This window comes from Leptidea sinapis, chromosome 3 (assembly GCF_905404315.1).
Source record: "Leptidea sinapis chromosome 3, ilLepSina1.1, whole genome shotgun sequence".
In the NCBI taxonomy this organism is placed as follows: domain Eukaryota; kingdom Metazoa; phylum Arthropoda; class Insecta; order Lepidoptera; family Pieridae; genus Leptidea; species Leptidea sinapis.
In genome coordinates, this window is record NC_066267.1 from 13,361,878 (window position 1) to 13,433,966 (window position 72,089).

General features: G+C 34.5%; 1 protein-coding gene across 2 annotated transcripts; it reads left to right on the forward strand.

Annotated features, from left to right (window-relative positions):
- The first annotated feature begins 36,385 nt into the window (after nucleotides 1-36,385).
- Nucleotides 36,386-56,165, forward strand: LOC126979563 (vesicular integral-membrane protein VIP36). 2 transcript variants are annotated; one of them, XR_007732842.1, is made up of 7 exons: nucleotides 36,386-36,595; nucleotides 36,667-36,782; nucleotides 42,318-42,515; nucleotides 44,819-44,981; nucleotides 47,347-47,513; nucleotides 48,767-54,443; nucleotides 55,595-56,165. XR_007732842.1 is itself a non-coding variant. In XM_050828931.1 (6 exons), exons 1-6 carry the CDS (start codon nucleotides 36,478-36,480, stop codon nucleotides 48,977-48,979), a joined length of 975 nt encoding a protein of 324 aa, XP_050684888.1. In that variant the 5' UTR covers nucleotides 36,386-36,477; the 3' UTR covers nucleotides 48,980-56,165. The 2 variants fall into 2 exon arrangements, 1 of the variants encoding a protein (XP_050684888.1); XM_050828931.1 differs by having other exon boundaries at nucleotides 48,767-56,165.
- The last annotated feature ends 15,924 nt before the right edge of the window (nucleotides 56,166-72,089 follow it).

Sequence of the window (72,089 nt, forward strand, 5' to 3'; positions counted from 1 at the left end):
CTTCGCTGCCCTCATCCAACGTACTCCGGCTTGTGGGGCCTACCAACACTGCGTCTTCCGGTACATGTATGCCTTGTTTAGGGATAGATAATTTGTGTGTAATGGCGTTAAAATAGTTAGTACTTCTAAAACTAAGTATAATAGGACAGCTTGTATTAGGCGCCGTAAATAGTTTACGTTTCATTCTTTTCATTTCATTTCATTCATTTATATTATTTCAGTATTGTCTACACTTCTTGTGCACCTTTTTACATATTCTCTTCCTTGTGTGGTGTTCCTTCCGGGACGATATGACATATAACCTTCAAAATAAGCGCGTGCTCCTTCCTTAAAGGCCGGCAACGCTCCTGTGATTCCTCTGGTTTTGCAGGAGAATGTGGGCGTTGGTTATCACTTAACATCAGGTGACCCGTACGCTCTTTTGTTATCCCGACGTGGTATAACATGTGATGCTGCCATCAAAAAATCTAAACCCATATTTTAAAATTAATGTAAGTCAAAATAATAACATTAATGAATGTTAAAGTGTCAAAGATTTACCATTTACGCTGTACAAAGACACTTACTGCATCATCATTTTAAAAATATTTTATGCAAAGTGATGCTGTTAAATTACTAATACTCGAAGTTTCAACTTCCTTAAGTAAAAAATGGATATATAATATATTTTATACATATATATAAATAAAAAAAACCAGGCGTAGTTGAGTTGGACAAGCATCATTCACGATAAATGTAAATAATAAAGGTATTATGCATACATTTGAAAGAAAATAAAAATTTGTAGCTTCAAATTTAACAACAAAACGAGCGTTCTCGATAACAGGAACACAAGGAAGCACCAGCGAAAATGTCACATGGACCAGCAATCGGTTTTCTCAAACCTATTTAAGGTATTAAGGTACAAAAATACCAAAAGGTTGTGGGACAACAACGCCGTCATACAAATTTTGCTGGATTTGGAAACGTCTTTCAATGCGACTCGTCAGAAATACCAGAAATTTGGAAAATAATAACTTACTGTTCAAGATGCAAGAAAGGGTGCAAGAGATTTTCGAAATATATAATGCATAAGATTTGCACTTATAAAATTAACCAAAAATGGAAGGGCCACTTTTCGTCTTTCAAAAACACCTTGAACCTAGGAAGAAAACCATGCGTGATTAAATTAACCCCATTACTTTACAAATTGAACCAACAATCAGCTTAATTGATATGAACTTCACTAGGAAGTGGATCTATGATCTGTCTCACCACCTACCACCGCCAAGCAAAATTCAACCGTAAATATTTTAACTAAGACGTAATCTGAAACAACTATTTTGAAAACACTTACGGCAATGTTCTGTATTAGCTTAAATTGTTGCAAGCTCAATGATCTCACTTCCGCAGGCAATGATGGGCTCTTATTTAAATGTTTTTAAAGTTGAAATTGGTGTGTAGAATAGGTGTGGAGATATGTCAGTTCGGTGTTGGGGTGCTTGGTCTTGCAAAGTTCGTCGACCGTCCTAGCCCCCGCTTATGGCACCTGCCAACCGGCTATACCCATTTGGTAATTATAATTATTGCCTTAAAGAACTATTTTTATGGAAGAGGAGGAGGAACGCGCGAGTTACCTGATGATAAGTGACGACTGCTATCCATACTACTATCACAAAATGACCTGAACAAGGTTCACCTTGATTTTTGAATCACTTATTGCAAGAATCGATTCGAAAACATATGCCTTAAGCTTGAGAAAATGGAACTCGAGAAGGTCAGCCCATTGTTAAAGGAAGCTTAAGCTGGTATCGCTTATAAAGTCATTTTCAATAATTTTAACATACACACAGACATTTTAAACTTTCGGTACATATATTTTGAATGGGTCGGATATCCTAATCCGCAGATATATTCCCTCCAACTAATGACTTACTAAGTCGACTAGCTGAATAAGAGACATGAAAAGTACAACTGCACCCTAAAACAATGAAAAAAAATTTTCCAAAGCTTTGCTATAATATTTCCAATTAACTTATTCTCGACTTTCCAAATTTTGTTCAGGTACTACTGTTCTAAATAGGATGACGATGTATCTGGGCAGGACTACCGCAAAACTTATTTCTGCTGGAAAATTGCAATAGGTTTTTAATATTACTCTCCAGGTTTGGAAAAGTTGGATGACGGTGTACAGGCTCGTGAGACTCTCTTTTTGCGGTCGCCCCATGACCGAGGATCATCAGCTAATGATGCTAATGCTGTGAATCATCTTTTGATCTACCTCCATCAGTGCCTGACCATTGCATTTCTAACAACTAAACAGAAATTACTTACTTACATAGACGGTGAGCCTTTCACTTGATCGCTCTATCTGGTTGGGGACTTGCCTTCAGTGTTTCCAATTACGATCAGTTTTTCGAGCCCCTTATCTCTCTTCCTCATAATGTGAGACATTCCATCTTAAGACACAGGTTGCCAGAATCAGAGCGATTTTATTACGATGGTTTTAAAGTTTATTAATAAAGATTATAGGTAATTTTAATTTATAATTATTTATAATAATAAACTCATATTTCATTTTGCCTTGATCTTGCCTTGCTTAAGTCTTTTGGAACTTTTAAGGCTATATATTTTTGGCAGAGGTTTGCGGTTGCAATAATGAGCATATATTTGTATAACAACATATTTTGTTAAGTCTGTTAAACGCTGCGTCTCCACAAGGTAGAATGCAATGCCCCAATTTCTTCATTTTATATACACCATAATATGTTCATTTCTTAGTGAGTTCCTGAATTGATTCCTTATTTTTATCAATGAAGTGTATATTGATAGCTTCCTTGAAATTTTATAACTACTGATTTTTATGAATGATGCGTTTTCTTAGTAAAAGATTACCTTAAGATTACATAGTATCAAAAGCATTTTATAGATCCTAAAGTCTCAATTCGAAATCTACCATTTATATTAAATAACTTATTTGTAAAAAGTTACTTTAGTTTAGTTCTCTTCTTCTTTAGTTAGTTCTGTTCTTTAGTTAAAATTTTGTTGTTCTTTTTTATGGTATATTTAAATTTTAGGGGGCTATAACTATCCAATACTAAAAGAATAAAATAAATTTTTATCTTATTTAAATTAGTATTATCAAGCAAAAGCTGGAATTAAATAAACTCATTCGTAGTGTCTTCACAATGAATGACTGTTCAAATTATGTAATTATATTTTTCTAGACGTATGATAATAATTATTCTAGATGCGTGTGCGCCGAAAACCTGGTCCCTAGAGGGCATTCAACCTTACATCCTTATTCAGATAAATATACGATTCATAAAAATGTTATTTGATTACATGCTTTGCTTTTAAAGATAGTTATTATGTTATAAGTAATGATACAGAAATATTATATATTTAACACATCATTTAAACACTGCCTAATTGACTTGTGACCATTTTTTACTTTTTTTTTTAATTCTTAACTGTTATCATTTTTACCACATTAGTTGATTTCTTATTTTAGAATAAACTACTGAACTAATTCATTAATGATCTAGTTATTTCTTGTTTCGTCCACAGAAATAAATAAATGCTTAAAAGTAAATTGTTATTTTATTATAACATTGTGTGTGTTTCATATTAAATGCTTCATTCTTACTACGGCCTAAGTTACCTTGTAACAAATTAATAGAATTTTTCTGTTTTAAGTAAAAGCAACTGAAATAATATCATTTTTACCAAAGCAGTTCATTAATATATTATTTCAAAATATCAAACTAATAAAAATTCATTTATAAACTATTTAACCAATTTTATGACATTATTAAAATTTTGGCCATGGAAGGCAATTATTAATTAATTATTAAATATTAATTAATTAATTAACTTCAGTTACCTTGTAGAAATTACTGTTTTTTCTTTATTTTGTGAAATAGAGAGCACTAAACGTATTAAGAAATATAGCCAAAATGTTATAATTTCTACTGTATCAGTTGACTTACTTTAGAAGAATAAATTAACTAACTAATTGATAATCTATGAGTCCAATGTGAGTGCAACCTTCCCCAGCGTTACGCATCCTCTTCTTCTTAGTCCATACGCTCTTAAAAGAGCTATCGTGATTGTCAAGAAGTTTTAATAGGGGCAGATGTACGGCGCCTCACAATTTCTCGGCATATCTCTTTCTGTTAGAGATCATTCAAGTACACTCATGCACGGGGCCGCCCACAGCAGACTTGATCTGATCGGTCCATCGTATAGATGGCCTTCCACGCGGTCTAATGCCTTCTACTTTACCCTGGACTATAAGGCGTCGTATGGACTGTCTGATTCGTCTAAATTCGTGACCAAAGAAAACGAATATGTGGGATTGCACTATGGAAGATAAACGGTGTTTAATTTTTAATTCCTAGAGTATCGAAACAATCGTAACTTAAATAATATAGATCTCAAATTCGGTCCACGATACACGAAGCATCCTTCACCAGCACCACATTTCCAGAGCGTCTTTCTTCACCTTTTCAACCTCCCGCAATGTCTACGTTTCAGCGGGATACAGAAATATGGGTAAAATTAGCATTCTCTTAGAACTTCTCTCTTTCCGCGACAGAATCTACATATGGATTTTCTAAATATTTAATGGTACTGTCCTGCTTAGGTACTATTCTGGAATCTCTTAAGATTAGTAGCAAGTAAAAAAATTAAGTCATCCTCGATTAAATAGTTATTCTGGCAGACTTCATTGCTTGTGGCGTTCTACCGCCATCGGCTTACAATTCTCTCATATAGCGTGATTCATTTAAGCTGGTCTCTGATCTAGTCGTAACAAGTACGCACACATTCTATTTTGTGCAGTCTATCTGCTACCAGATTGCCAAAATAAAATTTAAAAACTGTCAAAATTGGTGGAGTTTTCCTATTGAATTGCTCAATTTCGTTTATAATTTACGTGACTTTGTTAATATTATAATTAACTTATTCGACCAAACTGCCTCATAATACACACGATTCAAATTTATAAATAAGTCAATAGGTACTTACTACCTACTAATAGTATTCATGAGAATTTCTATAATAGAAACAGCAAAAATGAAAATCTATTTGAGTCAGTAAGATGTAGTACAATAGTTCATAAATTGCGTAAATTACAAAATAAACACATTCTAGCGATGTATTTGCAGACTCTGAAATTATATCGAGCATTATTGTTGACGCTCTTATAATCAATTCATTCCATTCTCGGGCGCCCTTATTTAAATTAATTTTAAAAGGTGTCAGAAGTGTCATTCAAACCCACGTCTCTTGGCAAGAGTTTATTCACCTCCCAAAAAGAAAATAAAATAAAATGAAACAGCGTTATTGTAACATTATTTAACAGAATAAGACAGACAAGAAATCAAATAGAGTTTTAAATAATTATAATAATAATAGATAAAAAAGCAGTGAAAATTAGTTTTTTTTTATATAAGAGGGGGCAAACGGGTAAGAGGCTCACGTGATGGGGAGAGGTGAGGTAACCGCCCATGGACATACGGAACACAGGGTTCAAGAGATGCGTTGCCGGCCTTTAAGTTGGGGGAATACTCTAATCTGGAAAGTCTTTAAGTCGTATCGATTCGGGCAGCCGGTAATTGATTCGACAAAGTGGATGTGCAGGGCAGGAAATTCCTCGCAAAACGCGCCCTTGTAGAATGCCAGACTTCAACATGATACGTTATATCCGGTGGTGAGATTCGGCTGCTGGTACCATCCGAACAACTCCTCAGAGCACTCCCTGTAATAAGCGCGGTAGAGGAAGTGCATATTTGAAGGAACGCGACGAACCGGTTCACAACGACATTTCAGTGAGCATGACGAACTTTGTTTACCCATAACATATATTAAATGTTACCCTTGACATAGCACGTATTTTTTAGTTAACTTCGACATATATTTTTTTCTTAATTATAAAATACCATATATCGTACAGTTTACAAAACTTTTCCAAAAAAATCGAGGATGAAGGCGGTCATTATAAGGTGAATATTTGCGAACCTATGTTACCAGGTGTTCCAATTGGATTTATTATTTTATTTTATAATTATAAACAACATAATTATTCCTACATTCCTCAGGAATCACAAAATTTCATCCTTATTTAAGATACCACGCTATATTCTCAACGTAAGATAGAAAAAAGATCTGATAAATGAAATACCTATTACCCTACAGTTTTTGACATCACATATCAATCCTCTTCATATATCACTTCAGCTGAAAGACTGTCCACTGCTGGACAAAAGCCTCCCCCAAAGATCTCCACGACAATCGGTCCTACGCTGCCCTCATCCAACCTATCGCGGGGATCTTGACCAGCTCATCGGCCTACCATAACTGTGTTTTCCTGTACCTTCACTGGTCCCCATTCGAGAACTTTATTGACTGTCCCAACGGACATCTGTCCGTCGAGCTATGTGCCCACTGCCACATCAGTTTCGCAATCATCCGGGCTATGTCGGTAACTTTACATCTCCTACGTATCTCCTCATTTCTGATTCAATCTCGCAGGCAAACTATAAATAATTCTTAATATTACGGATTCACAGGTTTAGATAAAGATCTAGAGATATATAACATTAATAATTCCCGACTAATTATTATGTTATAATTAACACGCGGCTTAACTCTTTAAGAAGCTTTTTCTAAAAATCAACACATCACTTAATCTTATAATATCCTATAGCTTCTTAGACTAGTAGGGACAGACATAACATAGTCTTCCGAGCAAAGTTTACTAGGCCACAAGTTGAATGAACCTAGAAAACATCTTGTTTCTAACACGCACACAAAACGCGATGCACGCACACAGAAATAAAATACACACACAAATATGATGCACACACGGACAACAAACGCACACATATTGATGTTAGCGTGAGAAATGATCTTGCGTTAGCAAGCTCTATACTTCCGAGTTCATGATACCCTCAAATGTCTTAATTCGTTTGATAGTTCCGAAGGTCGCGGTTAAATAGACAAAATTGAGGTCCTACATTGAAAAATTGCAATATCTTATCTTATTTTGAATTTATTCTAAATGTTATAAAAGTTGAATAAGGACTATCTTAGTTACCTATTGTTATGTATTTATTGACAGAGAATATCTTGAAGATAGATACCACTTCACATTAATATAGTGTTAACTTAATTACACGTACTTAGTGTAGAAAAATCACATCTAGTAATTTTTTCCCAAACGCACTATAACAAGTATAAGGTGATAACTATATTAAAATAGAATAATGTTTTGTTTATGTATGCACGCCTAGTAACTGCAGATATTTTAAACAACTTAAAATAATACAAAACCTGTGTACCAGGGTTTGTTTTTGAATATCATTATGTTGTTTCCACATATTATGAAAAGTAAAAAAGGTCATTGCGCCTCAAATTACGAAAGATGAATGCAAATTATGGTTATTTTAAAATTCATATTCAAGGAAGTAATGTGTTTTTTCTTTTCTGCAGATGTATTAACATGTGAAATGCTGATTTTAGTGGGAGGATTTACGACGCGGCTAATTGAAAGTGGAAGAGCATGGAATGATCCCTACATAATATTATAAATGTGAAATAGGGGATGGCAGTTTGTATGGAAATTCGTCACTATCAAAGATAAAACCATGAAACTTTATATTTAGGCACTTGATAAGAAATAATTTATAAACATTTGTTCGAGCATTTTTTGAAACTAAGACCTACATGGGGATGAAATAGGAGATTAAAGTTCACAGGGAAATACTAATAAAGAGACTGTCCACTATGACAAGGAATATGCGCTGGATCATAGAAGAGTGCTGCCAGCAACGGAAAGAGAAGTTTGTATGTAAGTATATTATTTGAAAAGTATCCTAAAAGATAAAAAGAAATGCCAAAAGCAACTATTGAACGCAGACGAAGTCAAGGGTAAAAGCTAATATTATTATAATTCCTAGAAATATGTTACATATTCACACTAGAAATATATTTGTCAGAGTGGAAATTTGGAAATTAAAGTCCAATTTTATTTATTTAGAGCATTAGTAATACCATCAAACTCTCAAACCAAAATGAAATAAAAGATGAATATATATATCATTTTTCAGGTAAGTTAGTTAACCTCCATTTTCATTCTTTCATAAACTTTTTTAGGGAAATATATGTATGATTGTTTACAATTTTTATAGGTAGAAATAAGGCACATTAAACAAAGTAAATAATGAAATAAAGAGTAAACAAGTCAATTATTTATAAAAAAAATGCACATTTTTTTACTTCATCCATAACTAGGACAGGCAAACGGTTCAAACCCATACAGCCATGTCTTTGTAAGACAAATTAAAAATGTCTGCCATTGTTTTAGTTCCGGCTAATTTTGTATAAGTTTGGACTGATTTTTATGTGACAGCTACTGCCAGATAGAACGAGGGTGTAAATCATATGTAAATAAATGCAAGATAGGTAGCGTCTTAGGAAGTGTCCAACAGCTGCTTTCTATATTTCATTTAACATTAGGTCTTTCTTATCTCGTCATTGCTTATCTCATAGAAAAATAATATTTAAAATATCTTGCTAATTTATTAAATTACTATGTATTGTATTCGGTCCATCAAAGTTACCAGAACAAGTGATCACTGCTCCCATTATTTCTTGTAACCCCAGAGGAATTCCATAAGCGGTGCCGTACATTTAGATAATCGTACGCGTTTTTTAAGGTATGTTGTAAGTTATAATATATATATATATATATATTTATATATATATCTTATATATAAAATTCTCGTGTAGCGGGGTTTGTTACCAAACTCCTCCGAAACGACTAAACCGATTTGTTTGAAAATTTGTGTGTATATCGGATAGGTCTAAGAATCGGCCAACATCTATTTTTCACACCCATTAATGATAAGGGTAAATATTTTTTATTTTGAAACACTTTTTATTTTTATTTTATTAAGATTCATCATTAAAAAATATATACAACTTCATATTTTCACCCGTCTACGATCAACGCCTATTTTGTTTCGCGATTTTAATATTATTCTATTCTATCCACAGACACGCAATAGAGTTGCAAGATTGCAATCGAATATAATAAAAATTGTAGTACGAAAAATTTTATGTACGATAAATTTGGTAGGTCTGAGAATCGGTCGTCATCTATTTTGTATACCCCAAAAATTTTATTATTGAAATTTTCTATTACCTTAATTGGTAATATAATTGCTGGGGCAACTAGTAATATATAATATATTTCCATTTTTATATATATTTTTATAATCAGCAGTGGGTGTATGTATATTGATGGCATCTACTGTACTCAATAACTCTTCTGTTGAATTAATTAAATTTACTCGTAAGACCATTGAGTTGTTGATGTTTGAGTGTTATTGTTTCATCACTTTATTCTGTATATTGTAATTAAAATAATTAGTAAAATAATGGAGCTGTAAATGTTGATTTAAAAAAGTGGCAATGAGTTTCCTTCTACTCATTCTCATTAAGCCTAAAACATCTTCCGAAGTGGTGGTAAAAAGAAGAAAACTTTTGACATTGAGAATTGTAATTTCCTTGGCCTTGATGATTAAATTGACTTTGATTTGATTTATAAACTTGAAGACCCAACAAGAAAGTTCATTTCACAATTTGGACATAGAACAAAGATCTTTAGGATTCGCACTATGGAAGAATCCACACTTTCGGTGAGTCAGGATGGTGGGATTCGGCAGTAGGGATGAAGTCAATCAGATCTTCGGATCAAAAGCCGTGAAAATAGACATGAACTGCGTTATTGCAAAAAAGATTAACATGTGTTGAAAACTCGTTTTAAATATGTTCTATTACAAAGCTGTCTTTCTGATGTTTAGCGTTCAACATTACTTAAGGTATGTACCTTATATTTAAACACGAGTCGAAGCTTGTCTAAGGTGTGTATAACTGATAGATCATATTCGGAAGATTTATATATTGCGTTCCGTGCCTTTAATTGTTCCTGTACACTTCAGTTTATTTTGTGCTTTACTTCATTTGAGCACAAGCTAAGAACTGTTTTACAATAGAAAAAGATAAACTCTATTTAAGACGTCGTTATTGTTAGATCACTGACGTCGTTATAGTTAGATCACTGTCTAACAAAACACGCGCCTAAGCAATATTTAATTTTATTTTGTAATAACACCACTATAATCTAATCATGATTAAATTATCATAACAGATAATCAATGTAAGATTTTCTCAATAATTTTCCGCGTGTATCGAACTGCATTAATTGGTACCGGGGCGGTTATATTAGCATCCGAAGTCATTCACCCATGGCTTAGAAACTAGGAAGTGTTTCTGGAAGGAAGTGTTGAGATAATGCTGTATCTTATCTTTCTTAAACTGACTCTTAATAACATTGAAGTATCTTTTTATATTCTAATTCAAATATAGGATATAATATCAAGTCCAAACCCATTCGAAAAAGTATGCTATAGACCGGAGAAGAACAGGTGCAAAAAACTGTTTTTTTTTTTTTCATAAAAATATGGTTACAATGTATGTTACCGTACAATAAAAATTATTATTTAATAGTCTGAGACGGGTCGCTCCATTCCCAATCTGTGGTATAATTAAGAAATTATGTTTAAATGAAGCTTTTTATGTGAAACCATGCTAAAACTATAGACTTTGAATTTACAAGCTAACAGATGACCTGACAGCCCGATTTTGCGCGTGAATTGCTCAAAATAGAGGTTAGTTCTAAAGTCAATTTTTTCGACGTTTTCACAGCTGTCACCTTCTATCTAGGCCTATAAATGATCGTAGTGTATTTTGAATAAAAATATTTGAATTTGAGCTACTGGATCCAATTCGTGCAGCTCTACTTTGCCATTCATATACTGGGTGCGGATAGAAATCTGAGTAAGAAGTTCCTTGAAGTATATAAAACATAAATTTGTAATGAAAACTTCTTGGAATTGAGCACTTTCCTTGGGAGCTGTCTGACTGAGAGGACCTAACGATGGGTACATAAATCGGCTGTCGGATATCGGATAGGTTTCCTTGTCAGCACTTTCAGGACTGCTTTACCGGCACCACCCCATACCTCAGAACAGACTGTATAAGCGACAAGGAGACAGTTATTAAACAGCTGAAATTAAGAAGTCCAGCTGAATTCAAGGTAGTGCCTCACAGATCATTCATACATTACCAGCGATTGAAACAACGTGAAAATAAGGTATATTTCAGTATATTCTTACTGAAAACTCTTCTACAAGCTTAAATTATATCAATCAAAATATTTTAATTCATCTAGTCTATTTTTAACTAAACTGCTGTTTTTTTTTATTTTTTCATGAAAATTAGGAACGAGATGAGCAGGACATTCAGCTGATGGTAATTGATACGCCCTGCCCATTACAATGCAGCCCCGCTCAAGATTATTGAAAAACCCAAAAATTCTGGGCGGCACTACAACTGCACTCGTCACCTTGAGACATAAGATGTTAAGTCTCATTTGCCCAGTAATTTCATTAGCTACGGCGCCCTACATACAGAAAGAAAATCAGTAATGCTTACACATCACTGCTTCACGGCACAATAAAGTATAATAATGGTGATAATTTTTCTTTATAAAATGTTTATTTTCCTCAATATCCGGAGTGTTGTAAGCGTAGGTAGGAGCCCCACAAGAAATAAACACATACACATATCAATTACCTTCTTATATAGAATACTATGGCGATTAATGCACTGGTCCAAAAATGAGAGCAATAATGTGAAAGTTTTATTATTAAGCATGACAACACGAAAAAGGTGCTCTCAATGATATCTGATTAAATTTGACGTCATAATATTAGGTCCTTTTATCGTGCATCAATACACAACAACTACTGCACAGATTTTCATGCTGTTGTCACCAATGGACAGCGTAATTCTCTAGGAAGGTTTTCAAATGTCATCATCGCGGTTTCGGTGGTGGTGCTACTTGTGTCTGTCTATCGGCCTGTCTGTTTGTTCCAGTTCCAACTCCGAAGCAGCTAAATCGATTTTACTCGCAGATCGGTACATATAAAGTTCTTTTTCAGAAAATTCAATCCGACTTTTCTCATAAATTACAACAGTTTTCGAAAAAATATATTAAAGTATAATCCGCCAATTAATTGCCTTTAAATATTTTTCTACAAAGAATAATCCAATTTTGTGCTCATTTTATAAAAAAAATGCTTTTCCATAAGTGTCGTTGGTACCAGGATATCATAGCTTCTAGGAGTAATTACCCAATATTGGCGAATCCTTCCTTAACTTTTTTATAAAATACAAAGCTTATATAATCGTAATATACATACAACAAATGCTTAGTCATAAGAATCGCTGGTACCAGGATATCATAGCTTTTAGAAGTAATTCCCCGATACTGGCGCTTCCAGTTTGTCTGGTGACTGGTCGACCGAATACTGGGCCAAAGTTCAGTGTCCTTGGATCATTATTCAAACTTCCGCAATAATTTTAATGTTGACACAACATGCATTACAGCAAATTGTTGACTGTAATTTAGTATATCAATTGTCATCCTGGGTTTTAAGATAATTAAACATATTAATATATGAAATGATATTATGAGAATACTTACTAATATTTAACATAACAGAATACTTCAGAACTAACGTGTATAAACTTCTTTAGAATTCTACCTGAGACTTTATTTTTGGGTACTCAATGTGACTGGCTTGTCGCGCTGGGCTATGTAACGCTCGTTCTTATATAGATCTTGAGCCAATAAAGTAATTGCGTTCTGTTAAAGCTAAATTTATCATAATTATGTTTATAAAATTATAATTAAGTACTACTAGTACTTTTTTTATAAAAATCAAAATCGAATTTGTACAAACTGGCAAACTGTTATTATAATATAGCTCCATAGATAATTTATACATCTAGATAGAGTCTCATGCTGTTAGGCAACTGATAAAAACAGACCAGGAATATTAGTTTAGTGTGCGTGACAAGCTACGTCTTACACTCGCGGTTTGTATGACACATTGTGTTAGTATGCGTGAATTGCTCAAAATAGAAGTTTGTTCTAAAACCTATTTTTTTCGACGTTTTCATATTCTAAGCTCTTTCATAGTCATAATAAGTTTTCATAGTCATTATTTAATTAGGTAAACTTAAACAATGGATATAGTAATATGTTACCCCTATATGATATAAAGACATATACATCGCGGACTTTCCTATAGACCAAGGTATACAAAATACACAATGCTACCATATTTTTTTTAACTCAAAGTCTTTAGACAGTGTTTTCGTTGAAAACTCCCAGACGGCTTATTTTTTTCCGACACCTCCAACAAATATCGTTAATTTATATACAAACATGTACAATAACTTAACATATTACATACTAAAGACTTCCTCGAGAATCACGCTAACCATTGGTGAAAGCAGCATGAAAATTGGTGCAGTAGTTTTTGAATTTATCGCGAACAGACAGACAGACAGACAGACGCGGCGGAAGACTTGTTTTATAATATGTAGTGATTTATAATGTTACACTAATTGAAATATATTAGTACTTCCTACCATTATTAAAATTCATCAGTGTTACGACACCCATCAATAATAGCAAAATCTACAAAATACACATTAAAATAATAAATAAGGATTAATAAAATAATAATTATTATATCATCCCTACCATCTGGATGTGTGGCGGTTCTCCACAGTGCGGTTTTCAAGGAGCTTTGTTCCTCGTACTACTAAGCTGTGGAATGAGCTTCCTTGTGCGGTGTTTCCGGGACGATACGACATGGGTACCTTCAAAAAAGCGCGTACACCTTCCTTAAAGGCCGGCAACGCTCTTGTGATTCCTCTGGTGTTGCAAGAGAATGTGGGCGGCGGTGATCACTTAACACCAGGTGACCCGTACGCTCGTTTGTCCTCATATTCCATTAAAAAAATCAAGATTCAATAAGTAGAAGATGGGAAAATAAAAACACAAAATCAGATATTAATGAACGGCCGAATCTCCTTAATTGAATTAAAACAAACTAAGTATCTACAACACGTTATCAAACAATAAATCAGTAATCAAATAAAAGCGAAGTGTTAATCCGTGTAAAGAAAGATATATCAGAAACTGTTTAATTACAGAATAGGGCGTGTACGATGAAATGAAATGTAATTAATTGCTGTGTAAACTGCAAATAAAAATCATTAATGTTGATTTCAGCGCCATCTGTTGAAGATGCAAGACGTCGCTTCGAACCTTATGTATTAACACAGAGTAGGAATTGATACTTACGTATTAAGTATTCTTCAAGTCTCGAAACATTATTTAATGAACTGTAGTCCGACATTACGACCCCTAAATTCGTATGCAGTGGTTTCTAATCCCCATGGAATTTATTATCAAAATATTATTATGATTATAAATAAGTTCCCACCATCCATACCTTATTCGAATACATATCAAACTGCAGCCCAACGAAGAAGTTGCAATACCTATTCTCAGCAGGGATAACCATGGGAACCCTTTGTATTGATCAGTTACCATTTGAAAAATGGACACGTCTCATAAAAATAATAATAAAAGCTAAACGTTCCAATATACCTTCTCTTGGTAACCGAAGACGTTCAATAAAATAATAGATATAATCTGATATAATGTTATATTAAGTGCCTGAATCTTTGTAAAATATAACTTTCAATGTTTCTTATCGCCCCCTCCGGAGAACGGCCTAAAATCTCCTTGGCAGGTTAATTACGCTCAGCTTCCTTTTTTCAAACGAATCCCAATATATTTTAATAAAAGCACTTACCTATGTTATGTATTTATTGAACCATTTAATAACTCTTTTTGCAACCTTAAAAAATTGTTAAGTGGAAGTTATTTTAATAAAGTTGGGTTTGTTTTTCAGTTTCATTATGTTTATCTTTTTAGTAGGTACGTAATTGCACCTTTTAATATAATATGCCCGAAGATACAGTTTTAACTAGTTTCGGAGTCAGAATAAAAACATGTTAATAATTATTAATTAAATAAGTTTTATTATTCAAACAAAACAAATCTTATAACAATATTTACAATACTATGACTACATAAAATTAAAACTATCATTACGTGTAAGCATACCAATAATACTGGCAGCATTTCCGCACTTGATAGCTATGCTGATACGTTGACCGAAATAGCTGCCAGCGCTTGGGTTTCCAGTAGCCTTATTGAGGCGCGGAGATAGTATTTTGAACATTCTCCGAGCCTCTGGGCCCCACGGGCCAAGTGCCAAAAATGTATGACTCACTGAGACCGAGATATTTGCAATAGTAATTTAAGTAATTTGCATTGAGTGTAAAAAAATTAAATAAAGTATCAATATGAGGTACGGTTCGAGAAAATTATTTACTACTAAGTATATAGTGATGAGTGATCTAATATAGGTATATCCCTGCTTCCATGAATAGGCATAACTCGCTATTTTATACTTTTTTAAATATTTTCCAACCTTGCGCTTTATGGAGAGCCGTTTTTTCCTTCGGGTATACTGCAAAAACTACTTAAACAGTGGGAGTAATACTAATACCCTAAGATGCAGCGTGTTTCGGAGAAGGTTTTAATACATAATTTATGGTGATAATATATCCGGAACTTTTTACTTAAAAATATCTATATATTCGCAAAACAAATAATTCATCAATTACATTTCATTTAAGTTTCTTAATATACACCACTAGAGCTCTTTGAATTAGAGCAATCGAAAGTCAAAAATCACCTCCTAGGTTTATTGCACCAATGAGAGGAGGAAGGCTTCATACACAGACTGCTAACTACATGGGAACCACAGACTACAAACTCACATTTACCTGCCGCCAAACAGAAATGTAAATATATAGGTACTATGGGTGAGATCTATACAGACTTTGCTAAGACTTTACTTACATTAAACTTAGCTGAGTGTTACAAAACGCGACCTTGACTTTTCGATTGGACTGTTCTAGTTTAAGCTCAGTATAATTTCGAAATCAAAGACTATGATAAGCTTGCTATTAGTTAAGATTTAAGTAAGTAAGTCTGAGCAAACTCAGCAAAGTCTAGGTACGCTCTGTAGATATATTACCAGTGGGAGGCTCCTTTGCACAGGATGCCAGCTAGATTATGGGTACCACAACGGCGCCAATTTCTGCCGTGAAACAGTAATGTGTAAGCATTACTGTGTTCCGGTCTGAAGGGCGCCGTAGCTAGTGTAATTACTAGGCAAATGAGACTTAACATCTTATGTCTCAAGGTGACGAGCGCAATTGTAGTGCCGCTCAGTGTTTGGGTTTTTCAAGAATCCTGAAAGGCACTGCATTGTAATGGGCAGGGCGACAACCAGTGGAACGTCCTGCTCGTCTCGTCCCGTATTGGCATAAAAAAATCTAAGTACGCTCTCTACATATAGCTTTTTGTTTTGGTTTGAAGGACGCCGTAGGTAGTGAAACAACGAAATATTACACATATAAACACTTAGCTGCGTTTAAACGTTGCTTCATTGTTCAGTTGCACCGCATATATCCTAGATTGGGAGTGTTCCAAAGAGATGTTTGACCTGATTTCAACTTCGCGCATCCTCACAATCTGTGGCGTTCCTCTACCTTTTTAAGAAAATTTCTACTGCATACTTCCAAAGTTTGGGATTAATTCCTTGCGTGATGTTACCAGGATAAGACGAAATGGACAACTCCAACTATGCCATGAACACTTCACATGAGGTGACCCGTACGCTCGTTTGTCATCCAAAACATCCATAACAAACCTAATGTATCCAGGTGACTGGCTCTTTGGGTTTTCAAGCAGTACTACCAAAAAATATATTTGTGTGATGTTATATAGATTTTCTTAGTCTTTTCATCCTTCTAGTAAGCTAAATATTCTGTATATGAGCGATTCATAGCATTTTTTGACGAGCACTTGACAGAATTTAAGACATATTGAATTTTATGTGTGCGCTTTTCGTACTTATAAAAGAGTTGATATGTCACATGCGCAACTTGTATTGAATCATTTAAAGTATTTGAAAGAACCAAACAACCAACAAACGTCGAATTTATCGACAAATCTCTTTGGATATCGACGTAAAACTTCCAATGTACCAGGCGATCATAAGCCGTACAAAGGTTTACGAAACACGCCGAACATTCAATAAAAACTTCAACTAACCTCGGCGAGTGCGCGAACGAGACGTCTATCTGTTAACTTTTGATGTCCTCCTCTTTCAGTGAGTTGACAAGCAGTGGGTGAACGAACTTCATGAGTTTACTAGGCTAAAAGTTGAATGTACCTCCGTTCGCGGACATTACAAACAAGATAGCAACTTTACCATATACAGATTCCTCAATAAACGCCTTAAATATACCATAACAACATTAAAAAGTAAACTATGATTCGTTAGAATAAAGTCGATTATCATTTTTTTACATTGTGGTAGATAAGTCGTTTCGTAATACACGGTCGCGATTCTCACGAGTACCACTACACTGACAGTGGTGTAGCGAGACGAATGTGCGGATATGTTTGTTAGTTTGTGTGCGTAAGGCTGGTGTAGTCTTGAAAATTATTTCGCGGTCACATCGCACTGGTGGGTTCACATAGTTCGAACCACCTGTGTTTGTTGCTTCCCTGGTTATTTATATCCAACAACGTACTATGTACATAGTATGCGGAGATAGTAGCAGCTATCTAACATACCTAATTGACGTCGTAGATTATACTTCCGCTTCGCATAATGGAAAATGCAGTCGTTTAAGCGTTTTCTGCAACATTTAATCGACAACACTCTGAGTTAAGTCAATGAACCGGAAATAGGAAATGGTGCTTTGTAAAAAAACTATTTATTAATCTCTTTTGAATTGAAATCTCTTTTCACACCTTTAGAATTTAATAAATAAATATTACTTAGTTGATTCGCTGAAAAGTAGCTACAAGTAGGTCTTACATAAAATTTAGTCACTTTACACATTCTGCCAGATCCTGGTTTGCAAATATTACTGACTCGTTATTATTAAAATTATTCTAGTTTGTCACATGATAAAATTTAAAATTAAAACATAACTCAATGAGATAAAATAAAATAAGAAATTCCATGTAACATGTACCATAAGTAATTAAAATAAAATATACCTACAGTAATAACACAATATAAGCTAGTCAATTAAAAAACAAGATCACAGTTTGTCAGCGTATAAAATACTCAAATTCAGGGGCGTAGCTACCGCCGTATCTGCTGTATCAATTAATAGCTGACCCGACAGACGTTGTTCTGTTCATAATAAAACAAACTCTTGCGGATGGAATTTTGGAAAATCCGTTCTTAGCTGACCTCTACTCGGTAAAAAGATTATTCCTACCAAATTTCAAGTCTTTGGCTCTAATGGTTCCAGAGATATCGTGATGAGTGACTATATACGTGGAAATCTCTTAATATAATATATTGATATGGGGCCCCTTCGCTGCTTGTCGAAAAAAGGGCAAGGAGTAAAGGGCAAGGAGAGTATATATTTAATTTGAATTGTTTGTAAAAAATTTGGAAAAAGTAACCGATAGATAATTATAATGAGTTTTTCTTTTAATTTTATGAAAACTTTTTTTTTCTTTTGTGAGAAATCTTTACCCTTCATAAGGGTAAGCAAAAATTTATACGGGGCCCCGCCAAGGCACGCTTCGCCACTGCCCAAATTCATTAATAATTATTATATTTTATCCATGAAATGGTCATTAATTTTGTAATACTTTAAGATACATTGTGTAGTTTTCGCTATATTGTAGTTAAATTAAAAAAAAAAACAACACGACAAAGGGAGTATATGATTACCACAGAGTAGGGATGGAATCTTTCGTATTATTTATTACTCAAAACTTATTGCTTACCAATAGAAAAAAAATATATGGCCGTTTTTAATAACCTATCTATCCTTAGTTTAACTTACGGATACATTGCTGTCACCGTTTAATGCCAAGATCTTATCTATCCATAGTTATGTCCAATATAGTTATATTCCAATGCTATCTGTCAATAGGTTATTGAAATGTAAGTATGCGTAAAAAGAAAGATTTGTCTACCTCTAGTAAGTTAAACTATGGATAGATAGGTTATCGAAAACGGCCGTAATTCTACTTGAGTATGCGTATTATCAATCTCGCTTTCTCGTTTCTGTCGTTGTCACATATAGGTAGTTATTAAATTTGGTAAATCCTCTCTCTATAGGTTTTTCAAGCTGAAGCCGAGCCTTGGAAATAATAATTTACTCATACAAGCTCTTATGTTCATGAAAATATTCACATAACGAATATACACAATACGATATGCTCGTATAGTTATGATAGAATTTCACTTATATATAAGTTGTGGTAGAGATAAGTGGTGACATACAAAAATTCAAAATACCCTCCATTATCACCATATCCTGCAGTCTTTTAAATTTTGGCTGTATTACTATAATATGATGATGCAACGGTCGATATATTTGTTAATTTATAGCTTATAGCTGCCGCTAAACAGATTTTAGACAGCTGTGATAATATATATAATAAGTATCTGACCTGGCACTTGAGGTCTTGGGCCCGAAATCACCAATGACACTTTAAACCGAATTATAAAAACTCAGTTTTACTTAGACCATGCAGTTCAAATGCTAGTCTTGATATCGATTACCGACAAAGCGATTTCACCAATACATTTTGATCATGTTCACATAAACTGAGTTTATATGTCATAAACAATAGAGTGTATCAAATAGTTGTCAAAACTGTCATCGATAAGTATGAACAAAATCAAAATTCTACCATGTCAACTTTATTTTCTGTAGGCCTTAACTGCGAAATGAATCTGATAAATCGTTTACAGGCGTAAACTTAGTTCAAAATGATCTAATTGAATGGTGAAATCAGCCCTTAAGGTCCGGAATTTAAATTAATTGAATTTACACAACACATCGGACACATATTTTTAATTAAAAAATTTATTACCATTTCTACACAACGAACTCTCCGAAATTATACTTTTCTCAACCCATTTTTTAAATATTTTTATACTATATCTTTTATTGGGTACGCCTCTGTCTATCTATTCATACTTCGTCTAAGACATTTTCCACGCCTTATATTAACAATGTTGCCATTTCTCTCGTAGCAACTAAAGTCATTGATCTCGGAGGAACTAACACAAAAATTTAATTGGCAACATCAAATCGTTTTAATTCCGCCGTGAACTCCAATAAAACTTTTAAATTGATTTATTATCTTTATTTTTCAGGTTGTTTTATTTGACATGAGCTGTAAAGGACGTTGACTCTGTGGTAAAGAAGTGGAACAGATTTTTATCCAGCTATGTAGTGAGAAATAAAGATTTAGACAAATAAAGAGAACTGTCATAGCCCAGATGATTGCGAAACTGAAGTGGCAATGGTCCGGTGGGGCAGTAAAGGACTCGAGTAGCGACCACGTACAGGAAGACCTAGTGTTGGTAGGCACACAAGATGGACCGACGATCTGGTCAAGATCGCCGGAATGGGTTGGATGAGGGCAGGGCGGGACCGATGACAATGGAGAGCGTCTGCGAGCAGACAGGATGATGATGATAATTGCCCCGCGATAACATTCAATCATTTTGAAGATGATACCAAAAAACCAATAAGTGTTCAGTTTATTAAGGTTCCGTAGCCAAATGGCAAAAAAGATACCCTTATAGATACGTCATGTCTGTCTGTCGGTCCGTGTATCCGTGTCACAGCCACTTTTTTCCAAAAAAATTACTTTGGGGGTTCCCTATACTTACACTTAGAACTTCATCAAACCCATACGTGTGGGTTATCTATGGATCTAAAAATGATATTGAGGTTTCTAAACTGAATAGTTTACGCGAGAGACTCTTTCAAAGTAGTAAAATATGCCCCCGCCCCCCCTGTAACTTAAAAAGTAAATGATTACCATGCAATTTTCCACTGAAAATTGGTTCGAACGAAATCTAGTAGGTTTTTTTTAATACGTATAAATGATGAGCTAGAAATAAGGGATTGCTTGTAACTAATTCTAGTAGGCTTCGTAAGATACATAATAGTTTTAAGGGTAAATGTATACACTTCTACAATAAAATCCCAGCCACTGTTCAGACATTATCTATAAATAAATTTAAATGTTTTATAAAAAAAATGGCTCTGTTGTGAATCCTATTACTCCACTGCTGAATATCTAAATGATCGGACAGCCTGGGACTAGATTGTGATTATTTTATAGCAATAGAAACGACTGTACCATGTTGTATATTTTTATTGAAAAGAGCACAAAAAAGAATGCTGGGACAATTTCTTGCGCCGCTTCTTCTCTCTCAGAGCGCCATTTGTTTCCGAAGCGGTAGTAGTATCTAGTAGTTATTAGAAATGACATCAACAAGAATTCTAAAGGAATCAATTATGAGAAAATAAATGCCTTTTATGCCTTTTTATGCCCGAGAGCTCATTTGCACTGTATGATTTTGAGCAAAGGTTTTTGCCTTTTCCATTTCAATAATTTAATATCATTTTCCTTTCTTTATAACTTTTATATTATGTTACTTGCTGCTAAGGAACCCTTAATGTGTGAGTCTGACTCGCACTTAGGCGCTTTTTATTTTCATGTTAATGTCTCTTTTTGTATATTTATATACGAGGGGGCACACTGAAATGATCGGGAATAAGAAAAAACCACATGCGCAGTATAGGTAAATTGTATTTTATTATTTTTTGAAGTATTCTCCGTTCAACTTAATGCACTTTTCCATTCGTGCAAACCAATCATTAAAACAGTAATTCCAGTCTGAAGTTGATGTTGACAAAATGGCTGATTTGTACACTTCCACAGCTGCTTCGGGGTCTTCAAACCGTTGACCGCGTAATAAATCTTTCATTCTAGCGAAAGTAAAGAAATCGTTTGAGCTCAGGTCAGGACTGTACGGAGGATGGCCCATCAGCTCAACGTTTTCCTGCTTAAATAAATCATTTGTATTCCGAGCCGTATGGGAGCTTGCATTTTCGTGATGTAAGATGATGCGACGTTTGGGGTTATTTATTCGGAGTTCGGCTATCATTACTAGCAAACAAACCGTGATAAATCACTCAGCGGTAACCGTTCTGCAATCCTGTAAAGGAATTATAGCAACATGCCCCTTTTTCGAGACAAACGTAGAGACCATTTTTCTTTGACACGCTGCGGGAGCGAACCACTTTCGTTGGTTAGACCTCGTCTTCGAAGACCCAAACTTCTGACTAATGTTTTCTTTCAGGTACGTATGAATAAATCCATGATTCGTCACTTAAGACGATATTATAAACGGCATTTGACTTCCCTCCGTTGAAGCGTTGCAGAGTATTCCGGCACCAATCTACACGAGCCGCCTTTTGCTCTTCGGACAAATTGTTGGGTACCCATCGGGAAACTAGCTTTCTTACACAAAGTTCATTATGTAATATCGACTGAATTGCACTCATTCTGATACTGATAACAGCCTGAATCTGCTTGTATGTCACATGACGGTCAACTAATACAATCGTTCGCACAGCTGCGATGCTTTCAGGCGTGACCGCTGTTCTTGGTCGACCTGCAGACGAAACAGTGCTGAGCGATACACGACCGCGTCGGAACTCTGCATACCAGCGTATATTGTCGTTTGACTCGGTGCTTCAACACCATAAATCGAAACAAGTTCACTGAGACATTTATCTTGAGATAAGCCGCGACGAAAATTGTGATAAATTATGGCATGAAAATGTTCACGCATGAGCTCCATTTCTGTCAACGACGTGTCAACTTTAAACCAACATAGTTTTTGTTTTTGAACTTTTTTTTAATTATATGAATGTCATTAAGGTTCTAAGAGACCAGTATTCAAATTCTAAAAAGGTTTTATTTTAACTCAATCAGAAATATTCTATTCCCGATCATTTCAGTGTGCCCCTCGTAGATTCATATACTCGTACCTGTCTTGCATAATGTCGTTACAAATGAACAATTTTTTTATCAGTTTAAAATACCACTTATTTATTAATACATACAACGTTATTGTAAAAAAAAAAGACTTTTGAACGTGAAAAACAAGTCAAATCAAAGGGAAAGCTTAAAAATATGAAATCGTAAACCTCAATATTAGATATGTTACCGCCAACTTTCATATTTATGAATGAAGTTGTATTACCATGCAAATGGTCAATGACCTCACTGCCATTCTACTTATTTGTCTTGTGAACATGTTAATGAGAAGTTATTTTTAGCTGTTTCTAAATATATTAAACTAGCTGACCTGGCAAACGTTGTTTTGCTATATAAATTATATATGTAAGCCTTCCTTGAGCTTCAACGAATCTATTACAAAAGATTTCATTGAGATCGGTCGAATAGTTTAGGAGTTATTAGGGAACATACAAACATACATTCTCTTTTATATATATATATATATATATATATATATAAATTACGTGACTCGTTGTTTGGCCGCGATGGACTCCTAAACTATTGAACAGTTTTTATTTTTATTTGGGACCCATCATTATTTTTATTTCCAATATTTGTTTATTTGTTTTGTATGGAGATATTTTCTGTGAGAGAATTTATTGACGTACGGTTTGACAGTTCTGGTGTGAAACAATTTCATTATAACAACAAGGAGCATTGCATTTACGAAAAAATTCTTGATTTTATGAAAAATTATTGACAAATTCATAAAAAATAATTATTTTATTAATATGTACAGAACAACGTCTGTCGAGTCAGCTAGTAGATAGATATGTCGTAGGTATATTGTCAAAGCTGTGATATTACAATTTCACTAGTGATATTATAATTAAACGGTAGATTGTCAATCGACTTCATTTCTTACAATGTAACGGCCCGGTTTTAGTGATATTGTAATGTCACGGGTACACTATATTGTAATAGTTCTAGCTATTAGGGAGGTGAGATTAATGGAAAAGAATCGATTAAAATATAAAAATCGATTTTTCTTTTTAAATGCTTCTCGTAGTCCAATAATAAACCTATGAGATTCATATTAACAATTTATCAGATTAAAAATCAAATAAACTTATTTGAATAAAAAATAACCAATTTAAAACGAAAATCAAAGGCAATGTTCCTTTAAAATTTCAAGCTAAGTTATTAGGAAACCATAAAATCGATTATTGTTACTATAAAATCTGATCAGAAGATTATAAGAAAATAATAATCGAATTAAATAAAATTCTATTATTTCTTAACATCCCTACTAGGTATATCACGAATAAAGTTAGTAGTGTGGGGCGTCGAGCGATCTGAATGTTTTTTTTTTCATATACAGTTTGCAGATCAATAATAGTAAAAATTAAAGCGTATATAGTATGCAATTTTCCGTCTGAAATTCTGTAATTATTGTTGTAATAGTAGTGAACAAGGGCTAACCTGGTTCTGGCACTAGCCAGCCACTGCCGCGGCACGCTACCCTCGAGTAAATTTGGTTTTGGGAACTACTAGTGACAATTTATTGATTACCCTAATGTATAACCAAAATATAATGACTATACAATAAAAACAAGAAACAGACCAATCAGAGACGGCCTCAGAAACGAACGACCACTAAAATTGTCAAATATTATTGCTTTACAATATCACTATAGTGTACCGATAACATTACAATATCACTAAAACCAAGCCGTTAAATTGTAAGAAATGAAGTCGATTGACAATCTGCGGTTTAATTATAATATCAATAGCGAAATTGTAATATCACGGCTTTGACAATATACCTGCAACATGTATACATACACACATTATTGTGGTGATGTTTTCATGCAGAAGTGATGAAAGAAAGTGGATTCAATCATAAGCTTAGAGTATACTACCCTATAGATAATATGACTGCTCGATAATGCATGCCCAAATAGGGTAGTATGCTCGATTATAATTTTTAACATCTTCAAAGTAATCAAATTACTGTGAAAACATTCATATTGAATTAAAAAAAAATAGAGAAGAAGCAGCTAGATTATGGGTACCACAACGGCGCCTATTTCTAACGTGAAGCAGTAATGTGTAAGCATTACTGTGTTTCGTTCTGAAGGGTGCCGTATCTATTGAAATTACTGTGCAAATGAGACTTAACATCTTATATCCTGCACGTCTCGTCCCTTATTTTCATATACATAATATATAGAAAAAAACATATTATGAGTGAAAAGAGGTTGAAGTATCATACAAATGGTCTAGTTGACCAACTAACGTCAGGGTGTATTTGCACGACAGTGTGCGCGCGCATAGTCAAAGTTCAGTCTGATATTTGTTCTCTAAAACGGCAAAAGAAGAACATATAACTTCAAAAATTTACTCTCGTAATTTTTTCCCAATCTCGAATGCTTAAGTCGCATGTAAAGCAGGCAGACAAATGTAAACAAGCCATGAGTCAGTGTAGCATAGTTCCGCACAATCGATGAACTTGCCAGTGAAAGTGTTTGTAGAAAGCAGTGGACACTGACCTCCGCTACTTAAATATATTTAATTACAGATTACTTTGATGTGGCATTTATAAATAACTCTATCGAATATTAGTATATTTCAGGTAATTTGGCCATGGATGGATGAAAGTGTATACGAATTTCGATGAAACTACTAGAACAGCTATGCCTCAGAGTATATTTTGGCCATGATATTTCAATGGTCTTGGAAAAATATTAACCCCATTTGATTTTGAATAGAATGTAAATGATTTCTTTTTAATTTAGATATCTGCAAACAAACAACCCCTTTTAGTTAACTTTTAATAGCTATTACAATATTAGTTAGCGATAAATACTTTTTTTAAATCTTCTATAGGCTTATTCCTAATCGAATCTCATCTGGTTCAAAATTTTCCGAGGATGCTAAAAGCACTTGTTCGTGGGACTATTATTATCTTATAGCAATTACTATGTAAACCATTTAATAATGGTTGGTTTTTCAATATAGCACAAAATTAATACTGGCAGATTCTGTTGCAGCTTTTGACAGTTGAAACTCTCATCTCGCACCGTTGTAGACTATCATGATGACAAAAATAATTTTGAGATAAGTCAGTGACATGGCAAATGGTGGTATAAATAGCAGCCTTCACCTCTAGAGGCGTAGGAAGACATAAGCATTATTAAATTATGTAGGTATGTATTATACCTAGATAAGCAATATAGCTGCCAGTAGTATCAAGTCAATTTCTGGTGCACATCTGAGCCCATCATATCATAAATACATATTCAAGTACTTATCAAATAAAATAAACTTTTATTGATCTAAGTTAAATGTTTGCAATTAAATAACCCTTGAATATGCCTCCTACAATGCCTAAAATGTAACTTTTGCACACCTCATGTAAAAATACAGCTACAATTACACGAGTTTAAAATTTTAAGCAGTATTTTGTTTAAATAAATAACTTTCATTAATCATTCACTATTGTGTATTCGTTTTTCCTTTGAGATAGGCCTCATCTAAAGATTTCTAGCTGTCTATCTCTGTCTTGCTATTCTGACCCATACTGGGCCCACTATACCTTCTAAACTGTCGTCCCATTATTGATTTGTCGCCCTTTGCTTCTTCTGCGATCGCTTTAGTATTAACTCGATATCAATTGATTAGTTTTGAATAATTTATTCAAATCAGGATTTTTGTATCACTTATTGGAAATAAAATCTACCCATTTGAAAAGTTAGGCCACAGACCTGAGGACAGTGGACACATTTCTTAACTTTTTGTAACATATCCTATACATTACTCTTCATTTATTATCTGTTGTGTATTTGTTTAACGCATGTTTAAATTAAATAGTAGAACACCTACTTCAAATATTAGATTGTATTCATGTGACAAAATGCCTCATTATACGCTTTATATTAGCTTCACCTGTATGTTTGTATGTTTGTAACCAACTTCTTTGGGCGCGATTTTGACCCACTTTAAACGGCTAGATTTCGTTCAAACTTTGTAGATTTATCGGGGACCGATGACATTACACTAATTTGACTAAAAAATGAAAAATGATAAATCAAAATCTGGCACGAGACTCTCTTAGTCTCGTGCCAGATTTTGGCGAGACAACACGTCCTGAGGATGCCTCGTGTAGAGGCGAAACACGTGTCGAATTGTTTTAAAAACAAATATTGGCGGAATTAACACTAAAGAAAACTTAAATCATTTGTATAAATAAATAATAGTTAAAAAAAACTAAAAAGCACGCTTTATATAAAATTCAACTAAAAATAGAAAATAAATTTAAATTGAAAATAGTGTAAAAAAAATATATATTTTATTGTAAGAAAAGCGCGTTTTATATAAAGCGTGCTTTTTAGCTTTTTTTAACTATTTTTTTTTTTCGTATAGATATATTCGCAGTTCCATGAAAATTTATTTCGAACGTGATTTTCAAGTACGCATAAAATACCACATTGCCGTTTCAGAATGGAGGCTTATTTGCAGAGGTTGCAAGCTAGATGGATGCTACTGCAGCATGAGTTTCTTCCAACAAGTGGTACATACCTTGTACAAACTTGTTTTTGGCCTCAAATAAAAGCTTTGGAAACTTCCATTGCCACAGTAAATGCCAATTTGCTCGCTGTCAAGACAAAAAATTAAAAAGCTTTTAAGGTTTTTAAAATTTTCCGTGACTACAAACCACGAAACTGACCTACTAGAATGAATCGCAAACAAACAAAAGTAATATAAAATGACCAAATCACTGGCCTATTTTCGGTATAATTTTAGCCTTATTTCAATGGCATACGGTCGAAATTGTATCCAAAAAAACAAGGGAATTCAAGAGCCTACTTTCACTGATTTCACTGGCCTGCTTCTAGAAATTGGCTGAGGGTCGGTGGCCTTCAGAAATCTGTCCGTCACTTTCGTTAATCTATGCCGAGGTAGAAAGTTATGACGTGGTACTCAGAGGGAGGATTTAGGTCATGGTCTTCTCATTCATCATTTGTAAATGAAAGTTTACGAGCTTAAAAATAGGCCAAGTGTACAACCTCAAGCTGGCAAGTGCATTGTCAGCGATTTCGGCTCAATATTTATATTCAAGAAATATATTAAAACTTCTTTGACAAAGAAGGCTTATTATAGTATAGTAGATTATAAAGAGGATAATGATGCATGGTCCTTGTAAGGTTATGCGCAGGTCACCTAAAATTGTATAACATTTTTTTATGAAAATAAGGGACGAGGCGATCAGGATGTGCAGCTGATGGTAATTGATACGCCCTACCCATTACAATGCAGCGATTCATGAAAAACCCAGAAATTCTGAGCGGCACTACAGCTATGTTAAGTCTCATTTGCCCAGTAATTTCACTAGCTACGGTGCCCTTTCTTCGCCCTTCAGACCGAAATACAATAATGTTTACACATTACTGCTTCACGGCAAAAATATGCACCGTTGTTATAGCCATAATCTAGCTGGCATCCTGTGCAAAGAGCCTCCCGGTGATACGTCCCACCAATTGTTGCGAGGCGCCCACCGGACGGTGCGATGATGCGGCCGTACCAAATCCGACTATGTGTTTAGGCTATTAAAAGGTAATCCTGGAAAGTGGGAAAAGCCCATACTTTGCTAGCTGGGCGTTGCGCTTGAGCCCAGAAAAAAGAAACACAACAATTCCTTTTTTTACACGAGTTTTATTAACTTCACCTGCATGTATGTTTGTTTGTTTGTCGGTCGGAGTCCATCATAAACATACTGTTTGTAACCGACTCAATTGGGCGCGATTTTGACCCACTGTAAACGGCCAGATTCCGTTCAAACTTCGTTGATTTCTTCTTTTTCTATTATTTAGTTCGGTTTTCTATAAAAAAGCGTGTTTTTTAGTTTTTTCAAACAATTATTTATCTTTAAAAATATCATTAAATTATATTTTTGTCTACAAATAATTCTACTATTCCGACAGTTGACCAGGAGACTCCAGAAGCGTGAGGGAGAGAAAGTTAATAGTTCCAAAGATTAAAAATTACTACGGCAAAAGATTGAATGAATATGTGGTGCCAGTCATATACAACGAGATAGCGTGGCTGAGGAGTGTTCCCAAACTAAATAAAATGCAGTTAAATTTAAGATGAAAAATGCGCTGTTGAATAGCATTGAATAACTCTCACTGAATGTTGTTCAATGTTATTCAACAATGCTTTATGCTAATTTAGTATATAGATTTAGTAAATGTTTTCTTTTGTCTAATATTAATAATTCTAATAATGTTTAGTTGTAAGTCCTAATAGTTTAGATTAAAGTAAGTAGTAGTTAAGTAAGTAGTAATTAAATGTTTTTTAAGCGCATGAACTTGGCAACAAACTGTTAAAGTTTGGCAAGATATATTAATAAGTTAAAAGTGTACTTATTTAATTTAAAATAAAATAAAAAAAAAAGATGCTGAAAGTCAGCGCTGCAGTCAGTAATGGTTAACAGCACAAGCTGAGCTATTTACTTAAGTTAGGATTATATTAAGTATTTAGATTGTATTTTTATGTGTGTGGCATGGAATAAATTTTTCTTTCTTTCTTTCTATTTTTTCAATCAAAATCGGTTTCAGTAACATTAAATTCGCATTCCATTTCTATCTTACTATACCTTCGTTAGAGATATTCTTCTCTCTCGTACGCTGTTAGTTTATTCGCTAGTCTATTGTAATTCTATGATATTAACAGTGAAACATGGCTCGCAGTAAAAGTCGCTCAGTGTCATTGACCGCGCAGTTTTTGACCTTAAGTTCTATAACACAACCAAGTGAAAGTAGGTGCATCCATCAAGTGAAAGTGACACACCATGGTTTCCGCGGAAATTTGATGGGTTTGGTGTAAGAAATTTATATTGCGTTATACAGATGTTGGGTTTTAAAGATATACTTCTTTACGCGCGTTATGGAAAAATTATGAGAGTGAAATTTTAAGACATTACTGTAACTTGTTCCTAAAAATTTCTGACGTTTGCCGTTTGCGTCATTCGTTATTTTTTTTTTGGTTTCTTCGTTCATTATTAGGCCAGGCAAAGGGTTCGAGCTCATACAGCCGTATTCATTATTTAATAATTTATTGTCAAAGCCATCATTGCAAGATTTTTACAAAATTGTTCTTTTTAAAAACGTTTAGCACGAGGAATTTAAGGATTTTTGCTTTGTTAGGCCAAAGAAGTATAACTTCTTGCACGCATACATAAGTACACACACACTTTTATATTAGTGTTTAGCCTTCTCACTAATATTTGGCTGAAAGTGTGCGTTTTATTAAGATACGACTGAGGTCGGAGTGGTTACATGGAAATCTATTTCTAACGTGTTTATCATTTGTTTTTGAAGTGAAGACTTCTTTTGACGGGTAGAGTGAAAAAATTATCAGCCCTAGTACTGCACGTCAGAAGTGAGAGTTTCTTAGCTTTGCGCTTCTGATAAGATTATTTTATATTAAAAAATATTTTGTCAATAGTAAAGTAGCTAGTTTTCAAGTTGTACATATTTTAACCTTTCCGGATCGGCGCGCTCCGCCGCTCGATGTACACCTTAGATCGGCAAGCGTTCGGCGCTCGCGCAGCGTTTTCCCCGTGCGTATTATTTTACGTGTAGTTATAAAATGCTTATAACTAGGGTGATTTGAGTCACTGTCACTGAAAGCTATTGAAACAAGCTATAAGACCATGTATAAATTATTCATATTGTCTTTCTTTTTTATTTCACACAGACTTTTCATTCGACAATATGTGTAAAAAAAGTATATTTTAAAATAAATATTGTTATTATTGTTAATTACTTGTTTTATTTATTTCCTTTTATGTATACAAAATAAGGAATAATTATTTAAAATATACAATTAAACAAGTTTAAAGACTAACTAACTCGACTTAGCTGAGTAGTAGGCATGATAAGTTTATGTCTGTTCCTGTTGTTAACATTATGGTTCTGACAGTTTGACATAACAAATAAGTTTGTAAGGTGCTGCATCCAATATATGAATCGTGTTTAAATAATATATATTAAATATTTTATAACAAGTAATAAAGAATAAACTGTATAAATATAAATTATCGTATATTGGAAGCATCAATCTTTAGAGTTTGAATTCGTTGTTGGTGTATGGATGCCTCGTGAACATGATAGTCACTATCACAAATTCGTAATCGCCTCCAACAAAATATACAATATGATATATTTATATATTTAACCATATTTTAGCCAAAAGTAGCTGACCCGATGTCTATTATATAATTATTATCCATTTTTTTAAACATACAGATATTATGAATACTATATACATAAAAAATGTTATCCTTCCGTATATAATAAAATATGTACAAACCCCCTTGTGGGTGAAAAGTCGTAAAATCTTTTCCTTCATAGCTGACCTCAACTATCCTACCATTCGAACCTTATCGAATATTTGTTCCTATAACGAAACGTCAAAGCGATATGCATAAAGCGGTCGTTAGTAAATTTTTCAAACAAATATATCATGATTCATCTACATATTAACCGCTACGCAAACCCATAAGTTTTCAATAAGTACTAACCAAAAATCGCTCAAAACGGCGGCATTTATTGCGATGCAGACGATAGTATAGGGTATGCTTATCCATTACTACATCGTCGACTAAAACCGGAATAGTTTCCGCTTTTGCCACTAAAAAAACCCCATTTGCCGTATCACCGCTCTTCGAGAACACTTCCCTTAAAGCCTCGCCTAGTATCGGAATACTGGGTCTCGAAATCTCGAGCAATTGCCAATTCCGTGGCCATCTGGAGGGCAAAGCCAAACTGGCTTCAAAGAAACTGGGCGTCATAAATAGAGCACGGCAATACTTCAAGCCGGCCCACATTCTAGCGCTCTACAAAGCGCAGGTCCGGCCTCACATGGAGTATTGCTGTCATCTCTGGTCTGGCGCACCCCAGTATCAGCTCGATCCATTTGACCGCGTGCAACGCAGAGCAGCTCGAATTGTCGGGGACCCAGTACTCTGTAAACGGCTGGATCACTTGGCGTTGCGTAGAGACGTCGCTTCATTGTGTGTATTCTACCGCATTTATCACGGGGAGTGTTCCGAAGAACTGTTCAACCTGATTCCTGCCACCGAATTTCACCTTCGCACGACACGCCACAAGTTACGATATCATCCCCACCATCTGGATGTTTGGCGGTCATGGGTGCCTTCAAGAAAAGCGCGTACACCTTCCTTACAGGCCGGCAACGCTCTTGTGATTCCTCTGGTGTTGCAGGAGAGTGTGGGCGGCGGTGATCACTTAACACCAGGTGACCCGTACGCTCGTTTGTCCTCCTATTCCATTAAAAAAAAAAAAAAAAACTTGGTTCCCTGGCTAAGGTGACACAGACTTACAGTACCTCACTTCAAGCCAGCGCAAGTTCGAACTCACAGTGACTACCCAATTATCTCTGCTCTACTCAGTTCTCAATTCTGGGCGGGTGGTCCTGACGATTAAGTCATCGCCGATGATTTTTGTTGTAAATTTATTTGTCAGATCTCGAACCAACGACATTAGCGCCTGCAATAAAATAATAGCAAAAGTGATTTCCCACGCGACTAGCCTTTGTACTATATTTTTTCCATCAGGCGTTTTATAATATTTGCGACTCAGACACACTACTCTTGAAATAGCAAAACAAATGAGCTTGTCGGTCTCTTGGCATTTAGTAATCAAACCAGGCCATGCTTTCTTTAAATTTAAAATACGCGTTTTTTGCAGTCTCTTGTAAACCGCTAGTGGTTTTATATACCTACATAAATTAATTTTTATGCTAAGTACTTATAGACTTATAACAAAAAAATGAAAAACACGTATTGATAGCTGCTAAAAATATGAGCGATGACTCGATAAGAAGAGCTCCACGAAGCCAACAATTTAATATACATAGTGTAATAATTAAACTTTTATAATAATATAGTCATTGATGTACATAATAGGGATTGAAAAAAAAATAGTTAAGTACCTACTCAACAATTATTAGTAAGCTCTTATAGTTTTTTGGAAAAAAACATTTTTTTCAACGGGAATTTATTCTTTCAAGTGCCTGAATGATACAGTTTATTTAAATGTACTAATTAATTTTGTTCGAAAACAATTTTGTGAAACACTTTTTTTTTATTTATTTAGTGGCACGGGATGCAAGTCTATAGAAAATAAAATTTCCGTTTTTCGGTTTCCGTCCCAGACTCTCGACAGATGCCGCTATATTTAGTTTAAAGGGAACTGTTAGTTACTTACTACACGTCCAGAAATACTACTGTCTATGCGTGCTTCTTAGACCAAAGCCGCGCAATTGACTTGGTCAACTACAATATCCTTAGGGCCAAGCTATTAGCGTCACAAGTGGTCGAGCTGCTGAGATTCTGGTACGGAAACCCAACGAACTGTGTAAAATGGGGCGACGCAACTTCTAGCAATTATAGGCTAGAGTGTGGAGTTCGTCAGGGGGGGTGACCTCTCCGGATCTGTTTAATCTCTATGTCAATGGGCTGATTGATGAGCTGAGGCGCACCAAGATCGGCTGCCATATAGGGAACGTTTGCGTGAATAACCTAATCTACGCGGATGACATGGTGCTCCTTAGCCCCTCGATCAAGGGGTTGAGGAAACTGCTTTCGGTCTGTGAGCATTATGGAAATGCGCACGGACTGAAATAAAACGTTTCTAAAACTCAAATGATGGTGTTTAAGGCAAGACAGCCTCCGGAGAGAGTGCCGAGTGTGTTTTTATACGGCACGGTGGTTGGTGTAGTTAAGCAGTTCAGGTACCTAGAACATTTGTTGACGGAACGGTTGTATGAGGATGATGACATTGAGCGCGAGTGGAGGGCCCTTGCAGTCAGAGGCAACATGCTCACTCGACGATTTGCAAAATGCAGCAAGGATGTAAAAACCACATTATTCAAGGCATACTGTTTAGGCATGTACACCTGCCAGCTGGGTTTCGTTTTCTCAGAAAGCTATGAGCAGAATAAGAGTCGAGTACAATGATGCATTCCGGGCTCTTATGCGGCTCCCGCGGTGCTGCAGCGCGTCGGGCATGTTCGCAGACGCTGGGGTCCCCGACTTTTTCGCCATAATTCGGTCTCGCGTTACCTCTTTCTGGCGGAGACTGCAACGTTCCGACAACAAAACACTCGTGGCTGTCTCTGACGATATCAGGAATCCAGTGTTTAAGTGCTGGACTTAAGCTCTGTTCACATGGACAAGAACAAAAAATTACTGCGCAAATTTGTGCAATATTTATATAGTTTTAGTTAGTCTAATTTTACTTTTAACTTGGCACCCCTTTACAGTGTCCACATTTTTTTGTAACTATGGGTTTTATTATGCCTGAAATAAATACCTTTTTTTTTATAGGCCTATGATACACTGTCGTTATCGGTAGTTGCCCCATTTTCGCCGTCGAAATGAAATTATCACAAGAGATAGAGTTCAGTGGGTCGGATTTTTTTTAACAGAAATTTCCTGCTCTTTGGATCCTTTTTTTTAAATTCCTCAAATATTCTTTGAGCGATTAACAAAAAACTGAATGCTACCTACAATGTCGTTCTATACAAATAGACAATACACCTCATACAAAATCAAAGCCGAAATATGGCACATGCTACAAATGACACCATAATAGCCTTCGACTGCATTGTCTATACATTTCTGCGTTTACTCTTGTTCTTTAAAATATTATTGGTCAATAGGCAGCAATTTAAACACTATTTCAGTTTCAGCTGCTTATTTTGAATTTAGAACCGGATTTGGACAGTGTCATCAGTGGAGTAGCAGTTAGGTATTTCTTTAAATCCAGAAGAAAAAGTAGGTTGCTATAAGTTTTACGTTCTTCAGTCTGTCCCATTTTCCGATCAAGATCTGTTCAGTCGGAGGATTTTTACGTTTTTAATAAAAAATCACATTCATATTATAAAGGGGAAAGTTTGTATGTTTATTTATTGGCTTGTGTTTATATTTGTTACTTCTTTACGTTCCAAATTGATTAGGATTTAATAAGTTAAGGTAACCTTTAATAAGAGAAACTAATACTCAAACATAATAATATTATTTACATAAAATAATTAGTTAAACTGGTTATTTAAATGTTAAGTTCCTTGCATTAAATTATATTTGTCCTTTAGACTTCGATATCTTTTCCAGGGTATCTTTTTGGTATATGTAGTGTAAGTAGACATCAACATTTATTTGTATGACAGCTTTGGTCAAATGTTAAATGTGGTTATTAAAAAACTTAAATCCTTTAGTGGTGAAATATAAATATGCTTATTTAGGTTTGTAAATTTATTCATATCTCTCTCTTGCCACCTACTGGTGCCATTTCTCTTTCATTACCTCATTACTAATCAGTGTTCACTAGACCTTTAAAAATTTTTAACAAAAAAACCACCCAATAGATATAATATCCACTAAAAAGTATAAAAATATATGATTTTTTATACAATCTATTTAATAAATTGAATTCTAGTAACATGGAACATGGAAGCACCAGCTTTCAAATAAAAAAAAGATTAACAAAATCGGATCACCCAGTCGATAGTTCTGAGGTAACAAAAATAAAAAATACATACCGACGAATTGAGAACCTCCTCATTTTTGAAGTCGGTTAAAAAGAACGACTCTATTGTTTTCATTTCTGACAAGCGGGTCTTGTCGGGCGACTTGTCAATAATTAAAACCATATTTAATGAAAAATATTCGTTTTATTAAATTACTTATGCTTTTTTCATATCAATCTTATATAAATAAAATAACATTTCCGATGATAAGTCACACTATCTTCTTTTTGAGTCGTTAATGTATTATTTAAGCACTATTTAATAGCACATTTAGGCTTGTTGATTGAGACGCAGCTGACACACGTGACACGACTAAGGAGAAAAGTATTGTCCTTAAGCACACTTTTGCTGTTCCGTTATCAGATTTCGAATGATATGTCCATATGTATAGAACGTCATTGGCTACCTGTCTTAGTTTTATCTTACTGTGCTAATATTTACATACCCATGATGCATTAAAATGGCCCTGTTATCATAACAACTGGAACCTAGTGACAATAACTACCTATTGACTATGAAATTTCATTGGTTTTCTGGATCTTTAAGTTTAAAAAAATTTGCACCAACCCTACCGACGATTGAGTCCTTTTGTGCTGCCAGATTGTTCTCCTAATTATTAATCCTTAAACGTTATTTATGTACGTATTGCAATGTTATTTTGTTATTATGTTTGTTGTATTACGGTAATAATAAGTTTTTATTAAATGCAAAATTATCCAGTATACATAAATTATTAGCATTGGCAACATGATACTGAACTGTGACATTGATAAAATATGATTTGGAGATTCCCTGTCAAGTGTTAACTGTCAATGTCATGTCATGTCATGAAGATATAAAAGTCATTGCTGGTTAGTGGTTACCTATTTGTGCCCGGTTGTAATTGAACCGCTTGTTAAATTTGTTCTTTGAAACTTGTAGTTTAATTCAAAATGTTTAAGGATATTTGCAAGTTACTGCTTTTATATTTGTTTATCACACCAGCTACAGCAGAATGGAATACACTGGAGTATTCAAGACGAGAACATTCTCTTACAAAACCTTACCAGGGTGAGTGACCCTTAGATACAATATAATGAGTGCCATTATCCCGATAAATAAATCCAATTATAATGTTACAGCAAGTGGAATGGCATTGCCTTATTGGGACTTTTTGGGAAGTACAATTGTAACGTCCAATTATGTCCGATTAACGCCAGACTTGCAGTCTAAATCTGGTGCGATTTGGAACACACACGTAAGTATTATTCTGAATAGTATAAGGTTGAATTTCGTACGACTTTTAAGAAGTTTTGTAGATATTAGCCAAACATCACCAATTTAATCTTTTATAATTATGTATTTACATTGTATGCTCTTATGTCGTCACAAAAACGTATACATATTTAAATCGGCTAACAGATATAGAACTTGGCAGAAGATTTAAGGCACATTGGCTTTAGGGAAGCTGGACTCGTAAATACAGGATGAACACATGAATTATTACTTTCATGTCTAGTCTGGTGTCCTCAGTACCAGCTCCATACCCTTAGTATAAGCATACGTAAAGCAGAGCTGCTCTAATTATCAGGGATCCACTGCTCTGACAATAGCTAGATCTCCTGGTGTTTTGTGTAGACAAGTCGCTTCATTCTGTCTACTAAAACATTTATCTGGGATATCTACCTATACTTTCTATATATCTGAAAGTGGTCCTAAGATCTGTTTTACCTGGTTCCTGCCTCTGAATTCCATCTTCCCATAACACACTACAAATTTAGATATCTTTCCCACAATCTGGATGTCTGGTGTTTCACTACTGTGCAGTTTTCAAAAAACTTTCTTCCACATACCTCCTAATCATGGAATGAGGTTCCTTGCACAGTGTTTCCAGGATTATATAACTTTGGTACCCTTAAAAAACCCATACACTTTACTTTTTTTTAAGCCCGGCAATACTCCTGTGGTTCCGCTAGTATTGCAGGAGAATGTGGCAGCAGTAATCACTTAACTTCAGGTGTCATGTATGCTTTTTTGCCCCTCTTCCATAAAAAAAGTTGGTATATAGCACCTTACTAACTACACTTACATACACATGCTAATTTTCATAGTGATTCATTGAATGCTGTTGAAGTAAAACAATAACATTTTATACAATATAATAAGATATTACTAATTAATTAATAATGCATGCCAATTGATAACAGTAGTTAAACTCCTTCGAAACGGCTTGACCGATTCTCATGAAATTTTAAGTGCATACTGGGTAGGTCTGAGAATCGGACAACATCTATTTTTCATCCCCACTAAATGTTAAGGGTGGTCCACATCAAATTTTTTTTTTGACATTTCTTTTTCAAATTTGTTTGATTATGAGTCAGCATTAAAAAATACATACAACTTCAAATTTTCCCCCATCTACGATCAACAGTTACTTTTGTATCGCGATTTTAATATCGGCAATACAAGGTTTGCTGGGTCAGCTAGTAACCATATATAATTTTATTTGAGAATTGATATCCATCATTCAGCATCTAGCGAACACTGCTTATAAAATATAATTTATAATACTTGGTTTTTATTCATTTATTTTTATAAAAGGTGTCAAAGAAGCAAGTGGATTGCCTGATGGAAAGCAAAACCCAACCACCCGTGAACATTTGCATTAATATAATTACAGATGGTTAAAAACTAGTATCACTATGTGAAAGTGTACCATAGTACTAAAAGAAAAATGCACCATTTACAATTTGCGATCTAATAAATATGTTATGTTTTTAAAGTGATTACCCTCACTTCTAGGATTAATACACAAATAAAATTTGAAAAACAAAATTTTATGAAATTCAAACCCATGGTTACGGAACGGTTAGCTCAGTTAAATTTTATTTGTGAATTTGCAATCTCCTTCACTCATCATTAGTGATGTGTCAGTAGATGTATTCGAAGATTTTAATGGAACTGTCCCTCCAATCAGGACACCTATTGTTTACTATAGGAAGCCGGGTAAATGATTATAAAAAGTGGTATATTTTTTATGGCTCTGAATCTTTATAGTCAGATGACTGCACATGCACATGCACCCACAGTAATATACCTTATAGAAATTACTAAAATATACAACAAATGCTGCGTCTTCGTTTGTGGGCTGGGAAATTTTCCTTACCACAAATGCTGCAGAACAATCGTCTATTTGCCAAACCAAATATTTTGGTGCCATTAAAGTTATGCCCAAAAAACTGTGGTGTCTACAAGTTCTCAATACTCCCCATTCACAAATTCGTTTGAATTCACCTTACTGCCATTTGGAGTTTTTAATACATTTAGTTTTAAGAACTATTCAAAAGCAAATTATTACCAGTGAACAATTTGGGATAAAGCATTTTACATCATCAAAGAGCGATTCACATCATTAATCTCAAATAAAATGGATGTGTCATCTGTGAATAATACAATTTCATGATTATCTCTAACAACATATGGTAAATCATTTATGTAGGTCAAAAATAGAAACGAACCCAAAACCCTGTGGGGCACCCATTTTTATGATTGATCCAATGGCGCGCTTTCAATTGATATCAAAAGTCTGAATTATATTATCTAAATGAGAACTAATAAGTGTCAGTGCATTGGTCCTTATGGCATATTTTTATAATTTCCTGATTAGAATTTCATATTGGATGCAATCAAACGCCTTAGATAGATCACAAAAACACCCAGAGCATCCATTGAATTCTCCCTTTCATAAAAAACCGTCACACTAAAATCAGCTTTTTTTGACCATCTCCCCTCCTATTGTCACGCTGTGTCACACTTTCTGTGACCCCCCCCTAGAAATGCTTCGTCACAAAAACTAACCCTTGCTGAGTATGGATTTCAAAAAATTCTGAAAATTAAAAATATTTATTTAGTTATTATAATAAAAATTAAATAAATTTATAAATATCTTTCACAATGAACATATAAATAATAAATACTATTTCTATTATTCAGAAGTCCAAGGATTTACAGTGTAATTCGCTATTTAGCAGTGTAAATTTTACACTGCTAAATGGCGAATGAAGGAATAAAATAATAATAAATACATGAGAAACAGTATTTTCATTTGTTACTGAATCGAGAGCGCAGGGTATGTGGAAACGTTACTCTCTCAATTATTGGAAAAACAAAGAAACCAGTTGTGACGGATGGCAACGCCGCTAGAGTCGCGCCACAGAGCCAGCGCTCACGTCACAAAATAATAAACGGCGAACGTCACGTTGCCGTATACCCACCCGTCCCCTCTTGTCACATCTTGTCACACTCAGCCATACAGCCCCCCCCTTTTGTATGCTAGCGTATTTTATGAACCAGGCATAGATAATATGATGAATATGCACAACACCTGCATCAGTTGTTGAGTGACCTTTAGTAAATCCAAACTGTTAACATGTCAGCAAAGAACAAATTATTGGCAGAGCTTTCTCCATTACATTTTCAAAACTGTCATATTATTGTGCTGAAGGTGGTCTGTATATGCACATAACAATTAATTGCTCCAATTCAACACAGGCTATTTCAATATCCGTTCCATTGAGAGTCGGACCAATGTCTTTCCGCTCCTTATGAATCGGTTAATTACTGATGAGTATTAATGAGCCGCTATGCATGGCTTGTTCTCTGCTGAATGAATTACCAATCTGGTGAATATTTAAGTTAGGCATTAACTGATGAGATTATAGCCAATGTTCTGTAATGCACAGTATATCTATGTCATCACAGTTCATGAATAACTCTTATTTCCAAATCCTTAAGGTCGGCATACAAGAGAGTATGGGCAATGGTGATCACTTTCTCTTCTCTTCCTTTGTCTTCCTCTTCCGTAAAGAAGAATGTTGAAAACAGTATTGTAACTTTCACAAATTGCTGTAAACATAATATGAAGATATTTTCTCCTGTTTTGCTGTTAACTTAAATTGGATTGAAGGTTTTCAGTAATTAGTTTTTTTTTAATGCAAGAATAAAACAAAATTAATTACATAATATCCTTTACGTTCTAATCAACTTTATTTCTCGACTTAAAATATAATGTTACCTTGAAGGCTGTTGATATAGCTATAGAAAATAGATTGAATGTATGACGAATGGATTCAATTACTTAATAAGATTTCAGGGTTAGTTTAAATTGGTTTAGTTGCATAAATTAATCATAATGTCTTGTTTTCTATTATTTAATTTTAAAATGTTCTGATTGGAAGTTAAAGTTTAGCTACCTCCCAATTAGAGTTACCATTTAGTAATTTGAAAACTCCTGACACAAAGTCCTGACATTTCGATAAAAAAAAAATCGATAAAAGTCCTGACTTTTAGTTGATCTCGTTTAGATTTTGTTTTTCGTAAATTTTGAAGATATTTATGATATTAGTTATTAGCTAATATGTAGTTTTATTACTATATTCCATCTAATTATAAATAAAATCGGAACAGGTTAGAGAGCTGGCAAACCTTGTTTTTATGAATATAAGGGTGAGAAGAGCAGGACGTTCAGCTGATGTTAATAGATACGCCTTATCCATTACAATGCAGTGCCGCACAGGATTCTTGAAAAACCCAAAAATTCTGAGCGGCACTACAATTGCGCTCGTCACCTTGAGACATAAGATGTTAAGTCCTGGACTAAAGTCTGTCTGTGTTACTTATATACACGCGAAGTAAAGTTATTCCAAGTTTAAAAGTTTTTGTCCTTATCTTACCTTTGTGACTACAGAATTAGATGACAGGGAGAAGTAATTTTAAACTTGGAGTAACACTGCGTTTATTTAGTAAAAGTTGGGAGTTGTCCGGATTAATCTGGACGGATGGTAACCCTAATTCAAATATTTTCATTCAAAATAAGATTTGACATCACTTATTGAAAGCCATAAACACCACCAATTCCAAATAGAATGCCTCAGACCATTACAACGCAGTGCCCCACAGGATTCTCGAAAAACCCCAAAAATTCTGAGCGGCACTATAACTGCGCTGGTCACCTTGAGACATAAGATGTCAAGTCTCATTTGCCCAGTAATTTCACTTGCTACGGCGCCCTTCGGACAAAACACAGTAATGCTTACACATTACTGCTTCACGACAGTAATAGGCGCCGTTGTGGTAGGTACCCATAATCTAGCCGGCATCCTGTGCAAAGGAGCCTCCCATTGGAATAAAGTGGATAAAGGCCTCCCCCAAAGATCTCCACGACGATCGGTCCTGACTCCTGCACTGCCTTCATTCAACGTATTCCGGCGATCTTGACCAGAACATCGGTCCATCTTGTTGGTCCTTACAACTGCGTCTTCTGGTACGTAGTCGCCATTCGAGGACTTTACTGCCCCAACGGCCTTTTGTCCGTCGAGGTATGTGCCCTGCCCACTACCACTTCAGTTCAACAATTTTATGTAATTACCATCTCTTTCCTATCTATCTCCACCTTCGTACGACACAGTTAGGATATCATCCCCACCATCTGGATGTGTGGCGGTCCTCCACAGTGCGGTTTTCAAGGAGCTTTCTTCCTCGTACTACGAAGCTGTGGAATGAGCTTCCTTGTGCGGTATTTCCGGGACGATACGACATGGGTACCTTCAAAAAAGCGCGTATATCTTCCTTAAAGGCCGGCAACGCTCTTGTGATTCCTCTGGTGTTGCAAGAGAATGTGGGCGGCGGTGATCACTTAACACCAGGTGACCCGTGCGCTCGTTTGCCCTCCCATTCCATAAAAAAAATCTACATATAATTAAAAGTTAAATCAACTGTTTTCTTTAATTTTCAGCCATGCCACACTCGAAACTGGGATTTGCAAGTTCAATTCAAAGTACATGGAAAGGGGAAAGACTTGTTTGGAGATGGCTTTGTGATATGGTATGTCAAAGAGCGAATGCAGTCGGGCCCAGTCTTTGGCAGTAAAGACTACTTCAAAGGTCTTGCGATTGTTATGGACACATACAGCAACCACAACGGAGCACATAATGTAAGTACCAGAGCTACAGGAATCGTTGGGGATTCAGTGAAAATAAAGGGCGACCTTCAAAGTCATTCTTCTTTGGCGTGAAAAATAAAAATCCTTAAAAGAAATTATTTCTCGTGCTACGTTAAAATCAAAGTCAAAAACGTTACTTCCTGCAACCACATATTCCGATAGTAGCTAACAAAGTATAGAAATTAAATTTGTAACCAAATTTTATGGACGATGCGGGACTCGCGCTTCTCGGGTTTCGTCCGACTGCTTTTACCTACTGAGATCGTAAATCTTGGTATGTCTTGTTCATCTCTCAGGATGTGGCTCCATCTACAGGATCTACTTTACAGTTGATAACCTGCTCAACACCAATAATTGCATATTAGGAAATTGACTTGAGATGTCGTTCGTTTAAAAACTAATCAACTGTTTAGCTAACAAAGTCCTATATCTTATATTTTTTTATTTATTCGGATATGGATAAATACTCAATGACGTAACAATTAACGTAAATTTTAATTAAAGTTTTAATGAAGGAAATGGAAACTGAGCCAAGCGTATCAGATAGAGATAAGGTAATGCGGAGTTTTTATTGCGATTTTAGAAGTACTACATTTATCTAGATACATAAATTTAATATATTTAATATATGTAGGCGTTGTCACAAGTTTCTGTAAGGTGGTGGACGCACAGCCATTTACTACACATATTGAATAGAAAATAGTTACTGATTTGATGATACATTACAATAAGTAAAAAAACAAGTCGTAACTGATTTCGTACACGTGACACGCCTAAATACGAGTACCGACTTGCAATGGAATGAATCGGTACGGCTGCAGGCAGTGCAGGACGTAGCTCTCCTTCATTACCGCATCCCATTCACCACATTATTTTAATCTGGATAACGTAATTTAAAAAAAAAGAAACAATTTTTTTTGTAAAATTATCTAAATGTAGTTTTGAACGTCGACTTGTTTAAATTTTTCCCTCCAATTTTTCTCCTGATTTTATAAAAATCACCCTGATAAATTATTTATTTATGCATTATTAATCCATACCATGTTAGGTTCTATTACATGGTTTCTCTAGTGTACATATTAGTTGTGTTAAAATGTTAAAAAGGTTAGTTTGTTAATGTTCAGTTGTTTGTATGGCCCCTCTTAGGGTAAAAGCCTGTACCATGTTTTTCCATTTTTCTTTATCTTGAGCAATGTTGAACCAGTTTTTTTTGCTATCTCATTTTACAAGGTTTTTTCTCTTACCATCTTTCCTATTCCTCTAAAAAGGCATAAAAGGCATTTATTTTCTCAAAATTGATTTCTTTACAATTCTTTTTGATGTCATTTCTAATATACTAGATACTACTACCGCTTCGGAAACAAATGGCGCTCTGAGAGAGAAGAAGCGGCGCAAGAAACTCTCCCACACTCTTTATTTCAGGATACTTTTTCCATTGCAGGCTGGCAGGAGAAGATATTGTTAATTATTTTCTTAGTGAATAACCATGATTGAGATGGGTATGTTTGTTTATAGGGACATTGTGTTGTGCATATTTTGAGTTAATGGGATAATAGGTGTTGGTTTTTGACATATTGTCTACTTTTCCTTTTGCGATCATTGTAGTGATAACCCCTATAGCCCAGTGGTTAGTGACCCTCCCTACTGAGCTAGAGGTCCCGGATTCGAATCCCCGCAGGTGCAATCATTTATATGATGAATATGAATGTTTGTTTGCGAGTCATGGATGTTTATATGTATTTATGTATGTTTAAGTAAGTATACTGTATTAAATATATCGTTGTCTTGTACTTATAGTACAGGCTATGCCTAGTTTTGGGGCAAAATAATTTATGTAAGAGTGTGTCAATATTTTTATTAAGCTTTTGCATAGCTTCTATCGCGGGCCTTGAGCGTGGAGACCAAATCCAGAAATTCCGTAACGAAAATAACCTAACACTTACTAGATCTATATAGATAGTTCGGCACGATCATTACAGTTGCCGTGGAACATCGGTTATCACGTATGCTTTTTGTGCAGGTTCGAGCCTGGGGTACATCTTGATTTTTTTTAATTTTTATTATTATGACAAGCATTTTTATTAGTTTCACCTGTCCCGTTGTCTGTCTGTAATCAAATCTTGCAAGTTAAATTTTACTCACTTCCCTTTACTTTTTTTAAATTAATTATATCAAAAAAAAATTGCATAAATAAATAATTGCATAAGTTGTTAAAAAATGCTATGCCATAGCTTTACCGCGGCAGTCCCCGAGTGCCACACGTCTTTTTTATTAATATTATTGTTTGGTTTCAGCATCAACACCCTTATATATCAGCGATGATCAACAACGGGTCGCTGCACTACGACCACGATAGAGACGGAACCCACACCCAGCTGGCTGGCTGCGAGGCTAAGTTCAGAAACTATAACCACGACACATACATATCTATTGTGTACAAAGATGACACACTTATTGGTAAGATCTAACTGTCTTGTATATTGATACATTAAAAAGCCTACAGTCACATGACTATATACAGCGTGACGCTATACATTTAACCAGTGGGAAGCTCGTTTGCACAGAATGCCTGCTATATTATGGGTACCACAACGGCGCCTAAATCTGTAAGCATTACTGTGTTTCGGTCTGAAAGCGCCGTAGCTAGTGAAATTACTGGGCAAATGAGAACACAACATATTATGTCTCAAGGAGACGAGCGCAGTTGTAGTGCAGCTCAGAATTATTGGGTCTTACAAGAATCCTGATCGGCACTGCATTGTAATGGGCAGGGCGTATCAATTATCATCAGCTGAACGTCCTGCTCGTCTCATCCCTTATTTTCATATTAAAAAATATTTGCGACATTAAATTAACACACGAGTAAGATTTGTTAGATTTTTTAATGTCATTATTTTAATGACTTATTTTGCTTTAAATGCAACACTTACTTCTAATGCATAAAAACGATTAAATCTGGTTATTTATCAATATTATAAAAACAATAATCTCTCCAAATTTAAAAATGCGAGTTGAAAACCGATTTTTTTCAATTTTTTTTGGATTTTTTTTCACTAAAAGGCCATAAAAAAAACTCTATGAAACTTGACTTGTAGACAATTTAAAAACATAACCCTTTTCTTAGCTACAATGCATAAGAAGTAGGAAATTATTTCAAAGAAACTGAAAATAAATGATCACAATGGAAGCAGGCAGATATTCGTATTGGAACTAAACTTTAGGTCGTTCTATAAAGTTTCCATAAAATTAATTAAAAACATCACCCAATTTAAACTTAACAAAAAAATACAGATGTTTTGAGTTTTCTTTAGTGTTAATTCCGCCAATATGTCATGCCATCCTCAGGAAAAATAACATGTTTGCATTGTGCATGCAAACATGTTATTTTTGTTGCATGGTTGAATGAAATTTAGTCCCATCACCTTTGTTGCGTATCTCTTCCGGTGGTAATACTTCACAACAGCCGACCAATCACAGCGCGTCATTTCATGGGACGAGGGTATAAATTCTTAAATCATTTGTATAATTTTAATCAATACATTTTCCTAAACAAAAAAATACAAACTTATAACAACATTTAGAACTAGTAACAGCTTAGTAGTAATAACAATTTATAATTTAGTCTAATTAAAGTTCGTGTTTCAATAATTATTATTATATATATTTATTTATATTTTAAATTATTCCGCATCGCATTTGCTGCATTTATAATTCTTGTTTTGATTCCTTCCGCGGATGACATAGGCGAGATGTTCATAAGCACATTGAGGAATTTGCTAGATACTGTGACAATCATATTGTTAACACGAGGAACAAACATAAACTTGTTACGCCTACTACTCGGTTAAGTCGAGTTAGTAAGTCTTTTATTGGGCGATGTATATGCTTCTACAATATGATCACAGAAAAAATACAAAACAATTGTGTGTTACGAAATTTAAAAGAATTGTTATTAAACGTTTGAGTGGGAAAGGTTACTGATATCACAGACTGGGAATGAAGCGAACACCCTCAGGCTCTTTAATTGTAAATGCTTATTGTACGATATTACATTGTAATCCATATTTTTATATAAAAAGTCAAAAAAGCCAAAGTCAAAGTTTTTATTTGCATAAACATGTTAGATTGATGTTACATAAATATTATTGAGTACATGTTTGCCACATTTATGACGTGCAAATTTTATAGAATACATTTCTAACAATACAAAAAAATCATTAATTACGATAATATAAATTTAACAAAAGATTAGTAGCAGTATTATATAGTATATATTCAAGTTTTTAGTTAAAAATATTCGTCTAATGAATATAAGCAGTTTTTACTAAGGTACATTTTCAATTTTGATGAGAAATTCCTATTTGACGATACCTCTATTATTATTTTTGGGATCTGATTATAGATTTTTATGCACATACAACAACAGTTTCTCTGAAATAATGTAGTTCTACAGCAAGGTACTTGTAGTTTGATGGGGTCCCTGGATGGGAAAAGAGAAGTGATTTCATGTTTACTGAATTCGCTAAATTGTTTTCGAACAAACATGCAGCACTCAAATATGTATAATTCAATAATTGTAAATAAGTTATATTTTTTAAATACGGGTCTGCAGCTTTCAAGGGGCCCTTTTCCCGCTGCAGCCCTCAAACATTTTATTTGCCCTATTAAGACTATTTATTACTGTTGAGTTACCCCATATTATGATCCCATACCTAATTATAGACTCCCGCTGAGTTTCTTGCGCCCGTTCTCCTTAGGTCTGAGGCAGTCGTTTTTGACGTTCATTAAGTGATTTTGATATATTCCCTACTTACCTTTCCAGTATCAACGGACTTGGAAGGCAAGAACGCGTGGAAGGAGTGCTTCAGAGTGGAGAACGTGCTGCTGCCGACTGGCTACTTCTTCGGAGCATCAGCAACCACCGGAGACCTCAGCGACAACCACGATATCGTCGCCATCAAGATGTATGAGCTCGACCTTCTGGAGACGGTGAGGGCCACTCGAGTAATTGTATTTTGTTATCAGGGCAGGCGTTTTCCACTAATCACGTTGTGTTTGGCAACTTTTTAAATCTCCGCTTTCCCCCCGGCTTGAAGACCCGAAGAGCCCAGTGGTTAGTGACCCTGCCTACGGGTCGATTTTTGGTTAATATTTTTTTATTTTAAGATTTTTAGTAAATCTGAACTTTGTGTAGTGTACTAATAATATGTCTAAATTTGTGTAGATCTACTAAATTTGACAAAGTAGCAATGAACGTAAGCGCATTGCAATTTGATAATAGACAGAAATTCTGCCACAGATCGCATCCTTCCTGTAAGTCGTTATGGAGTTCCATTGATCATCATATTTGACTACAACAATTACTTGACCATAACGAGCTTACGGTAGGTGACTCAAATATCCGGTTAGCATAAAACATATTCGGCCTAGTATCGTTAATATGCTCTTAAGAATTGAAGAGTTCCGTTACTTTTGAGAACCTCCTCCTTTTTTTAAGTTAAAAAAGTTTCAATAGTAATTTATGTAATAGTTATCAACAGTCTTTTAACAATTTTTTAAATTTCGTAACACACATTTGTTTTGTATATTTTCTGCAACTCTACAACAACTACAGACTTACCAACTCGACTTAACCGAGTAGTAGGCATAATTTTGTAAAGTCCTGGTAAAAAATTGTGTCTAAATATAAATTCAACAACGAGGCAACATTCTGCTGGCAACCCTGGAAGACTCTTTCGAAAGTAGAAAATATGTAGCTATCTACCAAATACGATGACTACTAATAATATAATAAGAGCACAGTTTATGAGTTTAGATATTATCTTTTTATTTGGTCAGTTCTTCACTGAACACTTTGTCATTGCGTGGCGTTGTATTCAAAGCGCGGTCAACACACAATTGAAAAACAACTCTGCCTTTTAGACGCGTAGGCAGAGTTTTGCTTCAGACAATTTTTCAGCCGGATTGTGAGTCTATGTGTTTATTTTATGTCAATTCCTTAACCTTAAACTTAAATATGATCAATCATAGATCAGTAATAATGAATAATAGGAGGATATTTTACATCATAATCTCGTGTCAGATTAAGGGAGGGGGGAGGGGATTGACGAAAATCTTACGATATCTCACAAATTATCTAAAGAAAACTCACAAAATGAATGGACGACCACTTATCAAATCTAAGGCACTTTCGACGAAGCTGTAGAGTAGTAGTTTTGAAAACGATTCTCGTATTTTTTCAGCAAAAAAAGGACGAAGACAGATCGCAAATCGTTCCATCTGCTCAGACATTCGACGCGCCCCGAACGCGGATTGAAGACACAAAACCAGCCATGTCCGCAGTTATGACATTCTTGTGGATGATGTTCATAGCACTCGTTCTCATAGTCCTGGTTGTACTTGGCATTATGTGGTACCAGAAACGGCAGGAGAACTCCAGGAAACGGCTCTATTAACACCCGTGGGAATGGGGTGACCAATTATTGGTAAAGAAGGTGTTTCGTGGGCCAATTTACTGTACAGTATACTTATATCAAAAACTCGATGCCCGCTACACCATGAGGTATCGGTGCGCGAAATCTATAAATGAAAGACTCCATTTCACAGGATCTTTAGGAGCACGTATTCGATTCGCGACGAAAACTTCGTGTTTTTGAGTTCTTTTCCAGAGTTATATCGGAATAATGCGTAATGTAAATGTTGTATATTCCAACTTTGCTAAACAGATCCGTAGTAAAGTTGAAATTATGAATAATATACTAATTAAATTAAAATTGTGAATAATAATCTTATAGTACATTTTATAATGAATGAAATGGCTCCATACAGTAAAATTCAATAGGTTTTTTTTTTATGAAAATAAGGGGCGAGACGAGCATGACCTTCAGCTGATGGTAATTGATACGCTCTGCCCGTTACAATGTAGTGCCGCTCAGGATTCTAGAAAAACCCCAAAAATTCTAAGCGGCACTACAATTGCGCCCGTCATCTTGAGACATAAGATGTTAAGCCTCGTTTGACTAGTAATTTCACTAGCTACGGCGCTAGAATAATGTTTGCATATTACTGCTTCACGGCAGAAATAGGCAAAGGAGCCCCCCACTGGTAAAGGTAGCAAAAAGCATCTAAGTAACAGATTATTTAATATTGCCATTGTAATTTTGTGTAATATTAAACTTTGATGAGTTGTCAATGTGGTTGTTTATTGTTGGATGTATTTTATTGAGTACAAAATATTATAAAATTATGTATGTCCTATTTAGTATACCTCGGTGTTCAATACTACTCTCACTAAATGTTTTAAGAATCATCACCCTTATACTATAGTTTCTCGATTTAGACTTTTTATGTGTTCTCTTATTGCTGTAAAGGCCAATCGCAGATGACACACTGTTGTTGCTATCGACTGCATACTGCGGCACACAAATTGTCTTTGGCAGATATTTCACAGACTCAACGCACACGACGTACAGTTTCGGTCATTTTTGTCGGCAGAACTGTAGGGTTGTACACGCAATGGAAGTACAGAGATTGCGGTGTATTATTTCGTACTTGAGATATAAAAAAGAAGAAGAAATAGAAAATTTTGGGTTCAGCCTATTCTTTTAGAACGATTATTAAAGGGACTGTTTCATGTTAAACATTCAGTTCTAAAACTATATCCAAATAAATTTGCACACTTCATCCCACAATTTTCTTTTTAAATATCCGTCATGATACTGTGCCAAATATGTATTATACAGTGCTAGTCTGTTTTCTATTTCTTGAATCAACATTGACACGTCGATACACAGAGTACCTACCTTTGTTTTGTATATATTAGCAATAGAGACCTAACTCAACTATTAAAATGGGAAAGACAAAAGTACCGCCATCTGTTATCGTGTCTTGAAACCTTTTAAAGGCAATAGCTACACATACCTATACCTACTAGGTATTTGTAATTGTTACCTATATAACTATTGTTAGTATAATAATAAAACAAAAACATAATTTTTAAGTCATTTATTTTTCCTTTTATAACATTAATTGTAAAATATTTTTCGCATTTACTTGAAATGTATCCTCATAATTATTAGACTCCTTGTTATTTCACAACCAATAACAAATCACATTGATACAAAGAATAACAAAAGAATCACTGTGTAATGATTATATTATGTATGAGTGAACAAACTAACTTAACAGATATAGGTGTAAAGCACATACAATAAAACATACAGTCGAATCACAAAACATAACATACAACACAAGAACAGGCACTGGCGGCCATTTGTCTATAATAATCATTGCGCCGTGCAAGTGACATTTTAATATTTTGGATTTTCTATGACAGCAGCGACATCTCTGTGCAGGTTTTGTACATACAATACATATTATAATCCTCTGAAATTAAAATGCTAATATTTGTCCTTACTTCTGCAATATTTTAGTACATTTTCATTTTTTATAGTTAACAACTAAGATTGCATACCCTGCGTCGATGTCTAGCGCCATGATACACGTCAATCTCTAGCAAGTGCAGACTACAGATTAAAGTGAGCGTCGTCTGCGTTAGCGCGGGTAGTCGCGAACGTTATATTTTTTGCCGCCCTTTTTGTACTGCGCGTTCTGTCAGATCTACGAGGATATTTTGTGTGTAAGACTTTTTGTGCTTCGTTTGCGGTACTGCATATCTTAATATATATAAATTACGTGACACGTTGTTTGTCCGTGATGGACGCCTAAACTAATGAACGGATTTAAATGGGAATTAGTTCATGGAGTGCAGTTTCGTCCAACTTGAGAGATAGGATTGTTTTTATTTCGATTTGCGACCCATATTTATTTTTTTCCAATATTTGTTTTGTATGGACATATTTTCTGCGAGAGAATTTATTGACGCACGGTTTGACAGTTCTGCTGTGAAACAATTTCTTTATAACAACAAGCACATGTTACGAAATAATTCTTGATTTTATGAAAAATTATTGGCAAATTCCTATAAAACGGTATTTTGTATGATCTACAAAACAACGTCTGTCGGGTCAGCTAGTAATTCTATATGTTTTATTATCACAGGCTGAAAAGTGCGTCACGAATAGTCTGTCGGCTGCGATAATAGGCCTTAAACATGAGAATTTATGTTGTTTTGAAAGCTCTCAGATCATATTACGTTATGAGTAGGTAATGCTTATCATTAGATGGATAATCTGCTAGAAAATTTGGGTAACTCTTAGATAATTTATACGTCTATATATAGAGCCTCTTGCTGCTAGACAACCGAAGAAAACAGGCCAGGCTTATTACTTTAGTGTGCGTAACAAGCTACGTTTTACACTAGCGATTTTTATTTCACTTTCTGTTAGTATGTGTGCATTGCTCAAAATACAGGTGAACTGTCAACATCAATTGGATGTATTTCCAGAAAAACGTTCCAAACCACAATCATGTCGAAATTGAATTAAGAACACAAAACTGATCACGTGATTCATATTAACGGACTGAAAAAAAATGGCAGCCCTACTGTCACTCTTTAAATAACATCATGACTTAGTAGCCCAACCCACATGTATGGAATACACTAATATTTATTAAACTTTAAACACGAATTCCTTAAAATGTGATATTTGTGGCTTGGAACCATTTTCAGGAACTACGTCCAATTTTTTTTCGACGTTTTCAAAGCTGTCACAGTATCTAGACGTATAGTTAATGATCTAAGGTAAAACTATATCTAGGGATCTGCATATAACAAACAAAAGAGAAAAAGTGTTAGTGGTGAGGCGAGATTATGTCTTTATTTAAATTGCAATAATTGCAAAACATACAATTTAAGTAAATAATTAGTTTTTCTGTCTAACTATATGCTGTACAATATTAAGTTGGCCCAAAAAGAATCTGTTGTTGTGGTGAACGGTCTTTAGTTTCTAAACGAGTCATTAAGTATAGGACCAAGCAATTATAAAGTATTTTTTATATTTCGTAATGACGTATTATCTGTAGACTATTTACACGTACGTTCTAGCACTTTGAACCGCCCGTTCAGTCACTTAAATTCAAATTGAAATATTTTTATTCAAAATAGGATTTAAAATCACTTATTGAACGTCAAAAACTACCACCCATTCAAAAGAGACTGCCTCAGACCTGAGAAGAATGGGCGCTAGAAACTCAGCGGGCTTTTTTTTTAATATAAAATATGGATTACAATGTGATATCGTACAATAAACATTTATAATTAAAGAGCCTGAGGGTGTTCGCTTTAATCCCAGTCCGTGGTGTCATTAAGAAAATCGCTAATGCTATAGTAACCTTTCCCACACAAACGTTTTTTAACAATTCTTTTAAATTTCGTAACACATTTGTTTTGTACATTTTCTGGGATCATATTGTAGAAGCATATACATCGCCCAACAAAAGACTTACTAACTCGAACTAACCGAGTAGTAGGCACAACAAGTTTATGTTTGTTCCTCGTGTTAACATTATAAATGTCTTCGTTTCGAAAAACGGCATTACATTTCTAACAATATGCAAAAGTATGTATATGAAATTTGGTACTTTGAAAGTGAACTTTCGTGGGACCTTCTTATCCCCTAAGGGATGAAACTTTCGGAAACATTTTCTTCCACGTCTACAATTTTAGAAAAAAAAACTTTATTTCACCAATTAAATAGGCTCAAACGAGAACTAATTTTTTTTTTTTTTAATTTAATGATTATTTTCCAAAATTATTGTGCCGTGACGTCATTTGTATTTCAATTAAAATGGCCGATGTCGAATTTCAAAATTTTATTTTATTGAATAATACCTTATTAATCTTAAAATATATCTATCAAAACTGGGCCATTTTTGAGAACCCTTTTTAATTTTCATGAAATACTTTAATTATCCTTTGAATTTTTACTACTGTCTCATGCCCATTTCAACTATTCCTAACAACGCAGGATATTTTTGTGTTCCGTACTGTTAACTTGCAAAACGACAGAAATGCGTGCTTGTAGCGGGCCAGTCACCGTGGTTAACTAGTTTATGATCACGTTTAGTTACCTTAGTGTCGTGTTTTAGAACGTTCTTGGGTAACGAGTCTACCTTAATAATACGTCATTGAATTTTTCGACTGTAAAACGTTATATTAAATATAATTATAGACACTCTGTTGATCATTTTATGACGCCCAACCAATGACTTTCTATACCCATATAAGGACACATCATTCGCAGTCTGAAAGCGGAACGTAAAAGTGTGCTTAAAGACAATGTAACTATTAAAGACTATGTAACACTTTTCTCCTTAGTCGTGTGTCAACTGTCACTGTCCGAATCGGGTTCTAAATTCAACATATACCTGAACTGAATAATTAATTACAATGTTGATTATTGACTAATAGTTATTTATGCAACTGTAGTGTAATAAGGAGTATTAATACACGAATGTTGGTTTATCACATGAGGCGAATGTGATAATAGTATCACATGAGTGTTTTAATACCTAATTATCAACAGTTGCATATAAGACTTAATATGCACCCATAATATGAATCCTCTATAAAATATGCTGAAACAGTTAGCTTACTGCTAACAGTAAAAGAGCCAGTCCTAGTAACCATAATATCATCCAAAGGAGTGTTATTTTGAATACGGATAATATAATGTTGTACTGAATTTCATTTTAACACTCGTTTGGATGATGTTATGGCTATTTTCCTATTATCGTACGCAAAGTTCAATTTTGCGCATGCATTTGCGTTCGCAAAGTACCACTTTCCCACAGAGACCCTAACTTTATCAACACTCTCCATGGATCTAAAAGATTATCTTACTAAGTGACTGTTACCGTTTAATAAGTATGTAAGTTTGTATTTGTACAGGATGTTATCGAAATGATTAAAGCTTTTATAACCACTTTTACGATACTTGGGAATAACTAGTACAGTAGGTATATTCTAAAACACAATCAATTTTCACAATAGGATAGGCTCAGTTTTGGTACAGTTTTGATCTTGATAATAACATCCTGTATAGTATTATTACAGGGTATTTGACTATATTAAAAATGGACCCAGTTGTTCCATTTGCGTTCGCAAAGTACTACTTTCCCGCACGTTGACAAGAGCGTGCGGGAATGTATAAGAGTATACCTTACGCCTTCTCTCGCCTTGCCACTCGCGGGAACCACCTACTTTGCGCAGTCGTATCGTTGCATAGCGCTATCGTAATGTACTATAGGACATTGAGTGTTTCAATGTTGGCAATGAGCTGTTTAAGAATCTTTAATAGAGGATTTAAAACATGGGTGTAGATAAAAATATTTTATATACTTGGAGTAAATGCGGCAATGTATTTGATATAGCGGTCGAAGTTTATTACGGTGTAATTTGTAGTATGCACCATACTTCGGCTTTGTTTTAATACGAAGTGATTTTTCTATATGTATAGAATGTCATTGCACCGAATGCTCGAAGTCAATGTAAATTTAGTTCCACGTATTGGTCTCTGTTCTGGGCGTTGGTCTAATAGCCATCACCCATTATAGGCTCTCGTGAGTGACGTAAATCTTTGGTGATAATTATTTTCTCAATAATATTATTCTCCTTTTCATAGTGTTTGTATTATTTATTATAAAAAGTAGGGAATGTAGCTTGAGCCATCACATTACATTAAGATGTATATAAGTGTAAGAAAAGTATATTTCACTAGCTTTGGGGTATTTTGAAACAGTGTTATTGTAAATCGGAGCAATTGAAAACATGACATCTACAGGATCTATTTTACAGTTGATAACATGCTCAAACCGAATTAATCTCAGAAACGAGAAATAAATTTAATTAAAATAACAAATTGCTTAGAGAAACTTAGTTCCGTCATAACAAAATAATGCTAATACCTGGGAATGTGAAACTTGTCTGAGATTACCCCTGTTTACAATTGACCCTAACTTTATCAACACTCCATGGATCTAAAAGATTATTTTACTAATTGACTGTTACCGTTTAATAAGTATGTAAGTTTTTAGTTGTACAGGATGTTATCGAAATGATTAAAACTTTTATAACAAATTTTACGTTACTTGGGAAAAACTAGTACTAGGTATACTCTAAAACACAATTTTCACAATAGGATAGGCTCAGTTTTGGTACAGTTTTGATCTTGATAATAACATCCTGTATAATATTATTATAGGGTATTTGACTATGTTAAAATGGACCCAGTTGTTCCAAAATGTATCTAATAACTCAAAAAAAAAATTCAGTAAAAAAAATGTCACTAAGTTAGCAGACTATTATGAATAAGGGGGTATATGTATAGAACTTCATTGCTAAAAATAGCACTTTATTTGCTTTTCACTATCAAGTTTCTCTAGAATATAAATAGAGGTATAATTTACTTGTTACACCATTTGTAGGCTTTTTTTGCAAACATTTTTAAAGGCCATTTTATTTATTAGAATTAAAAGGTAATTTATAATCAAAACGCTTAAAATATTCACGCAATAAGTATGGCACATAACATGATTTGAAGAACATGAAAAAAAAACCTAGTAAAATACCCTATTTGTAATTATTATGATATTAATAATTTAATTTAATTTGAAACGGGCGATGTCATATCAATGATTTGTTTAAGTATTAATGTATGTTTAATAAAGTTTTTAATTTGTGGTGCTAGTTTTTGTGAGTTGGTAACAGATTTTTTTAACTACACACAGTGATACAACGAATATCAACATCTGTGTTCTGGAGAGTTCTTTTTGGAACGAGGTTCCTTACGGCAGGCTTGGAGGGGATAGGGATTTTGCTGCGCGACCGAACTGATAAAAATGTGATAGTAAAACCGTAAGAAAAAATCCGTGGAAAAAAGTGCGTGGAATAAAACCGTTAAACGAGACGTGCGCAGGCGCGACAGTCGCATACACACGCGAGTAGTGTATATATTATCAATATTATTATATTAATATATGATAACGATTATAGCTATATTAAAACGTTTTTTTTTTGCAATTTGTGTCGATTCTACATTAGCCGAAGGAACTTCGTTCCTACCTGGTCGCCACATCATTTTATTACAATAAGGGACGAGACGCGCAGGACGTTCAGCTGATGGTAATTGATACGCCCTGTCTATTATAATGCAGTGGCGCTCAGGATTCTTGAAAAACTCCAAAAATTCTGTGCGGCACTACAAATGCGCTCGTCACCTTGAGACATAAGATGTTATGTCTTATTTGCCCAGTAATTTCACTAGCTACGGCGCCCTTCTGACTTAAACACAATTATGCTTACACATTACTGCTTCACGGTTGAAATAGGCGCCGTTGTGGTACCCATAATCTAGCCGGCATCCTGTGTGAAGAAGCCTAGTAGTAGAACTGGTAGTTAGCTAGATATAGACTCACCAAGGTCCAATTCTTGCAACACCAGACAAAGTAGACCTTCGTCCCCGACCTTAAAGGCCTAAATTGAATTTGCATATCGAAAATTCATTCTAGTTATCACAGGTTTACTCTAAATTAATTGAGATTCTTAAAAAAAATTATTACCCATAGTGTATGATATAATGATTGTTGTACTTTTTTTTTTTCAAATTACAATGTTATGTTGTAACTAAAAAATCATAAATTGACGTCGGATTATTCAGTTTAAAGTCTCTCTGTTTTACCTTTTAAATATTTTTTTTTGTAAGTGGCAGACAGTAACTTAAAATGGCTTTATCATATAGGAGGAAAACAGAGTCCTAGTATACATAATATATCAGAGATCAAATGCAATTAATTATTCTAACAACTAAAAGGTATGTGGTATGACATGAGTGCCTCCAAATAATACCGTATCGCCCTGGAAGTGCGCAAGGAAGTCCATGCCATGGTTTGGTTGCATGTGCCAGAAAGTTGTGAATCGAACTATGGAGGAACGCCACACATCCAGATGTTGAACGTGGAATTCGGATGCAGGAATCAGGCAGTCAAGGAGCTGTTAGGAACTCTCCCCGTAATAAATGCGGGAGACGATATACAATGAAGCGACGTTTCTATCCAACGCCATTTTGCTGGTTTTAGTTTGAACTCTGCAAAAATTATTACTTCTTACGTAAGTAAGTGCATATAAAAATATTATGTTATGGGGTTGTCTGCAGGTACTATTTCGTTAAGCATTTTCATTTTTCAATTATTTTTTTATGGCTTTTAAAAGTTATTAATTCGCGATCTACGTGAAAACAGGCCTTACTACATAAATAATGATACTATTATTTACCGAAGTGGCTAAGCTATACTAAGTTGTATTTTAATGTAAAATTTTAATTTTGTATGTGGTGGATGCGTAAGTATTCCATCCATCCCTACTGTGTAGTTTTGGGACAACATACTATGTTAACCTTTTGATATAGAGCCATCTTTAATTTACTATAATAATTTGAATAACACAATAGCAAATAGAGTAAACTGTTCTAGTAGTTATTTAAAATGACGACAGATGGCGCCACGTTAACCTGGTGTTACCTTTTTCAACGTTAGAGAAAATGCGTGAAACAGTGCCGGTATTTACCTATTTTAAACTTCGGTACATAATAATTAAAGCGCTGATTTAGCATACTTATAGAAATGGAGTCAGGAAAACAAACAAGCGAGCCGTCAGTGGTCACCTTATGTCAAGTGATCACAGTCCACCACACCCTCTTACAACTATGGGTCCAGACCCATAGTTGTAAGAGGGTTGTAAAAAAATCGAAATTCCTCCAGAGGAATCATAAGATGATAAGACCCTTGACGTCCTCCTTTACATAGGTGTCCGCGTTTTAGGTGATACCTATGCCTTATTACATGGTCTGGTTGTCGAGGAAAGTTCCTTAAAAAAATCACTCTGAACGGACAAACAGCAACAGCTCTTCGGAACCCTTCCCGTCATAAATGCGGTAGAAGACAATGAAGCGATGTTAACAATGTTAAATATTATATTAAGTAGGCTAAGTTCTTATATGATTCAAAAGGTGGACGGGGAGTTTCTTGTCAGTTTTTCTCCCCATGTACCTTTAGGGACTGGTGTAGCTTCATGACGTATACCAAGTGTTGTTGCGTTGTGTTATGTTATTGTCACTCCATCTGGCAAATAATATGCTCATGGGTACGAGGCGAATTCGCTAGAAATGTGATAAGCATAATGTTAATACCAGGAACAGACATAAACTTGTTATGCTTACTACTCGGTTAAGTTGAGTTAGTAAGTCTTTTGTTAGGCGATATAATATTATATGCTTTTACAACACGATCCCAGAAAATGTACAAACAAACGTGTTACCTACGAAATTCAAAAGAATTGTTAAAAAATGTTTATGTGGTAAAGGTTATTATTCCGTAGATCATACATGGCTTAATGACAACACCAGATTGCGAATGGAGCGACCGACCTCAGGATATTTAAAAATAGATTTTATTACGATTAAATTTTAATGAAAAAAAAAGAAGTAGGCCGCTGGGTTTCTTGCGCCCAATCTCTCAGGTCTGAGCCATAAATTTTCGAATGGGTGGTAGAAAAGGCATAAAAGGCATTTATTTTCTCAAAATTGATTCCTTTAGAATTCTTTCTGATGTCATTTCTAATAACTACTAGATACTAATATATACTACTACCGCTTCGGAAACAAATGGCACTCTGAGAGAGAAGAAGCGGCGCAAGAAACTCTCCCAGCATTCTTTTTTTGTGCTTTTTTAATTATAATATACAATATTGTATTGTCATTGCTATTGCTATAAAATAATCATAATCTAGTCCCTATAGTTTTTGATGTTCAATAAGGGATTTAAAAATCCTATTTTAAATAAAAATATTTGAATGTATAATACATATATATGAATACGAAATAAAAAAAACAATTCTTAAATATAAAGTAAATAATCTAAATTTTGAAATTTTCAATCAAACAAATTATATATTTAGCAACACATTCCGCAGTCTATGTTAAAGTTGGCGTTACTGTTAACTTTAAATTTGACTTAAACCTTAACTATAACAGCTAATATGATGCAATCCAGCCTAAGAAACTTAACAAGTATCCGAACTTTCCCTGATGCAATTTAAAATAAATAAAATAAAATAAGCCTTTATTGCTGGTACTAATAATAACTTTTTTTTTAAATATATATCCTTAACTATTAATTCCTTACGATTTTGTAACAGCTTGTCCTTCGACATAGGCCTCCTCCAAAGACTTCCATCTTTCTCTCTCTCTCGCCATTCTCATCCATTCTGGGCCAGCCACTCTCTTAAGGTCATCCTCCCATCGTTTTATTTGTCGCCCTTTGCTTCTTTTGCATTCTCGTGGATACCATGATGCACTTTTATATAATCTAAATGTATTGAATACTTATTATGTCACCACCGAAAAATTGCCACACTGAACCCCGGACCGAATTAGCGGGTTTATCGGCAACGTAAAACTCTGCCTCGACCGATTCCACCCGTGTTTCGTTTCTACACCAGTCATCCTTATTTCAGCCGAAAAACGTCCACTGCTGGTCAAAGGCATCCCCCACAGATCTCCATGACCACCGGTCCTGCACTGCCCTATTCCAACCTATTCCGGAGATCTTGACCAGATCATCGGTGCACCATGTGAAGGGTCTTCCAACACTGCGTCTGCTTATACGTGGTCGCCATTCGTTCAATCATATGGGCTATGTTGGTAACTTTGGTTCTCCTACGGATCTCCTCATTTCTGAATCGATCTCGCAGGGAAACTCCAAGCATAGCCATCCATTGCCCTCTGAGCGACAATGAGCGTCCTCATAAGGCCATTAGTTAGCGACGACATCTGCGATACGTATCATCACCGGCAACACATACTGGTTAAAAACCTTCGTCTTCAGACATTAGACATGGGACGAGATTTAACGGAACTTCCCGAAGGTAATCCCTCCGGAGATGTTGACTCGGCGAACTCTGGAACAAGAGTCTCACTAAAAAAGACTCTCGTTCTAGGGTTGGGCGAGTTAGCAGTAATTTTACTCAAATGGTATTTCCTAGATTGCCTTCGGGTACGCAACTGTAAAAAATCGAAATGAAATGGCCGACGCTTAATTAAACCTTTTATTACACCGAAATCCGTCTAGTTTCCTTTATTTACACATTATTGATTAATTTATCTGTTTAGCTTGTTAGTAACCGGTCGTTACTTCACAATAAATCTACAATAAAACAGTGCATCTCGTTGGAAACAGTAAAACCGTTTACTGTGATTTGATCGACTTATTTATTTAAGTGGTAACTATCCTGTATTTCTGGAGACCACACGTTAATCTCGACCTCCATTTTATTTACTGTAAACTTAATGATGTTTTACTGTTTCTGTGTTCGTTTTATTGTTATTATAGTGTTTTTTGTTACAACAAAGTTTCTGTTGATAGCAACACTTCTAATGCACTTTTGTGATCGAAATTTGGGTTAATTTACGTTGAATTGCTGATTGCGTTTCGTATACAATAAAATGAGCAATTTTATTATACAGGATGGCCCATTTGGATCGGTCAGTGTTGGCAAGTTTGGAACTATAAGACATACGACGATCTGTTCTCAGTACATACGACGTTCAGTTCGGGAATCAAACACGGATGTTTTGAAAATAAAATGTACATCATTAATTGTATTAAAAAATTTAATGTCTTCTCTTAGATAATTTATATGTCTAGATAGTCTCTTGCTGTTAAACAACCGATAAAAACAGGCCAGGTTAATATTTTGAAAAATCGCTCACGACACTTTGTGGACTAAAGGAATCTTGCGAAGATCTCTCTCACACACTTTTGTAATCTTTTATTTGTTAGTATATTATATAATTTTAAGTCTATACTGCTTATATGTAATCTTTTGTGGCTTTATGAAAACTTAGATTAAGATTGTAATAGTACATTATTGTAAAGGCCAGGAAATATGCAATTGCAGGTCGAGCATGAGTTTGAAGGCCGAGCCGTAGACGAGGCCTTCACTAAATACGAGACAGGCAATTGCCATTTCCCGCCGAGGCATATATAGTGCCTTCACTTCTTTCAGTTTATCATCAAAAGAATGCAGGGAAAAAAAAAAACATTTTATATTATACATTAAATTAAATATACCTTTGTCGCTAAATATATGTGTATGTTTTCGCCGTTAAAAAATTTAGATTTCTTGCTTTTGAATCCGGTCGATTGTCGTTTAAGAAAAGTAGTAAAATTCCGATAATTTTTCAAGTGAATGCCCATAGAATAATAACGCTCAGAACGATAGTTTCATTCATAGTTCCTGTCATTAAAGAAGAAACATTATGATTAATGTGTGCGTGAGCGTCACGTACTTACATTTGCCAACACGCACACACACAGCCAAATAATGTTGCAAGTGAATAGACATTCCCCTACATCGGTAAATTGTGAGAAATACTAGATTATATGTAATAAGAAAGAAGAAATAAAATATAAATTTAGAATTTAGTAGAATTTAGTTAGAAATCAATTTATTTATTTATAGATAGTGACAATAACATTACATATTATTTTATATTAATCTATAATTATGAATGTATTGAATTATATGTATATGTATATGTATATTTAATTGAATTGAAACTTGTTTAGAATCGTTGTGATTTGAAACTCGATGAAACGAAAAAGCGAGACGATAGAGCTGCCAGCTATTATTAATAAAACTATTATTTAAGCCGACGCGCCAAATTATGATTTCAACAATTATATGGATATCCTATCCGATGTTCTCGAGGGTGCAGAGAACGATTTTGGGATCATTATTGTAATCCAAGATGGCTGCCACGCAAAATTATGATTTCAACAATATGGATCCGAGGTTCTCGGGGGTGCAGAGATCGAATTTGGGATTATTTTTGAAATCCAAGTTGGCCGCCATGCAAAAAAAATGGCACATAACCGAAAATCGTGACGAATTGCTATAAAATTTCTCTCATACGTCGATAAAGAAGTAACTCTTCAAAAACATACCGACGTATTGAAAACCTCCTCCTTTTTTGAAGTCGGTTAAAAAGAGTGGCGGTTAATGTTCTCTCGAGCTCAATTTTTTCCGAACATAATATGGTAAAAACAGTAATTTAAAAGAAATATTTATAGTAACTATTCAAAGCGCTTAGTTTAAGCCTAATTGAATTAAGATTATTTGACTTTGACTTTGAATACTTATAACATCATGTGGCGTCTTACATTATAGCCTCCTATCAATATCTACCAATAAGCACAAAAGACTATCCCAGCGGAGGAACTCGTGATATATAGTACATTCATAGCTGGCAACATATTTTTTTAATGGCGTCTGTTTTCTTTACAAAATATTTTGCTGTTTTGACGAATGTATTAGCTAATTAGGTGTGAAATGTGATTTTCTTATCTTTATTTTTATTTTGAGATGCGTTTTGACACCCTTTCACTGCACAGTAAATCATTTATAAATAAAATTTCGCGCGCTGTATGTCATGGAAGTTGACAGAATAACACTGACGCGGCGGGAAACGTATGTGGTCATAAAAGTCAGCATTGAAAGTGCTTCAATTCGCTTAGGCCTCCTCACGTTTTAAGCGTTATTATTCTATGTTAATGCCGTATTTAACATGAACTGTACATTTCAGCATGGAATAAATTGCCCATAATGTAGATGGCTTTTTAGTTTTAACAATCTCATTAAAATACGCCAAAAATACTGTTTCGGAGAAAAAGTTCACTTTTTTCTCGTTTTTCCAATTCATAAAATTTTCATATACTTTCATGTATTTTTCTTTTGACTTCGCTGGAAGCAGGTTTTCCATTGCCAATTTGGCTTCTGATCTTAAATCTGGTCGAGTACAATCAATCTCCATTTCACTCTCTGAACCGTTGGAACTCATTTTAATGATTATTTAATTTAAATTTATTAAGTAGGTATGTAAATAACAAATCAAAACGAATTTTAAGCTTTGCCGCCAATTTTCCTTTATCATCTGTGCCGACAGGCAAACGCAGAGACTTAAAATGTTATGCCGAGAATGACAAAAGAGATCCGATCAAAGAGTATTTAATAACCCCAGCACGCCGTTTCTTACAACATTGCAGAAGCGTTGTTATGTTCCAAATTAAAAAAACGCTCCTGCAATGGATTTGATTTTCTTTGTCCGAAAATTCGATACTTCGCGTGTTGTTTTTTGAAAATAATGACAATATTTCCATGCATGTTTGACAAAAATAATTATAATATACGCAGTTGATTACTTTTAATAAATAAATAATTAATTAATGTTATGCTATATTTTTCTTTTCGGTAAACTTACAGCTAATTAAACTAGTACATAATTAATTATGAAAGCTAAATACTATTTTAAACTCATGATATTTTAACACCAACACCTCAATCATGCCAATGAAGAAAACCATAATTTAGAACGATAATACACAATTTTCTCGATGTGGATATTTTGCAGTATAGTTATGAGCGAAAAACTTGTTAGCCTTTATCGATCTTTGGAAATTAATATATTTTTTTTAATTAAAATATGGGTATAAAATACGAGACGAGCAGAACGTTCAGCTGATGGTAATTGATACGCCCGGCCCATTACAATGCAGTGCCGCTCAGGATTCTTGGAAAACCCAAAAATTATGAGGGGCACTACAATTACGCTCGTCACCTTGAGGCATAAGATGTTTCTCATGCTCCTTTGCACAGGATGCCGGCTAGATTATGGGTACCACGACGGCCCCTATTTCTGTTGTGAAGCAGTAATGTGTAAACATTATTGTGTTTCGATCTGAAGGGTTTTTCGAGAATCCTGAGCAGCACTGCATTGTAATGGGCAGGGCGTATCAATTACCATCAGCTGAACGTCCTGCTCGTCTCGTCTCTTATTTCCATAAAAAAAGAATAAGTCATCTAAGGTTTTGGTATTCAATCAAATAGATTATTTTACAATGTCTGTAATATACATAACAAATTAGTTTGTTAGGTGCTGCATCCAATATATGAATCATGTTTAAATAATAGATATTAAATATTTTATAACAAGTAATAAAGAATAAACTGTACAAATATAAATTATCGTATATTGGTTGCATCAATCTTTACAGCTTGAATTCGTTGTTTGTGTAAGGATGCTTCGTGAACATGATGGACGTGATTACTGTCAAATTCAAATTCAAATTGAAATATTTTTATTCAAAATAGGATGTGCCATCACTTATTGAAAGTCAAAAACTACCACCCATTCCAAAAAGTACGCCCCAGACATGAGAAGAATGGGCGCAAAGAACTCAGTGGCCTTTTTATCATCAAAAAATACGTTAAAAATTGTTTTGAATATCGTAATACTTTTGTTTTGAACATTTTCTGGGATCTTGTTGTAAAAGCATAAACATCGCCCCCCAAAAGCCTTACTAACTCGTCTTAGCCGAGTAGTGGGCACGTTAAGATAATATTAGATCATAATTACTAATCACATCCGACAAATACAACTTAATGCATATTATCAGTACGGGTTAAACTTGCCTCTATGCCGATAGCTCTAGAAAAAAAACATATTTATTTCATATTCAACTTAAGCAGTAATCCTCAAATGTAAACTCCTTGTGTTAAACAATCATTATTCCCAGTACTAGAATCAGACGGTAAGGCGCTACCGATCTCTGGTGTATGTCTGTTTGTTTGTCATGCGCACGTGGGTGGTCTTCGAAGAAGCAAGTCCGATCGCAAGGAAATCCGATATTTTTATTATAACTATTGCTATAAACCCATCGGTGAAGTGATTTATTGCTATCGGAATTGCATTTGATTCTAGTGATGGACAACGATATAAAATACGTTCGCAAAATATCAAATAATATATAAAAAGTTTGTGAGCTCCGTTTATGCTACATTAAATTAAATTATAATGCAAAAACAAATTTAATTAGTAAAGTGAACTTTTTTGCCTTGTGCTTCCGCGGGGCATAGAAAGATTTGGGAATTCCCAGGCCTAAGGGTGTCGTAAGAGGCGACTAAGGACATTTACCAGTGGGAGGCTCCTTTGCAAAGGATGCCGGCTAGATTATGAGTACCACAATCACGCCTTTTTCTGTCGTATAGCAGTGGTGTGTAAGCATTATTATGTTTCGTTTTGAAGGGCGCCATAGCTAGTGAAATTACGAATAACTTAATGCTAAGCAAATGAGACTTGACACTTCACAAATACTGAGCGCAATTGTAGTGCCGCTTAGAATTTTAAGGTTTTTTCAAGAATCCTGAACGGCACTGCGTTATAATGGACAGGGCGTTCAATTACCTTCAGCTGAATGCCTGCGCGTCTCGTCCCTTATTGTCATAAAAAAGAAATTTTTTCTGCTTTCTCTTGACTGTTAGAAAATTGAAAAGGTAATTGTAGAAGTGACTTCAAAAATAATTCTAAAGGAATCAATGTTAAGAATATGTCTTTATGCCTCCATCTAGTACTGACATTGTCTGATCTCGCTCAGGTCCCTGTCAGCATTTCAGAGGATGTTAAAAATACATATTATGCTTTGATAATTTACACGTCTAGAATCTAGATAGATAAACCGATGAAAACACGCCAGGTTTATTATATTAGTGTGCGTGACAAGCTACGTCTTCAACTCGCGATTTGTACCTATGTCACTTTGTGCTAGTGTGCTTGCATTGAACAAAATAGAGGTTAACTGACAACCTCAACTGTTTATTTTTGGTTTCACAGCTGTCGCGTACTGTCGTGTACATAGGAATCGCGAGTGTAAGACGTAGCTTGTTGTTCTAGACGTATAAATTATCTAATCTTACAACTATAATCAGTTGATTTGTTATGGTCTGTAATTTTTGTGATTTTTTCTTATTTAGATTGATTTTTAATGGACATTTTATAATTTTAAACATTTATGTATTTTAAAACAGCAGTTGACATAAGCTTTCATAAGGTGCTTGAGTTATTAATTTTGAAGAATTGAAGCAAGTTAGCATCCACTCAAAAAGCACTTTTGAGAGATTTGTATAATCTTTTAAATTCTATTCTATTCATCCCAATGTGACTTATTTGGAAGATAAACCATCATTAAGCCAAACCACGAAGCTTAGAGTAGTTAACTCTTCATGTGTTTTCTAATTTTAACGATAACGATCGGTGCTAACTGCTAAAGTGGACCCAAGTTTTATTCTCATATCATACCTGAAATAAATATACATATAGATATATTTACAACCTAATCTAATTCTTTTTTTATGTTTACTAAAGGAATGAAGACTAGGGAGAGGACATATTTAATAAATAAAAGAAGTTCGTACAATTTTATACCTCTTGAAGTTCCCCGCCGATGAAGAAGGCATTAACACGTTCGATGCGTTACCAGATATATATGACCTGTACGCCACTTGCATACGGTTTGGAGATAGATTCTTATGTTATTCCCCCCGTGCGAGACCTACTTCTATACGATATCCTGCAAGTACAAAAAAGACAATAATACATTTAGGATGCTAGATGAGGTTAGAAATAGAATTTAGTGAAAAGAAGTACAGGATATTTTTACCTTGTGCCGCACTAGAAAATAAATTTCGTTATTCAGTGCGTTACAAGAAGCAGATGTCCTGTAAGTCGCGACCCGTAACGCACCATATGCACTGGCGTGTTTTTGCTAGTGCGTGCTAGATTATTGACGAATTAGGACGTTTATATCGATAAGGATAGTTTTCGCGCTAAAATGAAAAGGTCTCGTAAAATGGTGTCAAAAGTGTTTGAACAAGATAAATACCCGATCGTGCATGTCTTCGATGACAGGTTCGTCAAATTCAAGCAAAATACTGGGAGTTATGACGTCACTAGTCCAGTAGTTGAACAGATCACAAGGATGGACAGTAATTCTAGTCCCCGTTCAGAAGCAAATTATTTAATGTTAGAAAACGTGATTTTATCTGTAAAATCAAGCCAGATAGGTTCATTGAGTGATATCAGTGGCATTAGCAACAATTTGATCTCAAAAACAAATTAATGTGCAACTCCCCATATAGATTAATATTCAGTTCTAGAAAATGTAACTTTTCCGGGAACATCACTTAGCAATATAAGCGTCAGTAATTTGATACCCCTCAATCAAACTCTTAACGATGAACGCATCACCGAACTATTGTCTACCCCACCTGGTCAAGACGTTTGAATCGCGAACTTTTGGAAAATTCCTTGGTCAACAGAATCTTAACCCAAGACAAGAATATAGATGATATATAAAACTACAATGATATAGTAGTAGACTATTCACTGTCTGGTTATCAGAATAACACACCACTGCCTGAAAACGTCGAACACGGTTTCTCACCGACAATCTTAAAAACATTAGACTTAGATCCTGTACCTCAATGCAGTGGAGTTCATGAGACTTCTAAACAAAATAAAAAAAGATGCCTAAATAAGATTCTTCTGTAAAGTGACAGTGATACTGATAGTTCAATTACATCTTCGTTTTCCAGCACAAATGATTCCGATTCTGACAAAAGCGATAATAATGAAGATTTATCTCCCTTTCTGACTAGTTGGGTACCTACTTACCTAATAATTATGTTTAGCATATTTTATTATTTTCCTACAATTTCCAAAATATATAACCATTGACTATCGATTTCGATTGTTTTATTTATCACGTCTTGAACTCCACTAATTCCTGTATACAGGACATAAGTTTTAGCCATTTTTTCAGTGCGGTACAATTCAATTGTAGTGTGTGTTTGATATAGGCTATAAATCTTAAAATATTTTTTATATATCCATCCTGCTCTAGTACATATATTAATAATACAATTACTCATATAAATGAATAAAAAAACGTTTATATTTAATTTTCATGAATTTAGAGACTTTTAACGAAAACAATCTTACAAGAAAATAGTGTCTTGTATCGCACTATATGTCGATCTCTTACCAACTATGTAGTTCTTGTAACGCACTGCTAGTTAATCAATATGACTCTCGCACTGAACGTGTTAAAGGGCAATAGGAGAACAAATGATCCACATTTTCCTCATCTATGCCTCAATCACAATTAAATTAAAACCAATAAAGTATGTACCTACTTCTCTTTTCTTCTCAAGAAGAATTATAGGTGATTATTATTATTATTATTCGCTCTATAAAGCGCAGGTCGGGCCACATAATATGGAGTATTGCTGTCATCTCTGGTCTGGCACCCAGTATCAGCTCGATCCATTTGACAGCGCGCAACGCAGAGTAGCACGAATTGTCGTGGACCCTGTGCTCTGTGAACGGCTGGATCACATGGTGTTGCTTAGAGACGTGGATTCATTGTGTGTCTTCTACCGCATTTATCACGAGGAGTGTTCCGTAGGGCTGTTTCACCTGATTCCTGTCACCGAATTCCACCTACGCACATCACACCATAAATTAGGATATCATCCCCACTATCTGGATGTGTGCCGTCTCGCTCACGTTTTCAAGGAGCTTTCTTCCACGTATTTTCCATGAAAAAAGGTGAAAGGCATCCTACGTTCGACCTATGATAATAATATATTAATTGATTTCCTATAACTTTTTATATTTCAATAACCGATCTATATGGAACGTTATGGTTTCGAAAGATCTCCATTTATCCATAACATACATATAGGAGTTTTAGATTAGTTTTCTGTAAATTTCTGATTTGTTAATAATTATTTACACGTTGAAATGCAGATTCAAGAACAATGACACATGTAGTATGATCTAAATTCAAACTTAGTTTACTAAAACTCAGTTTTAATTACGGCCGTTTTCAATAACTTATATCTAGTAACAGGTACATTGCTGTCACCGTTTATGGTTAAAGGAACTTTATTCTCATTAAGAACAGAACATATTCACTTACATGAAAAAACAATATAAACAGTAGGTATCTTATTCGTAGTACTGCGAGTCTATACAAAATAAAGTGGGTAGAAATGAAAAAACCGCGTAAACATTACGGTCAACACATGCATTAAGAGCTACTAGATACGGCATGGCACGTCGGGGTAAGTATAGCTGTCACCGTTTAATGACAAGATCTTATCTATCCATAGTTATGTCCAATATAGTTATAGTCCAATGCTTTATATCGATAGGTATTTGAAATGTAACAAAGTGTAAAAGGATAGATTTGTCTACCTCTAGTAAGTTAAACTAAGGATAGATAGGTTATTGAAAACGGCCGTTAAACTAGTCTAAATGACTGGCATTTAACGAAAGACAAAGTGATTTCACTAATACATTTTGAGCGCATTCACGAAAATTTACATGTCATAAACAATAGAATACATATATCAAAACTATCATCCATGAGTTTCAACAAAATGAAAATTCTTATTTTAAATAAAAACTTTAATGACAGTGACAGCTCTTGAGTGCGATCAAATATTAAACGTATGCTAAACGTCCAAAATTCGGGGGCTGCATTAAAACGCGTTTAGGCTATCAATGCGTTTAGTTTGGGTTGGTGAAATACGAATTAAATCTGCAACTTTGTTTAAGGCATAAACTTAGTTTGAAATATTCAAATCGCGTTTTTCTTCAATTGTGAAATCAGGCCTTGGAGATCGGACATTGAAAATCGCCGTTAATTATCTTCGTTATTTTACAACTAGGAATGTATTTAATATGTTTATAATGTACTTGTACATACCGTGATAGATAATTTCTCTATCTCACATCTGTGTTGTATAGGAGAGCGGAAGCATCTAAACTTCAGTCAAATAGGGCTGTCACTCTGATAATAATTAACATTACAAAGCAAATTCTAAAAAAAAACTACGTTTAAACAAACCGACTTCAAAAACTGAAAAGTATAAAATAACTAAAATTTTTATTTAATACACCTCTTATGCAAACTTTTACCTTTAATAGTAATAAAATACTATTATTTATATGTGCTACCTATTCATAGGTTTTAAGTCGGAGACCTCCGACGCGTTAAGTTAGCTGACAAAAGTCACTGTAGTATAGGATGTAGTAATATTCTACAGTTATTACTGACTTAAGATGGAAAATTTCTAGGTCTGTTTTTGAGTTCTATGTGAATTAATGATTGTTTTTTTTTTATTATATCATCAATATCTATCAAAACCATGGATGAAGCCTTACAGATAAGGCTGTATATATAACCATGCTTCACGGCCTTGACTTTAAAATTTAATTTCTTCAGAGTAGCTTGATAGTGAAACCCGTCACATGATAAGCAATTAAGCCGTTGATTATTCTGTTTTCTATGACAATTGAGTAGATTTTTTCTTCTCACAGTTTTTTGCTGCTTTGCCTTCTCTGTATTCATCTGTTCGTATCTTTTTTTGTTTGCACAAGATTTGTTTAATAATTTAACGATATATTATGACTTTTTTTTATATTCCAAATATTAATTAACTCTGTTTAGTTTGTAAATGCTTACTCCAAGTATCTATATCATTTCATAACACTCCATGTGTATATTACTAGCATACTCAATCTTAATTATAATAGTACCGAATGTAGATATAATATGAATTTAGTAAGGATTTAATATTTTTATAATAAACTGTGCCTATTATGTTTACTTCAATTCTTTTAATGTTCAAATATTACCGGGCATTTAAAAAAAAATGCGATTATTGGTGAAGTGAATGTGATATAAACGTATGGTAACAAATATAAATATTCAGTTATTATTTAATTTTTTTGTCTATTTGGAACAACAAGAAAAAACTATTCAGGCTAATTTGGGAAAAACAAATTTACAACTAGAGGTTAGTCCTCCATTTTGTAATTTAAGAATTTGTAAGCTTTCAAACGTCTCCCCTTGTTTATTAGATACTATGAACTATGACGTCATAGTTCATAACAAGCAGGCGCACAAAAATGACAGGCGGTTATAGAACAGAATACGAATGGGTTGGCAAATTTTTATCAGGTTAAATAAAATAATAACATAAATGCAACTTTTACGGAAAAGCCTAAACTAAAAATACAGTTACAATTATACGCGTTTTAATCCTTTGAAAAGTATTTAATTAAATATTTCATCAATTAATGCATATTCTTTATAATTTTGTAACTAGTAAGTCGATTGTATAACTTTAAATAAACTAATTAATCACTCAAACTTTGTTTTATTTAAAAGAGATATAACTGTTGAGTGACAGCCCTGGGGTAGGTGTTCTCATTCGCAAATCACCAACAAAGCGCTATTATTGCGACTACAAAGCCGAAATCACAAGAAATTGTATATCTGTTAAATAAACAAGACTGTTAATTGTGTACATCACGGTAGATTTGATTCACTAGCAGTGCGGGCGATGTGGCCCGTGGGCGAACTACTAACATGTCATAATAATATGTTTTATAACATGAGTCGGTAATGTTATGTGAAATGCGGTCATTATTAACTGTCTTTACAAAAATACCCATCTGTACACATCGTAGCTGTACTAACCTAGCTTATCACTCCTGCATCAATCGTATTTGTTGCCAATTTAATACACTTACTGAAAATAATCAGCAACTCAATTTATTTTGTCTCTTATAATGACTCCCTGCGTAAGGGAGCTAATTTGAAAAATTACTATAATTTTTGTTACACTACTTAAAATAATCT

What these genes read in the sequence shown, in the direction of transcription:
- LOC126979563 (XM_050828931.1), top strand. Translation starts at nt 36,478, where the DNA reads ATGTTTAAGGATATTTGCAAGTTACTGCTTTTATATTTGTTTATCACA. An exon ending in TCTTACAAAACCTTACCAGG is followed by an intron (nt 36,596 to 36,666) that starts GTGAGTGACCCT and finishes ATAATGTTACAG; the next exon opens with CAAGTGGAATGGCATTGCCT. An exon ending in GTGCGATTTGGAACACACAC is followed by an intron (nt 36,783 to 42,317) that starts GTAAGTATTATT and finishes TTTAATTTTCAG; the next exon opens with CCATGCCACACTCGAAACTG.